Here is a 72,089-nt window from a genome sequence, read left to right on the forward strand (position 1 = left end):
TTAATTTCGGCCATAAAATTAATTAATTAAAATTTTATTTTTGCTTTAATTAAAGTATCCGAAATATGTAAATAATCCGATTTTAAAAATAGGATAAATTGATAATAAATCTTATCCAAAATAATGATTACTTTTCAAAATACTTTTGGTGCCAAAATTCAAATATTATTTTGGCTCCAAATAATAGATTTAAAATGCCCTTTTTTATAAAATAATTTCTAATTAATTAATTAGAAAAATACGTATGAAAATACGGGGTATTACAAATATTGGAGGTAAACACCTAGGATTATTAGATAAAAAACCTTAGTTATGATTATTAAAAGTAAATCGCCCATGGTTGGGTGTATTAAAGTGTATTTTTTCCTTAATAATTCAATAAAAAAAACCTCTTTAATTTAATAATTCCAATAAATAAATAAAACTCCTTTTTATGAAATTCAACATGCTTTCAAAATCAGAACAGAATTAAAGAATTATAAAAAGTTTAATAATAATTAAGGTGACTAATTAAGGGCATGTTCTCTTCAGCTTAATTTCAGTTCAGTTCAGCTCCAATCAGTTCAGTTCAGTTAAGTTTCTAATTTTCCTTTCTCATAAACATTCATTTAAGCTACAATTCAGTTCACCTCAGCTCCATTAGTTCAGTTCAGCTCGGTTCAGTAAATCAGAATAGGCCCTAAGAATAATAAAATTAAGGAAAGTATGTTGTCATGAACAATAATATGGAAAAAGGGGTTTTCTTGGGGAATAATCAAGGATGAAATAAGGTAGGGAAAATAAGATGATCAAATATTTAGTATATGGGAAATAAGAATTAAGGAAAAAAAATAGATTTAGGGGAGATAATTAAAAATACAAATTACCAAAATAAATCACCTGAAAATAAAACCATGGTGGCCAAAAATTTTGAGCTTCCATAGCTCAAAATTTCGGACACCTTATGTAGTATTTAGGGAATTACTTTGATAGATTTAAGGAATTAAAACTAAAATAGTTATGTAAATAATAATATATATTGTATAAAAATAACTTATTAAGAGAATATCAATTATTCACTAAATAATATAACTAAGAAAATCAGATTTTCTACACTAGGAAATTCCAATTAGGAATTTCAGACCTCCTAGTTAAATAATAAAATATAATTTTTGCTTAATTAAAATATCCAAAGAATATATAAATAATCCGATTTTTAAAATAAAATAAATAGATAATAAATCTTATTCAAAATAAAAAAAATATAATTAAGTTTTGGAAATCTTTTTGGCTCCAAAATTCAAATAGTAATACAAATTAACAAAATACCCTTTTTAGGAAATATTAATTAATTAGAAAATATGTATTAAAATACGGGGTATTATAGATATGTTTCTCCTAGAAGAGGAAGAAGTATTATAAACCTAAAACAAACAAATCAAATAGAAAAATCAAAGCACATAAGAAACGAAGATTGGAGCTTTCCACCAATAAAAACCAATGAAAGCCTCTCCAAGATTCAATAATGAAGACAAGGGTTTTAGAGAGAGGAGAAAGAGACAAGGGGTTTCTTAACTATCTCCAACTTGAAAATATATGGTCATGCTCAAATGGGTTATATAGTAATCATTTATTTGTTTGACAATTTGAACTCGATTTTTAAGCGAATAACTAGTGAGTAGCCCAGGCGTTGCCCCGGGATACTACTTTTGTAGTTGTGCAAGTGCTAATTTTTAAGAGCATTTAATAGTGTGTATGTAGTATATATGTATATTCAATACTTTTATGGTATAATATTATTTAGTGTGAAACATTAAAGCATAACCAATAATTTGCCTAGATGGTTAAACAATAACATTTCTTCAAAGAGGTCAAGGGTTCGAACCTTTTCATCCATATATATTTTTTTAATATAGTTAAGGCAACATGAAGTATTGTTGGTAGTGCAGATGATGTGGCACATTGAGGAATTGAGTGGATGACGTGGCGTAATAAGGAGTTGAGTGAGTGACGTGGCGTAGTGAGGGGATCTACGTGGCGTAGAGACGTTTTTAGTAACGCCTTTTAATATATTAGTATAGATTAGTATAGATTTGAGTATTAATATAATCGTGACATGTGATGCAAATCATGCAATCATATTATAAATCAAACACTAGTTAACTTAGGTTGTGTTTGGAAACATGATATTCATTTCAAATGTTGGAATTAAATTTCAGAATTTAAAATCTTGATATTTAATTTCATTATTGGGTGTTGGGGAATACGGAGTATCAGAATTTCATTTCCAGAATTTAAATTATAACCTATGTTTGGAGATAAGTGAAATTTTGAATTAAACAAATAAAATTACACTTTTAACTCACACAATAAACTCTCTCTCCTCCTCAATATTAAATACCTTAATTCTCATCACTTCCTCTACTCAATCTTAAATTCCAAAAGTTTCATCCTCTTCCCCAATTTTTTCTTTCTCCTCCTCAATCTTAAATTCCCAAATTTTCTTTGCTTGTTGCAATGTTGGTTCAATGGAGGAGAGAGAAAGCTCGCACGCCGCTTCAATGGAAAATTCAAAGAGTAGCTGCAAATTTCAGAAATTGGTCGAGCAAATTTCAGAAATTGGTCGAGCAAATTTCAACCATTTTAAATAGGGTACACTCTAATGGTCGAGCAAGAAATTCAAAGCTCGCTTCAACGGAAGAGGGGTAAGAGAACTTGTGTATGCTTCTATGGTAAAGAATCCTAGGAGAGAGAAAAAATTGTGGAAGAGGATGAAACTTTTGTATGACATAGAAGAGAAAGAAAGTTAGGCTTTTTTAATGAATATTAAAATTTGAAATGACAACTTTAGGATTGGAATTTCAATATATCAAAATATATTTATGTATTCATAATTTTGGAAGTGGGCCAATTTCAATTCCCAAATTCTAATTAAGCATATCCAAACAACATAATTGGACCAAATCTAGAATTACAAATTAAATTCTGGTTACCAAACAGGCCATTATATTAAGGAATTTGAAAAATGCATACTTGTCTGAAACAAGTGAAAGATTGGAATTATGTCCTTGTTAAGATGCAATAACTAAATACATAATGGATCGAATTATGGAGATGATTCAGTCCGTTCTTTTAGGGTCGTTATATATCATAACAAAGAGGTATCAACAATCTTTGGACTAGTGAAATAGTCTTATGCTCATTTGAACAGATGCTATAAGGTCACGCTATATAGTGTAGGACTGTAGGTTGAACATTAAAGGAAAAGGTCATACAAAGTCCTCCTTTAGGTGGTCGGCCATATGGAGTGTAGGGAAAGGTTACCAAAAATCTTAAGGGACTGATTACTTCTCAATCCGTTGAAAAACACATCATGGAATTTCCTTGATCCCTTGTCTTTAGTTTGTCTAGAATCCTGGTTGTTTGGGGAGCTAGTAGCATATCGTTCCTCTTTTCCAAAGGGGTAAATACATTGGCTGTAGGGATAAGGTTCTCTACCATCATCTCACTAGCAACGTCCATGATGGGTAAGTCTGTGTAACACCACTCTGAACATCGTTACTAGGCAACCTGTTATACTCTAGATTGACTGAAAACTTGCTGAGCTTCCCTTTTTGTTGAAGATGGTGTAGGATAGCTCGGAATCCTTAGTACCCCTCTTGCCCTTGAGCTTGCTAGCTTTGTGTCTTAGACCCTCCATAGTTTCCATCTAACAAACGGAGGATGTCCTAGTTGTTAGGCTCAACCTTAACTACTTTGCCAAGGTCTTCATGGGCCTCTTCAAGTTGGTAAAGCTTGATTTCGGCTATACCCCTTCTTTAAAGGCTTTAGTATTGTGTACCATCAAGCATGATGACTAAAAGAAAAGCTCCTTAGTTTGTTTATAAATCATAATCATGAACCTTTAAAGAGGAAGCTGCAAAGTTTAACTAAAGGATTATGGCAATAGTTTCATAGAAAAACACAATCATCTTCATTTCTTGGTAGAACAAAGCACAAAAATTACAGCCATATGTCATACTTAACCCCAGCAAGAACGACTTCACCTTTTTTTTTTTTTGAAGAGAATATGCCCTCTTCTTTCAAGACCTTTGCTTGATTGAGGTTGTTTCGGGAGCAATTATTTGTAGTAAAATTGACAATACTTTCATCATAATAATCATTCAAGTGAGAGTGCATAAGAGCACTAAGTAATTTTTGGCATTCTATTTAACCACAAAAGGGTTGATGGAGGAAGAATGAAACAACAAAAACCAAGACCTTTACTTAAGAACAGTAGAAGGATAAGAGTACCCACAAACTGAAAATCAAAAGGACCGACGTGAAGGCTTTTTAAAGAACCACTTCAATGACGTAAATAAAGCAAAACCCTTACTCAAAATTCCCTTACTCAAAATTAATTAAATGAAAGAACTATAGCTTACTACATACAAACTTATAAAAAGGAGCCTAAGGATTCGGGTAAGCCTTTATAACAACTAAGGCTATCCAATTTCGAATATCGGATCATAGAATTTCTAATTTGAAATTTTTGGATATCTGAATTTTCAGATTAGATATCCACATTTTTTCAGATCGGATAATCGGGTTTTCGAATCGATCACCAGAATTTTGAATCAGTTAGTTGAAATTTTTGAAAAAAAATTCGATCTGTATTTGTAGGGAATATTTCAAGCATCCCAAACTTGAACCCCACTGTGATCATGCATTTAAGCATGGTGGCATCCAAAGGAAAGAAAACAAGAGCAAAAGAGTCGCCAACAAGTTTTAGGAACTTGTAAACCGTTCACAAGGTGAAGGTTACACCCCTTAACGATCCATGAGATCGCTAACTCCAATAGGTCTGGAACCATGATTGGATGTTCGAGGATGAGGGTACGAATCCAATCTAAAAGAGAAAGAACCCACCCTATAAAATAGGCTTCTACTTTATTCTACTCATATTCTACTCATATTCATGTGCTCTTTCTGATTAACATACTATCATTAGATTAACCCTAAACCTGTTTAATCTATGTTGGTTGAATATTAATGCACAAACAAATCTATTATTGGCGATCACTTGAATTAAAATCATTTTAGCCTAAACAAGATTATTAATTATCTTATTAAGTGTGATTTCAAGTACAAATTCCCTTTAAACCTACATAAAAGGCGTGATCAAGCAATAACAATATATGAAGCAACGTGATAATATTAATTACAACAATCATAATAATCATCATAATCATAATAACAACCATGTTAATAATAAAGCATAATAATAATAACAAGAACCTAGCATGATACTAACAAGATTAATAACAAATCCTAGCATGTCACTAAACAATAAAGATTAAAGCTTTAAACCTAACATGGTACTAACATGATTTTAGAAATAATAGGAAGCACCCTAAACATGATACTAGAAAGCATAAAGAGCATCCTAACATGATACTAGGAATTAATTAATAATAAACATGTTTTCTACAAGAATAGAGCAATAAGACTACATACTTTGATGCCTCGTATCTCTTTCTAATAACAAAATACACGCGTTAGTAAACTTCAATGAAAAATAATAAAATCAAACAATTAAATTAAATAATTGAAAAGAGTTTAGAAATTGGACTTGGTGTCCAAACCCTCATAAAGTATCGACCTTTCACGTCTAGGGCAAAGGCAACTTCGAACTTGGCTATGTGTGTCTAGATCTCGCGAATGCGGTATGGTGTTTGTAAAAGGCTAGTTTAGAAAAGTTGAAGGGAGAAAAAAATAAGCTATATGCTCAAGAGAGAGAAGAGAGAAATAGAGATTTCTGGGTGATTTGAAAACGGATTTCTAGGACCCTATTTATAGGAAAAAATAGTCCGAAAACGATAGAAAATACTTCAAATTCTATACGAAATAAAACTGGAATTTAGCGCCGGGCGACAAACGTTAGCGCCGGGCGACAGACGTTATCGCCAGGCGACAGCATTAGCGCCAGGTGACAGACTCTGTCATTTGGCACTAATTAAAAGATAAAACGCGCTTTGTACGGAATCCTTTTCCTAATATAACTAAGTAATTAGACTTCGCGTTTATCAGCTTTAAGATCAAATTTATCAAAATAAAACACTCATTTTATTCCAAATAAAATTCTTTAAAACATAATTATCAATCATAATTCCATTAGGATTTAAGAGAACCTTCTAGATGATTCTAGAAGACTATAATCAATCCTAATAACTCTAGGAATGATAATTAATACTAGGCCCTCCTCTAGATCATTGGGCCGCGTATAAGAACCAAATTGGGGCTAATTTAGTATTTTGTACAAATTTTACCCTACACCCTAGCTTAGGTACCGCTCCCTACACCCCCGTATATACGCGCGTCGTCGTATTATAAACCATCCACCTCTCCAGATTATCTCCTTTCCTTGTATTTATCTTTCTTTCTCCTCTTTTTCCGCCGTTGCTAACTGATAATCCTCATAAATACTTCCGCAGCAAGCTTTGTCAATGTCAATAGCAGTCTCTTAATTAGTAACAACAATTATAAGTGTGTAAGCATAATCTGCAACAAAGATAAGCAAATTCAATCAATTATTTATACTCTATATAAAATTAGTTTTATATTGAGAATATAGATCGAGAATTTTATAGTGTATGAGTATTTATCCTTTTATTTTCCCAATATTTGATTTTGTATTTTTGCTATTATATATATTAATTTGTTGATTGATGATTGCGCTGGAATTTGGTGAGAGTATTGGATAAATTTGGAGTAATGAATTGACTAGAAGTCTAGAAGTATCGTGCATTTAATATTATTCAGATTGAAGAGATATGCAGAAGTTTAAAGTGTTGTTTATAAATGTTCATTTTTGTATGCGTAAATGTTCATTTTTGTATCAATAGATGTTATTTTTGTTTATAAAAAATATTTTATTCAAATTTTATGTTTTTTAAGGTTTTTTCTAGATATTTTTTATTTCATTAATTTTAAATGAATATGTATTATTTTAATATATTTTTGTATGTGTAACTATTCATTATTACATAATGGAATAAACTTTATAAAAAAAACTAATTCATGATATAATGGGTGCTTTAGTATGAAAATGAACTTATAAGTATATGTATATGTTCATTTTAAAATTAATGCATTTACTTGTTAAAAATGAAATGATCCTGATTAAGAATGAAAATGAGCATTTATCAATACAATAATGAACATTTATATATAATAAAATTTAATCATATTTTGAAGTTAATAAGCATACAACATGTATATTATAGCCCTGTTTGGTGGTAGCATTTGAGGTAGCGGTAAGATGTGTAATAACTAATAATATACATATATATTTTTTTTCAAGAAAGACTTCTGGTAAAAGAATTATTGGATCCAACATATCATTTGATGAAGATATTCATTTTATTGAATTGCTAATATTTTTATCTTTATTAGTTTATTAAAATTTTTGTAAATGAACATATGTGGCATGACAAGCTAATTGTCAAATTAGCTTGTCATTGGAGTTGCTCTAAACCACCGAATTCACGTTGTTATGATTTTATTTTACTACTTTTTTTTAATGAACATCTTGTTTTTCTAATATGATCATTATATATATACTATCTAGATGTTTACTTTTAAAGGATGTGATTTATATTAGTACTTAATTAGGGATTAGAAAAGGTTTATTTCTTAATAAAACCAAAATAATATTGTATATCACCAAAAATTCAAAGATTAGATATTAAAATATATAATACAATTCTACACGTATAATCAAACAAAATAAACTTGCTTCTCGATTCAAATTTGGAGAATTCAAGCACGTGTTATTGTTTCATATAGCTTAGCGACTCCACGCCTTCTTGATTTTCTTAGTTCTGCCGCCTTCCATTTTTCCTTGCTATTGTGTGGTTCAACTCACTATAACCACAATTCATTGTTTAACTAACAGACAAATTAAAAACATATAAGTCGCTGTATTAGATATGAGCAGGAATGAGTATTAGAATGAACCAATTTTCATATGAATATGAACATGCATGAGTATAACGTACAATTGAAATAATTGATATGGAAATGAACATCTATCAATATAAATGAACATATATATTAATATATAAATGAATTGAGCATATATTAGTGTGAAAATGACCATATATTGATAAGAAAATGAACGACTATTAATACATAAATGAACATATTTACGTAATTCAACATGAAAATGAACAACTATTAATACATAAATGAACATATTTATGTAATTCAACATGGAAATGAACAACTATTAATACATAAATGAACTTATTTACGTAATTCAACATGGAAATGAACATCTATTAATTTACAATTGAACATTTATAAGTGTGAAAATGACCATGAAAGATAATGATCGAAAAATATACATGATCTCTTGAAGCTAGCAATATTTGATTTACCATACATCTACATAAGAAATGACATATATTGAAATTCAAAATTGAAATGAACATGAAATATTTGAAGAAAATGATTAAAATATGAATTTTTAACAAAATTCTAAAAATCATATATTAATATGCATGTGAAATTGTAAATGACCATATACTTTTATGTGATTGAACATCCACCAAAATAAAAATGAACATTCATTAAAATAATTATCCACTCCAAACTATGAAAAGGGATGAACAATATTATATAAATGACTATGTACTAATATATAAATGAACATGTATATTAATCATTTATTAAAATATAAATTAATGATTGCATACTAATATATAAATGAACATCTAACAAAATGGAATTGAACATTCATAAAAAAAAAAAAAAAAAAAATACTACGAGCTTGTTCTCTGAAATTGTTTCCTTTGCTTTGCAAAAATATTGAAGAATATATTGATTTAATTTACAAGTTTTTTTAATAAAAAATACTAAAATTGCAGTATAATATTTACGTTGATAAATAATATTTCATGGTTGATGTTTTGATTATCATTCCAAAATATATAGCAACAAAAAAAATTAGTAAAATCTAAGGCTTATACTTTTTATTCATTCCAAATTCAAATAAAATAACTTACTCTTTCGAATTTCTCCTTGTTTTGTTGAATTTCATAGTGATTGAACAATTTTTTGCGATAATCTTGTAAAAATTTTGCAGTTAAAGCTTTTGGTGAGAAAGAAAATGGCAAAGAAATGGGTGTAAAGAGAGAAAAATTAGAGAGATGGGTGGGGAGAGAGAAAATAATTGTTGTTGGTTTTTTATTGTATAATATGTGGGGTAGGGGAATTAATTATATAATTAACTGCAAATGAAGGATAGAGGTTAGTGGGGGGGGGGGAGTGAGATCAAACGGCACCGTTTTGCATGGGGGTGTAGGTAGATGACTCTACACTAGGGTGTAGGATTCAACCATAAAGTATTTTGGCCATAACTTTCTCATTATTCATCGGAATTGACCTTATAATATATCGTTGGAAAGTTCTTTTAAGCCCCATCCAACTACACTATTATTGGTGTTTCAAAAAAAAAAAAAACTACACTATTAGTTGGACCCTTATCATGGACCAAACTAAATTGGATTGGCTACTTTCATAAATAGAGCAGGTTTTCAAAAACAGAAAGAAGTATTTTAATAAAAATAACCGCAACACTAGACTTTTCACACTTTCACTTCATTTGATAATCAAATGACATGAAAAGTATTCATTACTTGGTTTGGTTTTGGGGAGACACATTTGGGTGTCTACAGTATCCAATCTAAAAACCCAATTTTTTCAAATATCCGAACTGAAATATCTTAAACCTAAAAATTTGATCGGATAACCAAAATTTTGGGTCGAAACATTGGATTATCGGATCAGTATTTCAACTCATATATTTTTTAACACCTTTAGTAGCAATTACAATTAAGAATTCCTGAAAAGGGGGCAAACGTGGAGAGTGAATGGAGCACCACCACTAGCAAAACACATTCGAGAAAACGGGTGCAGGGATTAAGAGCTTTAAAGCCCTCCTTGACTTGGTGGGGCTTGACGGGATAGGTAGGGGTTCACCAGCGATCGAGAAGGAAGATCAACCTGCTCATATCACCGGCATCCCGTCAGAGCCCCTGAGGGGAAAAGCTAGATTTGGTAAGTGGGAGAAATCAATTTAGGGATTCTAGGATTGGGGGTAGCATAAAGTGCGTTTAGTCCTTATTTGGTTTGTGAGAGCAAAAATGTTAATTAACCTAGCTACCATACAATTAATACAATAGATAATATCTTCTCCATTTTTTCAGATGCATCACTTTAAAAATCAAGGAATCTTAAGCTTTTTTTTTTTGGGTGGGATAGATAGAGAGATTGAAATTAAAGAAAGAAAAAAGAGAATTTATTTATTACTGATTCATCTAAATTTAAACTTCCATTTGTTTTTTTTTTTTTTTTTTTGTTTTTTTTTTTTGAAACATTTAAACTTCCATTTGTTGAAAGTAATAAATAAATAAAAAAAATTCCGAAGTATTACAATACACCAACTACAATGGTGGGTCCAAAATTAGGAATCACGCTAGAAAGAGCCAAAAGAAGAAGGCTAAGCGAGAGCTTTGGACATCGCTATGGGCAACCACGTTGTTGGACTTCCAAAGCCTATCACCGCGTCGTTGAGAAGTTAAATGATCATATATCTACTAGCCTAAACTTCTAGCATCAATGAGGGCTCAAGTATCGAGGTAGAGAGTGAGGTATGTGCCATGTATTTAACTACCACTAATATTGGAAGTAGAATCCGTAGACTCTAGTGATGAAGACCTCATGAATTATGAATTCGACAAGGTGTTGTCCTTTCCATCACTCTATACCTTCACGTTCTCTGCCACGTGGAGGAAGCATGGAATACTAATCAGGTCAAGGGTGAAGAACAAGAGAGGTAAAAGGTATTTCAGCTTTTGTTTTTGTAGAATCAAGAAATACAAGGGAACAAATTTGGAACATTTTATGGCCATTACCGATGATCAATCTCCTCAACCCCTTATTTGTATTGTCAAGCAGATCACAATGTTTGTAACCTTAAATGTCCCCAATCCATGTTACGACAGTTAAACAATCTCTTTGTAGCTACGAGTCAGTTGGGAGTTAGCCTTCTTTTTTAGATCGTCGTAAAACAAAAAAAACTTAATAATTGTCCAATAGTGTTACTTAAAATCACCATTTTACCCCTGACAGTGGACAGTCTGCCCAATCTCGGGTATTGCCCGCATAATATGTGTGTGTCTTCATCTTTCCTTCTCATTTTTTATTTTTCGAACCTTTTCACCTTTACGCTGTTCCCCTCTTCCTTCTCTCTTTGTCCTCCATTGTACCGCGTTCTCTGAATCCTCCATTGAACCGCCTTCTTAGCTTTCTCTCCTCCATTGAACCGCCTTCTCAGGTAAGTTTTTATTTATTTAAAATATTTGTGTATCAATTTCACAATTTAGGGTTTATCGTTGATTTTAATTGTCAATTTAGGGTTCTTCTAAGGTTGATTATTGAACTTTGGTTATAATTACTGAGGATATGAAAGATTTAACGACCGATTTTGTTGCTAGAATTTTTCTTTGTGTGATTTTACATTGATTTTCTGTTCCAAGTAGAATGTTTATCTGATTCTTGGAGCTTAATTTGATAATTGAGTCAAATTTGGTAGTGAATGTGTTGTAGGCTATTGTTTGTAACGCTTTATTGTACGAAGGAACTATGAAAAATTAGACCTTTTCTCCGCCCTCCTCGTCTTCTAACTGAGGAATGGCCTGACATCAAGAAGTGTGGTATTTTTTTTAGCTATTAGATTTGGGGTTGAGAATTCTGGGGTGATAGAAAGGCCATTCTTGGGCTGTAATTCTGAGTAGCTTCGGAGTTTGCGTGTGCATGCATCGCGAGCATATAACCTTTTGTTATTTGGTTCCAATTTGTGTTTGTCAATTATTACTAATATAAGAGTAGTTGATTTCAGTTTTCTTATAGATTACTTATTGATTGTAAAGCTCTGTTAGGTATTCATGTTATGTTCAGAGCTAGTTTATGATTTGATACTTTTCATTAATAAACTCATAATCGTTAACCTGTACTCTTTAAGCGTTCCTGTCTTAAGTTTATTGGACTAAATTAGTTTTCGGTTTTGAAGATTGTGAATTATTTAGTATTATCCAACTTTTGGATTGTAATGGACTAGATTGTAATTTTTTATCAAACACATTGTGCTTCTTATTTATTTAGAAAGGATAGACAGGCATTGATTATGCAGTGAGTCGGTGAAAGGTCTATCAGTAGTAGCTTCTCTGTCATTTGAGGGATTAGGTTGCATTTATTTAACTCCTTCAATCATCTTGAGGCCACGAGGGTGATGCTGATGTGCTTGTCTTTGTTGTATTGGTATATGGATTGCTCTTGAGTAGTTTGTTAATGCTTTTGTGGCAGTGTAATGGAAGAGGTTGGGTTGAGAGTGTTGGAGCATTCTTACATGCAAGTGCCAGCCCTGTTGGCGCAGTTAAAGGATGAAGATCCTGGTGTTGCTTGTCAAGCTATTGTTAGTGGCACAAAATTCTTTTATTCTACACTTCAGGGGTTGGCTCAGCAGGTCTGCATATTTCCTTCCATAATCTCAATTAATAAAAAAGATTTAAGTCCCAAGTTCCCGGTTTAATATGGAGTACATATTTCTCTTCTTTGCCACTCTTTCACTTCATAATTTAGCTGTAAGGTTATTTTAAAACCTTAGATTAATGGACTTGTACTTATGGTTGTTTTATCACACTTTAATTAATATTGAGTAAGTTAGCAATTGCATAAGGCCGGATCATGCTTTAACTACTGTCTTCCTTTTCAGACTTTTTTGTCTCCTGTAATTTCTGCTGCTTCTGCTTAAATTTTTTTCCTTAATTTGGTCCAGCATAACTGATTTTATCATTGCACTGTTCTACTTATGTCTCAAGTCAGGAAAAATTATTGGGTTATATGCTGTTCACAATTTTTATCATTCATATGAATCATATCTTTTAGGGGTTTTCATCTCTACAACTGAGGTTTTCCTTGGGTTCTGGTGACTTTGTCAGGTAGAAATATTTGATGCTTGTATTGAATATTGCAGTTTCATCGACATGATAAAGTTGAGAGGTGGGTTGAGGAGACGTGGATGCAGATGATTGAGTTCAAGGATGCAGTATTTTCTCTTGTATTTGAGGTAATATCGCTGCATACAAACTATTGAATAGATTATATAGTCATTTAACTAGTGAGGTGGTAATTTCAGTTAGTTAAACACTTCAATTTATATATGCTTGATTATATACTATTGATTATAGAGTATAGACTTCTGGACCTTTGTTCATTTTTGTGTTTAATTTATGCTATGTACATCAATTTTATTTTTGTACTTTACCATTTATTTTCTTATCTGGGGGAGGTGCATTTTGTTTATCTTGCGCACTACTTATTCTGATGCTATAACGGCTTTTTTGCTTTATATTTTATTTGCGCTATCACGTTTCAATCATAAAATCAGTATGTGTTATGTATGCCGTCTCAGAAATTAATGTTGTAATAGGCATGTTAGTTAGTAGTGTCATTTTGATGACGTGGAGACATAATTCAATTTTTATGCCATTGCAGAGTATTTATTTCCCCGCTTTTTTATTTTTATTTTTGGATTTGCATGTACTGTGTAGGCAGCTGCTGTGAGGACAAGGTTATTGGCGCTGAAATTTTGGGAAACTTGCATATTGCTATTTACTCCAGATGCAGATAATACTGATAGACTGACCTCAGGAGGTATTCTATTGGTGATCGTCTTTTTATTGGTGTTTATAGCCAACATGTTTGACTTTCACGATTGCTTTCTTAGTACTTGACTTTCTCTGAAAATGTTGGTCATTTTAGAAATTGGCTTCATCTTGTCATTATTTTGCAAGTTATCAATTTTTATGGCTTATGCCATCAATTATTATAAAAAAATTATGTAAAATTTTAACTGTTTTTACATAGGAAATTTTTTCAAGTATCAACATTCAAATTTTCACCATTATTTATGGTATGAAATTATTCATTAATATGTGATGATATTAAGAATTTTAAGTGTGTGAGGCCATTATTTATTGGCAGTTACAATCCTTTTACCGTCTGAATTGCCTTATATGCCTTTATTCATTTATTTAAGCTGTATTTTTTTGCATAATGGCTGACAGGTAAGGAGCATAGATTCAATATCTCATGGTTGGCTAGTGACCATCCAGTTCTAGATCCAGCTAAACTTGCATCAGAAGCAAATAGGCTATTCACCAGTTTATTAGATATGTTGCGATCATCCAGTAGCATTCCTGGTCCATTGACAATCACCGTTGTCAATTGGTAAGCTCCATTTGTTCTATCTTTATAATTTGTTTGCTTCATATTATCATGTTGAATGCTAAATGTATCTGGTCACTTCGTTTTTAAGTCCCTTTAAAATTTATTTATAAAATGAATTGAGGTAGCTTATTGGGAAAAATTAAAATGCAAGCATGTTTTGGAATTCATGGTATGCAGATTTCACCTTTTAAAATTCGATTATCAGAGTGAGTATGTGGGTCTTTGCAAAATAGGCAGGATTGCTAATCTTGTATAATCATTACATGACTATGGCATTAGCAGCATTGCACTGTTTCTTTTGATGGAAATTGAGTATTTAACGATATATTTCCTGCGCTCCACAAATATGGCAACGTTACCATTTTAGGAAGTTTCGTAAATATTGCAACATTTCCCTATTTGCACCTGGTTTCTCTCTTTATCTCTCTCATCACATGTTCCTTATCTTTATTCCTCTTTATCTCTCTCCTCTTCTTAAAATCTGTGTCCCTCCCCATGTTGCAATATTAGGGGAACGGAAAAAGTATTAGTTATTGGTTTTTTAAAATTATTTTTGTTATCCGCGGTAAGAAAGATTGAAGGGTCTCCATCAGTGTCTGTTCTTGAATCCTGTCCAAGTAGGGAACTTGGCAAAGATAGATGGAGACTTGAAATTAAAGTTACATTTTTTAGGACTAATGCATCCAGAAATATGTCTGTCCTTCTAGCTGTATGGGTAAATATCTTTTGATGACCTTGAATTATTTTCTGGAGCTCTCTACTATGCTTGTTTTGCAGTGTGCTTGGTGTTCTTTTTTTTTAAAAAAAAATACTCTATCAGCTGCTAGATAACTCATCTAAAAGCAATTTTCTTTCTATGAAGTGTGTGAAATGTTTCTGCTTTTGGTATACTCAGTTGATGTCTTTGACGTTAAAAAATCTTGGAAAAGTGTTGTGCTTTGTTGAATGTGGTTTTGTATTAACATCTCTTGTGCCTCTCTGCAAACTCTGCTGAACTTTTTGTCAAGCTGGGTGAAATTGGTTTCATGCTCTAGATGTTAATTGTGTTTTTTTTTTTTTTTTTTTTTTTTTTTTTTTTTTCCTGTGTTTGTTGTCAAGGCCTCTTCTGGTTCTTGGATTGACTCATATTCAATTTTTGACCACCCTTTTAAATACTTGGAACAGTTTTGATTTTTTTTGTTTCCTAGTGGATGTAGAATTTAGAGTGGGTAGATCTGTAGATAGTTATTTGCTAGTTTGTATTGTCTTTATGGTATTCAAGTTATTTTAACAGATGAAGTATCAAAATATGGTACTTTTATTTATCATTTGTTTTTGTCTGGCCTTCGTCTTCGTCGTCAATATGTTTTAACTTATTGTGTAAGTTTGACATAGAGTTTGTAAGAGTTGGACAATGTGTGAAATTTTTAATTTTTGTTCTGGACATTGCTGGCCACTTTGGTAGTTTACTTATCTTGTTTCATCAAGTTGATGTTACATGGTATTATGATGTCTTAACTCTTACTGATGTCAATAACTGTCTTCAGATTGATGAAGACATTGAATTATCTGTACAAGTTATGAAAACTATGTTTCTTTTTAAAATGATTGATTCAAAGCTCAGAGCAGGTGTAGTATGGATCAACTTCTCTTTTGATGCATTAGTGCAGCATGCTGTTCAGCATCTTTGAGTGGCGTTAATTGGCATTGGGTAATTCCTTGAAGCTGCTGCTTTAATTGGTCAGAATATCAAGATGCGGGGCTAGGCAATACTAGGCAGCACTTTCATTCAGTGTTTGGTCCTAGCTGATGTGAAAGCTGTTGACAGCAATAGAAGTTGAAATGATGTAGGAAAGGGCAGTCCTTTTTTGAGAGGAATTTGGTGGTCAAGCAGCAATAATGTTTTTAAATTTTTGAAGGACCATTTTCAGGCCACTGTTATAGGCTATTCTGCTGAATTTGCTTACAGCTGATAGTTTGATTTTTCTTTTTCTTTCGATGGATGTATATATTAATTTTACTGTCCATACACATTAATAACCTATAATAAATGAATATATTTTGGTTCACTTGGTATAGCACCTGTTTGCCACTGCTTTTGTATTGTGTGAATAATTGTAAATGGTGTTTGTTATAAATTGGCAGAATTGAACTTTGTATGTTCTTATCTTTGTACCCAGTAGTAGACAAATAAAAGGGGACTTCTATTTCTTACTATCTGAGTCTCAATTTACAAATGATTCTTGGTGGCTTGAATATAATTTTTTGAAAAACTTCAGATGTCATCAAATCTTACTTGATATGTCTATATAAGATTCTTTTGCCAGGGAGGGGGATATAAAATACAATAAGTCACACGTAGCAAAAATTAGTTAACTGTTTTCACTCAATAAATATAGAACATTTGATCCTGCAAATGGTAAACATTGTTTTCTAATTGGTTACCCTATCCTGCTTTCTAAGTGAACTTCTAGAAGGTTTGCGAATAATATTATTGGTATAGGGAATTTATGATTGTTAAGTTGATCAGTGATTACTTACAGTTGCTCTGACCCAGTATTAGATTCTGTCACTGTCATGGACTGGGAGTTTGTCTCAGGTTTCTGTATCCTGATATTTAAAATTCAGTTCAGATCTGTAATAACTGAAAAACGAGGATGTAACAGCTTGAGTTCCTTGTTTTTATGTTTTCGTCATTACTCAAGGGATACATAAATAGTGGTTATATGCTATAAGTTACCATTGATTGAAGTGAATTTATTAAGGTACTGGTTCATAGCTTTATATTTTGGTGATTTGTTTTTTGTAAGATGATGCAGCATGTTTTCTTTCCTGAAAAACTTGAGCAAAGAAAGCTAGAAAGAGTACACTTATTTTCAAGCCTAGAGTTTAATCATTTTTAACATGCCATTCAGTTTTCTGATAGACCAATGCTTTTTTCCTGTAGCCAAATTTGTGGAGCATACCTCCAAATTCGACGGTTTCATTTAAGCCCCTAGTGGTCAGCATTTGGTAGACTATTAATGGTAGTAAACTTGTGGAAAGCAGGATGTGTATGTTTGCGTCGAAAATACATGGTTCAAACTTCATAGGTAGTGATAATTTTAGTTTAAAGGGTTATGTTTGATTAATGGCCTCTTTTGACCGTAGAGAGCTAACTAGTTTTTGTGTGTGCTCAGGCTCATACATGAAGCACCATAATTGCTCGTCTGATCTACATGTATCCCTGAGAGAATTGATCTCTGCACATAGTCTTGGGGATTGGATTTGCCATTTTTTTTTGTTTACCTGTCTCCTGTATTGGTTGCATTTCTGATCTCTAGATTTTGTATTACATTTTTCTGTCAATTCTAATCTACTTGAACCTGTTAGCCGATAGGTGTGTATATCGTTTTACCAGCTAAAAATGATGTCACGGCCTCCATTGTTCATACCTGATCGTTTGTGCTTTTCTGTAAACACTCTTTTTTCCACAAAATAGGGGAAAGGCAACTTAGCTTTAGTCGTGCTCTTTGAAATATATAATCTTATTTGGGCTTAGTTTTTTGTTAAGGTACTTGCAGCAGCATTATTTAACTGTTTAAGGTGCTAGCATTAAATAAAGTGGGAGTTGAAAGTAACTTAGTAATTTTGATCGTGGTGCAATGATGTCCAGACCTAAGAGAGTATTGGTTCATCTGTACAGGCTTCAGGTAGATAAAATGATGGCTCTGTATCATGGCTAGAATTGGTTTCTCTTTTTCTTCCCCTATATTTACAAATAGAAACAGAGAAAGAAATGCGAACAAATGCTCAATACAAGCCAGATGTATTTGTCTGGGGGATATGAGATGGGTTTGTGAACATTTTATTGCAGTTTGACAAAGGTGGTGTATCTGAATTAAATTGTGTGTAGTGGGGAGCCTTGCGGCTTGCTGCAGCAATTTGTTTGTGTGTAGGTATTTGGGGTTCTCTGCTCTTTATGCTGTGCAGGAAAGCTGGTGAATGTGTCTAGTCTATTTATGTAACGCCGTTTTTTTTGTAGCAGTTACAATTTGAGGTCCCTAATGGCTATAGCCTGGATACCAAGTTTCAAATATTGGATGCTTGTTGCCTAAATCCATGATCTCGTTTCTGCTATATATTTCTTGATTCATGTTCCATATGCCATTGATTTTCTGCCATTACTTGGAGAACCTTTGAAGAATTCCAAGCAGAATTTTTTTTTGAACTTTCTCTTTTACTCATTACATTTTATCTGGAATTTTCTGTTTATCAAAAATTTATGGATATACACATTATTAAAAGAAATATTGGTCATACAACTGTACAATTGATTTCTTTGCTAGTCTTGATAGGTTAAGACAAGGGTGTGTTTGCTATCATGAACACTCCAAACCTTCTAATTAACTGGATACATGCTGGTTGGTCATCTCTGCAGAATTCCACATGTTGTATTCCATATTAATTATAGATACTGTACTACAATTCGGTTGATGTTTCATATTCATGTAGCTGGCAGAAGGGACTATCTTTTATTGTTTATAGATCTTCATTGATTTGGGCAGTTGTTTAGTTTTTGTATGTGTGTAAATTGTGGTTATGATTTTAAGCTGGTTAGTGCATAATCTATTTGGTATTTTTGTTGGATTGAGCAATATTTCCTGCTTTTTCCTGGTGTTTCCATAGGTATACTTTTTGGTTTGGGTTTTGCTGTTAAAAATCATGACTGGGTCGTAGTTTTTGATTTAGTGATCTCCTCTCTCTGTTTTAATTAACAAAGTATTCTTTTTTATTTTTTTTAAAGTATATGAACATCCAACAAAAGAACACACAAAAAAGAGAACGGAGCATCCTCAGAACCCCCCAAACACCGATTACAAGTTATTTCGGTTCCTTTCCCTCTTTCTTGAAACAGAGATTTTAAATCATTCCGGTTATTAAACACTGTTATTTCTTTGTTTGTTTGGTTTTGGACTTTTGGTAGAATTATATTTTTAGTGTTTTATGAGCATCATTTCTTGCTATCTTGTTTCAGTGGTTAAGATCCCCATTATTATTTTGTTTGTTGCCCTCCTTTTTGGGTGAGCTATTTGCTTGTGGTCGTGATGAATTGGTTCTTAATTTGTATTTGTATGTAAGAGGCTCCTCAATCTTGTTCTTGTATCAGTTTTTCTTGATCATCATTCGAAAGAAAAAGAATCTCCATCTAATTCCTTAGCGTTCCTGTTCTTTCGACCAGATTCTCCATCTATTCCAGGTCAATTTGTTCATCTCTAATCATAGATTATCTCAATTGCAGTTTGGCTTCTATTGCAAGAAAGAGAACAGAGCACTATGGTCAGATTTTATCTGCACTTCTTGACTTCTATTCAAAATCTGAAACCAGATCAGGTCATGCTGCTAGTCTACAGTATTCTGTAAGAAGCGCCTTATTGGGCTTCTTGAGATGTACTCATCCAGTTTTCATTGAGGTAATCATTTTTTATTACTAATTATGATTGCAGAAAATTTCTTGTTAATAGATACTCCTAGCATTTTCAAATTGTTTCTTGCATCTGAGGACCTCACAATTCAAAGTCATTTTCATCATTGCTCATGAGTCAAGCTGCAGATCATTTAATTATCATTTGACTTTTTTTTTTTTTTTTTGAAAACTATATATTTGAATGACTCGGTTAATGAAGTCCCTTGGCAAGCTTAAACATCTAATTGCTGATAACTCTGAAGGTATTCTTGCTTTTATATGGCTGTTAGTAACATAGGCCCCTGAAAAAGTTGTTTGTGGTTTCAAAATGTGCGGTTAGCCGATGAGTATCTAAAGTAGAAAAGGAAGAAAGGAGTAAGTAGGTGAGCCGATGAGTATCTAAAATAGTTGCTGTCTGTAATTCATTAATAGGTCGTTTGGTATGCAGAAATGGGAATTGGGGCACAGAAGGTGGAAAATGTGCTTGGAATTCATAAAAATATTTCTAATGCTTTGTTTGGTACATTGATGGGAATATGGTGGGAATATATTTCAATTTATAAAATTGTCCTCACCTACTCCTTTCCTCCTTGCTTCTCATAAACGGGAATATAAGTCAATTTATACCTTTCTCAATCCCATCTCCAATTGCTACCATCCTCCCTACACATTTCCCATTACCAAAACTCCCTCATTTCCCATTCCCACCTAACAACCATTGGAGAATGGAACAAGTTAGGAAATATATTTCCCCTTGCAAACTCATTTTCCATCAAACAAACACCCTGTAAGGGTAATGGGTGAAAGTTATTATACCTCAAGGGTTATTGGTGAAATTTAATATACCTCAATGCTACATGCTGTATTTACAAATGATTGGGGTTTTGCTCTTAACCCTTGAAGGTATATGATGAAAATGTATTGCTTGTGAACTACTATACGTGTGGGCATGTGCACATATCTGTCTCTGTGTGCATCTGTGTTTATTGTGGTGCTTATGCGCAGTTTATGTAATCTGCATCTGTCTGATAAGGTGTTTAATTTTCTAGTCCAGGGACAGATTAGTTCAAGAATTGCGTTCAATGAATGCTGGCGATGCTGTTGATCAAGTTCTTCGACAAGTTGACAAACTAATGAGAAATAATGAGCGTTCTTCTCGTGATGCCCGGATTGTTAAGGTATTGCTCTCATCTCCTCTCTGAAGTATGATAGGGGTTGATAAAGAGATTGATGGGTTTTTTTTTCATATAGAGTAAGGATGATATTTTCCCTTGCTCGAACATATGCCGCTTTATACTGTACGGGCAGGAATTTAAGGCTTGCACCGAAATATATGGATCTTTCCCAGTTTGTGCTCAGTCAAGTCTTTTTTTGAGAGCTACTCCCTTCGTGTTTTTTTTTTAAATGCAAACCTTCCTGAAATGGAATATACTACACTGTTTCATTATCCTTGTCTCCTCACATGGTCCCCATTCGTACCCCACTCACACTTTTTCAATATTTCTCTACTCTCACATCCATTACCTGTACATAAACTATTCAACTGTTGTTATTTTATTTTATTTTATTTTATTTTTTAATTTTTTTATATTTTTTTATATATATTTTTTTAGTGTCATTTTAAATTTCCCAACAAACCCCACTTATATAATATTTTAACAATTCTAACTCAAACGCATAAAACTTCACGCAGGTCAAAGTGTTGGCTTTTTTTTAAAAAAAAACTGAGGGAGTATGAAGCTCTTATTTGCTGCTTAACCCTTTCCTACCGAATGTACAGTATATATTATGCTGCATGAATTGTTTTTGTAGGTAGTATTGTGGGACTAATCAGGGCATTGGTGCATTGTAATACTTTGAAGTTTTCTGTGACGGACTTTAGGCTACAACTGCCATAAACCATTTGCATTGCTCAGAAAATTACTTCTTCAAATCTTGAATGTGGACATGCTCTCTCTCTCTCTCTCTCTCTCTCTTGCTCACTCGCTTGGACAGTATATATTTAAGTCATGTGCTTGTTCCTTTTCACAAGAGCAACAAGTCTTACAGGTTCAGCAAGTGTTTTAGCTTTGTTCAGATGTTAACAAACTGTGATTATAATTACCAAACCTTAAAAAGAAGAGCAAACGTATGTGTGTTATAGAATCTGTTGTACTAATTGACAAGATATGTGTTGGAATTTGCATGGAGTTTCTGACTCTTTTTTTGGCCTTGATTGTTCTCTGTACTAGAATTTTGATAGTGATGCTGCACAATTTACAGTACTTAAAAAACTATTTTCAACCTCTTTTTATTTTAAAAGTAGTTTATTATTAGTTTAAATGTTTAACTGCATGTAGCTTTTTCATTATCAGGAAGCCAGAATGGTGGCATTTTTGTCAGAGGGATCTGCTCTGTTAATATGTTATTAATGTGGGACATTTCACAATGTAGTTTGTTGGTTTTTATTTATTTTTTATTTTTTTTATTTATTTTTATTTTTTTTTATTTTTTTTTTTGTGTGTGTGTGTGTGTGAATCAATTTTCTGACTCTGATTCATGTGTAATAATCAACCCATGATATCTGATGTTTAGGAAGAAAAGTCATCAGCCCAGCTTCCGCTTTCAGGGGATCCAATAAAGAGAAAGCTTTTGCCCGTTGACAATGAGGAGCTTGATAATGATCTTGAGATGCCTTCAAAACGTTTGCGTTACACTTCTAATGGAAGATCTCCTGATCTTGTACAGATTCATGGGTCTGCTGATGACAATCCTGTTATTAATGGGATTCCTTCTGAAGCTCCCCTGGTGGATAATGATGTGAACCCTGTTGAACAAATGATTACTGTCATTGCTGCATTGTTGGCAGAAGGCGAAAGGGCTGCCGATTCTCTTGAACTTTTAATATCTCAAATTCATCCTGATCTGTTAGCTGATATTGTCATAACCAATATGAAGCATTTGCCAAAGACCGCACCTTTAGCAAAGCAGGGGTCCCTTCCCTCCAATGCACAAAATATTTTTGCTGTGAGTGCTGCACAAAGTACTGATAGTACATCATTGCCTGTGCTTCCATCTCCTTCTGCTCAACAAGGCTCCATTGCTGCCGCAGTTACATTTAGCACACCTCCTCCCGATTACTCTGGCTCTGCCACTCTCCAAGTGGATTCTAGACGTGATCCAAGAAGGGTAGGTTTTGTTCTCTCCCTCCATTTTCAAATAATTGACTTTTTAAGGTTTTGCACACAAATTAAGTTGGCACTTATTGCATAGGTATCTTGAAATTATGCTTGGTATGACAAATAAGAGTGATTGGTTATTTTAAATGATGAAGTGGTTTAAGTGGTCAGATAATGTGGAATGGAGAGATTAGCTACTACTTTGCCTTTTGCTGGTCATGTTTTAATCATATATGTATATGATAGTTATTGTGGAACCGTATGTGATGGCAAATTATAACCCAATATATATTGATGTCTGGGAGCCTTTATGTTACTTTCTGTAAGCTTAGTTGGGCTGTGCTGATTTCAGGATCCCAGACGCTTGGATCCCAGGCGAGTTGCAGTGCCTTCTGAAGCTCCATTGCTTCCTGTTGCAGAGGAAGCTACACATGTCTCATCTATATTGGAAGGTCCTGCTTTTGTTAATCGAACCACTTTACTAACTTCGGCACCAATCACCGAACACATCTCTTCGCAATTTGTGCCTGATGCTGAAGTTGATGTGAAAAGTTCAACCCTTCTGGTTCCTGAGAACGAAGTAATGCAAAAAGAGGAGGAAGCAGATGAATCCAGGGAGATATTACCGACTTCAGATGTTAATGTGCATGTTAATCGTGCACTCTCTCCTGATCATGCGGTCAATGAGAGCCCCATCACTCTGACATCATTGAAAGCAGAACCAACAGATGCTGCATGTACTTCATATTTTCAAGAATCTGATGAAGATTCTCCTCCTGTTTCAAACACATCTGCATGTGAAGAAACTTGTGAAGACTTGCCCGAAGTTCCATCTTATGTTTATTTAACAGAAAAACAGAGACAAACAATAAAGAAACTGGCAGTGGAACGGATTGTGAAATCATACAAACAATTAAAAGACCCAGAATATTGCAGGACTAGGATTTCACTAATTGCTCGATTGGTCTCTTGGGTATGGAGACTTCCCGTTTAGTTTTTTTGGCCGCTGTTTATGGAATGGTTTTCTATGTATATTAGTGCTTTAATGTGTTTAAGCTGATGCATTTGCTTTGCTGGGATACAGGTTTAGATGTGTTGTTGAGTTTGACTACCTCTGAGCTTATTTTGAGCTCACTTAAAGACATCTCTGAGTTAAATTAAAAATTCTTCAAAGTGAACTTGATTAGTCAGTATCAACTTGACTCTCCTGCTTGATCATAATCATATTTAATCTTTATAGGAAGAACTTAATATCTGAGATGGAGAGAATCGAACTTGATTAGTCAGTATCAGAGTGACTCTTCTGGTTGAACATTTTTTATTTTTCTTGGAAAAACTTAATATTTGAGACGGAGAGCTAAGCAATGCCTTTTGTGGAGTATATAATATGTGTGATTTTAAATCTTCACACAGAAATATATTTTGTTGTATATTTGAAACTGCAGATCTTAGTGCTTTTCAGGATAAAATGACCTGCATTAATTATGAGTTGACAGAGATCATCCTGAATTAAACAATTCACCTAATCTGTAACTAGCATTTCCCTTCATTTTCACTCCTATAACTAAAGAGTTGAAATATGTCCAATAGAAATATATTACTTAGGTTCTTTTTTGATGTTGGGATTTAACCTCTGCAATCATATGACTGATTGGGATACTTTCTCATCCCTAGGAAGGTACTTGAGACTTTTTAACATTATCAACTTATTTGTAATACATTTTGGTTTGATACCTTGTTTGATTTGGAATACATATCTCGTGATGCATTTGGTTGTGAAATTGTTTACAATGGCAGGGACAATTAGTAAAGTTTATTTGGTTGAATTCAAGGGGGTGTGTGGTTAAAGCTTTAGGTTTTTTGCCCTATCTTTCAAAAAGCTACCTTAAGGGAATTGAGAGTAAAGATTCCATGATCATTAGAGAGCTAAAGATTAGTGCAATATGGAGGGGAATGATGATTATCATGTAAAAATTTAGTGCTCGAGTTGAAAGCTTCCAGGAATCATCTGCATTACCGTGTAGAATGCTTCCATCTTGTATTGGATATTCATTGGAGGTTAGGAATTAGGTTTTGTTCGTGTCACTTGAAAGTTGAAATAAGGTATTCTAGTATGAATTTATCAAGGTTAATTCTGGTCTGATTGAACTTTAACTGTAACTCGATGCTGAATATTTAAGGGAAATCATTATCAATTTGGGGTCTTGTTCTATTCGTCTCTATAATAAGAGGATTGCCGTGTAGAATGCTTCCATCTTGTATTGGATATTCATTGGAGGTTAGGAATTAGGTTTTGTTCGTGTCACTTGAAAGTTGAAATAAGGTATTCTAGTATGAATTTATCAAGGTTAATTCTGGTCTGATTGAACTTTAACTTTAACTCGATGCTGATTTTTTAAGGGAAATCATTATCAATTTGGGGTCTTGTTCTATTCGTCTCTATAATAAGAGGATTGCTTGGTCTAGTATGTTTCTAGTCTGATTCAACAAGAATATATAATTTGTTTCTGAAATAAGGTTAGGAGATTAAAGCCCTATTTACTGGTGTTACGGTTGAGATTTAGAAATATAATTCTCACTTGGGATTAAAATTACGGATAGGAGGGCAATCTTAGATGCTACCCTTGTGGCAAGTAAGGTCTTTAAGTTTGTCTGATGTTATTTCATGTAGGAATAGTTGATTTATGAAAGAGTGGACAGGAATCTTTATGATTAGCTGTAGTGGAACCGTGGAAGGGCTTTGGTCCTAGGAGAAGGAGATGGGACACCTTGGTCACCCTAAGAGGTGGTTTAGGCCCTCATGATGTTGATAAAAGAATGATGATGAACTCGCTTTCCTCTTGTTTGGTCTGGTATTAGGTAGAGAATTTTTTCTTGGAAACTTTTTGGGTCTCCATGTCTTTATCATCATCCCCTGGCTCATATTTCTTAATCCTCCATCCATATTCGACACCTTTTTGCCTTTTCTTGGTTAATCATGCTTCTATATTTATCTGAGTGTTATAAATGCTGGTATTCCTTCTATTTTACCTCTATTTTGGGAAGTATCCTCGATGTTTGGAGTCGGGAAATCTTTCAAATCTATTGAGTGTTTCGAATCTGTTTCCTTACAGAAATCTCTGACTCCAGATTGTAGATTTTCCATGGTAAATTCTTCTGGTATCTCCCCCACGTTAGACTTTGGGCCTTTTTATTTCAAAACTATTTTTTCTTCCTGGAAGGATAATGCTCCACATGGAGTCAGACTGACTCCACAATGAAGTTCTGTAGCCTAATTTGTATACTTTATGTCTTTCAAGTGGTGAGATGGAGAACTCATTTATTTATTTTATTTTAAATGGAGATGACCAATACTACTTGCAGTGCAAGCTTGCTTCTACATATGGTAGCAGCTCTTGGAAACTTAGTGTTGAAATGGTTTATTCAGTAACCGTGTGCAGGTTTCTTGTGTAAACTTGCTGGCCATTTTATGGGTATTATGATTGGAAAAGATAGATAGGATTTTTTAGAATTAGGTGTTAGGTGTCTAGCCAATTTACCTAGTGAGAGATTCAGGTATTCTTTTCAGGCTTTCCATAGAATGTCCCTATTAGATGTACAATGTATTTAAAGCCTCTTTATCGTAATTTTCATAAATTTGAGTATTTGGTGTCTTCTCTCAATGACTAAAAATTATGTACATCAATATTTGCGTATGGTTTATAAAAAGAAAATTAACTATGTAGGTCATCAAGGGTCACTGACCTCTCTAGATTTCTTTAGTGATTATTCAAGATTGTCCTATGCAATTCTCAAGCTGAGTTGAGTTAGAATAACAGAAAGTTGTCTTAGCTTGTTTACAAGCCTAATTAAATGTACTGTTGGGACTTGCTATATGTATCTACTGCTTTATCAATTTATTGGTAGGTTTGAAAAAGTTGAGTGATGAAGTGTGCTTTGATAGGAAAGCTGTACGCTCTAAAGTCAGTGAGTTCTATGAATGTTTGTGTAATTGACATAGAAGAATCCTTTATTGCATCAAATATTAGAGGATAGATTGCTCTCCTCATATGTATTGTGCAATTCTAGTTGAGGATGCTTTTAGGATATTTTTGTCAAATTTGAGTATGGTCTGGATGATAGACTGCAATGATGGAAAAGTTTGTGGTTTTGGTGTTTCTTTTTAGGTACTTGGGATTGGTTTTGAATTTTGACCAGCTCCACTTGCTGAAGGCATTAGGATGCTATATTTCTGCCGAATCTTCTCTGGCTCTTTGATTGTTGTGCCTTTATGAAGTCTTGATGCTGATATTAAGTACATCAAATTAGTCTCTTAGTCTTGTCAAAAACTATATGATAAAACCCTAGGAAATCATGGGTCATGGACCTGATGGTTTATGGACATTATAGTATGGCCTATATCAAGCTCATACTGCAGAATTCTTATCAAAGTTAAGGAAATTTTATCTTATTTACTGATACTTACATAATGACATAAACATTGTTAGTTGAAATTGCTATGCAAAACCCATTTAAGCTTGTATACTTTGGTCCAAGTTCTGATAACAGAAAGTAGGCAGAAAGAGAGGAAAGGGGGGGGGGGGGGGTTATGGCGTTAGCACATTCTGTTGCCTGACTAGAAAATTATCATTCTGTCAAAAAAATTCTGTTATCATACTTTTTATTTTTTAAATTTCAAGGGGTGGTATTTATAAATAGAACTTTTTCAAATCAATCTAAAACTTAAGTTCATCTTTCATGTTTTTAACAGATGGCAGCTGATGACCTTGTGATAGTGATGGTGCAACAAGACATTGTGTTGGATTACAAAGATCAGCATGTATGAGGCTCTTGGATTAAAATCCCTTCTTTCTTGGGTCATTTTATGCATTTATTTTATGTCTTCCGCCTTCTTCATCTTATGTTAATTTTAGTATTTTTATTGTTTATTCAACTCGTGTTTTGCAAAATCTACCTATGTCTTTAGCTAATATTTTCTCAAACCTTTATGTGTTTTACTCGCATGTTTGATCTCTCTTTTTCGTCCCCTTTACTACTCTTGTAAACTCTCTTGAATTTTATTAGTGTACTTTACACACTTATACCTTTTTTTCCCCCAATTTTTATTCAATCTATTATCTTGCTATGCTATTAATCCTTTATGGACGGTTCCTTATGACGATTCATGTTAGCCGACCCCAAATCATTTTGAGACTAACGCTTTGTTGTTGTTGTTGTTGCCCTCCTCTTCTTGTGGCACGGAATCAGGAATAGGCTAAAGGGGTTGGGGTTGGTTGCTTGAATTGAGGCTGTTTACATTAAGACCTGGCCCGTTGAAACCATTATGGGTTGTAGTTTTTTGGAGTGTGGATTTTATTTGGCATTTTGTTCAGCGGTTGATTCAAATGAATTGGTGTAATTCTGTCAATGAACAATGCCAGTATCACTGGTTGTCTTATTTGAGAATGGTAGAGAAGGATATATAAAGATACGAGAGTGCAAGTTGAATATATGTGCTTCATTTGCATTAAAAATTTTATAAGAAATAGGGGTTGGGAAGGATATGGGGTTGAAGCTGAAACCTATGTTTTCTAGGGACTCAAAATGACAATTTTATTGTGAAGCCTGAAATGCCATGGGTTATATAGGATTTGAAGCAGGAGTCATAGGAATCTGTTGACACCCTTTATAAATTTATGTCAACCACTGCTAATTAAGTGATGGTTAACACTAATAAATATTAAGGACCTTGTTATTAGTGTGATCAACCTCTTAGAAAGTGGATAGGGATGCCCTGGATGATGATGTGGGATGACTCATCATTACCCTGAAAATTTACTCCTCAGCTTTAAGGTAGGGCATGTAAGCAAATACATGTTTAGATGCTAGGATAGTGGAGAATTTTATGTGGCCGTTATCCATGTCTGTTTTTGCTTCTCTACTAGACATAATGCTCCTGTTCCCCTCCACTCCTCCTCCCCCCACCCCCCTTTAGATAGATAACTGAAATTTACTTCAATCTGTGACTTATTGGATATTTAACTAAAGGATGGGAAATATTTTAGATTGTGGATGGGAGATTTTTAGGGGATTTTTCTTATACTCCCTCCGTTTCTTATTTCTTGCAACAAAGGGGGGTTGCACGGTTCCCAAGTCAAAAGATTTTAAGCATGTTTAATAAAAAGTATGGGTTTGTTAATAATGTAATTAAGGAGAGAGGGTGAATAATTAATTAAATAACTAAAAGTTCAGCACCACCACCAATGAACACACACACCACCAGAACCACCAGCAACGAAAAGCAACCACCAATGAAACCACCCGAAACCACCCGCAATCACCCAACGACACCACAACCACCACCCAGACCCACCACACTAAATTCACCCACCTAACCCACGAAACCACCAAAACCCCTCCTCCACCCCTGCGAAACCACCGACACTACCAGATCTAGACCCACCGACACCACCAAGGCACCAACACCACCGAAAACGACCAATTCTAGACCCACGAAACCACCAGACCCACGCCACTAACCCCACGACCCACGAAACCACCAGATCCACGCCACCAACCTACGACCACCAACCCACGCTACCAACCCACGGAACCCACAACCACTAACCCTGGAAACTACCAGACCCACGCCACCAACCCCACCAATCAGATCTGAAACCCACTAAAAGGTGATTTGGAATTTGATTATGAGAGACGAAGATGATGCAATGATAGATGAAGGAGGAGAGAGAAAGTGGAATTTGAGTATGAGAGATGAAGATGATGGAATGATAGGATGAAGATGATGGAATGATAGATGAAGGAGGAGAGAGAAAGAGGAATTTGATTATGAGAGATGAAGATGATGGAATGATAGATGAAGGAGGAGAGAGAAAGACAATGGGTTTGATTTATTGGGTGTGATTTAATTGATAATCAATTTAGATTAAGGTTATAATGGGTTGTTATTATGGGTAGCATTACGTGTTAAAATTTTTTTAGTAACGGTATATTGGTCATTTTGACCGAAAAAAGTTTCCAAATAAGGAAAAAAATAAGTTTGTTGCAAGAAATGTGAACCACCCCAAAATGGCAAATGTTGCAAGAAATAAGAAACGGAGGAAGTATATCCTTTATTGGTTGAATCACGCCTCCAAATATCATTCTTTCCCGTAGCGAACTTCATTTTGAAGATGAAGGACCGCTTATGATAAGGGATTTTGTGTGTATGTTAGCTTTGGGGTGGATGGATGCAAATTGTATGCTCCAGATATAGAGCAGGATAACTATCTCACTTGACATTTGCCCTTTGTTGACCTAATAATGAGTCTTGCTCACATATTTCCCTTCATTGTAATATGTGCTTCTTTGTTACAAAAGGTTTATTGATCAGCACTTTTCTACCAGGGACATGACCTTGTGATGCATATCTTATACCATCTCCATGGTTTGATAACTACAGAAGGTGAACAATCTCCTGGTGCTGCTGACTTGTATGAGAAATTCCTTCTTGGAGTTGTAAGAATTCATACATTATAATATGATATATTTTATCTAATCTGTTTCTTTCTTCGAGATTAAAATGTACTTATTCTGTATTTTTGTAGGCAAAATCTTTGCTGGATACTCTGCCTGCTTCAGACAAGTCTTTTAGCAGACTACTTGGTGAAGCTCCAATGTTTACAGATTCTATAATGAGACTGCTGGAGAGTCTTTGCTATACTGATGGCTCAGACATGCGAGGAAAAGATGTTCGAGATGATCGTGTCACTCAAGGTCTTGGAGCTGTCTGGAGCCTGATTTTGGGACGTCCACTAAATCGACTGGCCTGTTTGAGTATTGCTCTCAAGGTAATACGGCTATGGAATTTTGCAGCTTGCATCATTTGATACAGTCATATCTCTATTATATGAGCCAACTTTTGATTTATTTGGGTGTCCACTTAAATTATACTAATTTTTATTCTCTCTTATATTTACTGTTTTAAATCTCATGTGATATGAGTTGGTTATAGCTTTTAAAATTTTATGCATGCATATAAATTTAGTGAACCTCTAACAAAGAAAAGCTCTTCTATGAGTCATTGGTTTTATAAGTCAAGTGACTACTGAACTGCGTTTTTTATTAAGAAGACAATTAACAGTCATTAGATTTTATTCTGACATATGAAACAATATAAACACAGTATCCTTATACTAAGAGTGGCATGGATGGTGCCTTTGGAACTATATTTTTCTGCACTAATTCATTATGATTTTTTTTAGCAGTTGTGCTTCCTTCCTCGTCCATGATCTTTATGATGTTGGTAATGGAATTGTCATTTGGTTTGCAAACTCTTGTTTAAGAAAGGAAGCTATCTCTGTCAGTGTCCCTTTTGCCTATCTTCTTTGCACAATATCCATCTTTCCGATCTTAGGACTGAAATTTTAGGTTGTTGTTGGACTTTCTACATTGAACCATCTTCTTCGAAGCGGGATAAGTGCTCAATAATTTGTTGCTTAGGGTCTTATAATCAGATCAGCACATAAATAACTTGAATCTATTTCCTTTCTTCTGGATTTCTTTTCAAATTGAAGTTTCTGCAGTAATGTTCTCTGAATTGCAGAGGAGGGTAGAATTGATATTGTCTGCGGTTCAGGTTCATAAATTAAATAAAGTTATTTTGTCACCTAATATGGGTCATGTGGTAAAACAAGGGCAGACTTGTAGGCACTTGTTCTAGTGATTTGAAGTAAGTGTGTGTGTGTGTGTGTGTGTGTGTGTGTGTGTGTGTGTGTGTTTGTTTGTTTGTGTGTGTGTTTGTTTGTTTGTGTGTGTTGTGTGTGTGTGTGTGTGTGTTTGTGTGTGTGTGTATGTGGAGAAGTCCAATTGCTTTAAGGGATACATGATTACGAGTTCTCTGATACTTTACTTGTTATCCCTAGTGGTTTCTTTGTTGAGTTCTATGATACATGTTCCCTCCGTGTTTTTTTTAAGTGTTACAGTTTGACAGACACATAGATTTAGGCAATTTAATTGATTTAAATAAAATAAGAGGTAAGTGGGGTAGTTGGAGTATTAAAAATTGTAAAAGAAAGATAGTGGTATTAATAGTTTATTGAAAAGTAATGAATGTGAGAGGAAAGATATAATAAAAAGTAGTAGTGGGTTTGGGTGGGGACCATGAGAGGAGAGAGAGATAGTATTTTAATATAGCTTTTTGCCAAAAAGGGAAGTGTAACTCTTATTAAAACACGGCCTGATTTGGTAAGTGTAACACTTATTAAAACACGGAGGGAGTAACTTGTTATCCCTAGTGTGTTTTTTTTTTTCTTCATAAATGGCCCTAGTGGTTTCTTTGCTTTTGAAGAAATAACCCTATATTATTATTTTTTGAGCCAGGGCAATGCCTTGGGTTATAATATGGATAACTATAATTATAACCCTAAATTAAATATGCTATGGGTTATCATGAAATTAGTTTTTGGTAATTGGGTTTTTTCTTGTGCAATCAACTTAATTTTTATGTTTTGCATATTGTTGATGCAGTGTGCAGTACATTCAGAAGATGATACTCGCGCTAAGGCCATCCGTCTGGTATGTCTTCTATTATTGTGCTCTTGCTATTATGACTTGTGCGTGATATTGCTTACTTTCATTTAATAATGTACTCTCTCTGTCCCCGAAAGAACCACCCTTTTGGGTTGATTTCGCGGGTATTAAGAAAATAAAAAAGATAGTAGTAAAAAAATATTGGAAAATGAAATCCACGTGGGGTTTGCAAAAAACTAGAGGGAGAAAGTAATAAAAGTATATGGAAAAACAAAATTTACATGGGGAAGCTAACTTTGCACAAGTACTATTGCAAATTAGAGAATATTTTAATGCAAACGGGTCGATCATTTTGGTACTAAAATTAGGCCAAAAGGGTCGAACTTTTGGGGACGGAGGAAGTAATTAGTTAGCTAGTAAGGTTGTCACATTTTCAGATTTTATTATAGATCAGTGGATATGCTCTTCTCAACTTCTTATTTAAAGTTCCAGTTTAACAAGTTCAGATGCTAATGAGTTGTGGGTTTATTTCTCTTGCTCGACTGTCTTGCTCAAAATCTTCTGATTGAGTTTTTCCAATGGATCTCACGGTACTCAACTGAATGCCCTGATAGGGCTCTGGCCTACTTTAATAAGAATCTAACGTCAAGAAGAGATGTTATAGAAGCTCTTCTTCTAAAATGGGTATCTTTACTTCTCAAGAATACTTTCGATATGAACTTTGCATTGCTGATAAATCTCTAGCAATGGCTTAGAGCAAAGATAAGGTCTACTAAGTTAAATTTAAATATAAATTTGTATGCAGGATAATTATAGATGAGGGCTAATAAGTTTAGTTTAGATAAGCGGTCGTATCAACTTTTTTGATTTCAGATAAGGTGTAGGCAGAGGTTTAGACATTGAGGAAAAAAAAAATTTAGAGAATAGAAAAAGGTTTCCCTGGCCAACTTGGCTGCAACAGCTCCTAGAGCAAAACTAATCTCAGCTTAAGTGGACCGCTAACTAGTGCTCTCTTTGATTTTTCAATTTCCATTGCTACCCTGGCCAATTTTCCTGTATCATAATTGGAAATCCACATCTGCAATGCCTGTTTCCTGGGAAATCCTGGTCATAGCCTATCCTTTTCTGTCTGTGCACTTGTCCTTGGCTGAGTCTTTCTTCATCGGATGAAGTCCTCTTTTCCAGGGTCAAAACCTGTTTTATTTAATTTCTTTCTGAATATGATTGCTTGGTTTCTTGTCACTGTCACCCAGTTTCAGATTTCCCTTATTTTCCGAACTTCTTCGCTGGTGTTGGTGTCTTGCATGCTGACGTTTGGCTTTACTGGTGTTCTGCCCCCTTCAATTTCCACTCCTTTAGAAGGAGAATTTTGCTCCTTTTTGGCAGTTTATCCTGTAGTTCCTTTTCCGCTTTGTTAGTATTATAGTGTTGAAATCAATTGTTTGTGTTTTTTTTACATGGTGTTTGGGAAAATAGATAGTTTTTTTTTTTTTTTTTTTTTTTCTTTTTTCTTTTTTTTCTTGTTTTACGAACTTTTCTTTGCTGGGACTGCAGTAAAGCCCTGGCTATAGTTAGGTTTTCTATGTGCTCTTTTGTTATAAAATTTGTTGCCTGTTCCGAAACGATGGCTCGAGTTGGTGTTTTTTGAATGAGCTCCACATGGTTTTCTCTCCTAGTAAACAAAAAGGAAAATGTATATTATTTGCTACTGGTACTTCATGACCAAATACATAACAGCTTAAGGTAGAAAAAAACTCATAAATAAATAAATATATAAATAAAATAAAAAATAAAAAGATTTACGACCATGCCATCTTTTTGACATCAATGGTCCTAACTTTCTATTGTTATCTCACCTAGAAAACTACCATGAATAAAATTTTTAACTGGAATGTAGGATCACGTGGTATATGATCTGGATTTCGATTCTGATAACTGATATGTAGAGGGGTCATATAGTGGATGTGTTTTGTATATGGGAGCAATTCCTTCTGTAAACCTCACTAAATATTATAAATAATTTTATGATTTATCCATATTTATCTTGATGAAACTTGGTGATGATTAAGTTCTCTCTCTATTTTTTGATTTGGTAGGTTTCAAACAAACTGTATCAACTCAATTATGTATCTGAAACCATTGAGCAATATGCTAAGAACATGTTGCTTTCAGCTGTGGACTGTACAACAGATGCTGATGCATCCGAATCTATTTGTTTGAGAAGAGAAGTAAGTAGAATTTTGTTATTTTGTTTTATTTTAATTTTGTTAGTTATCATATTTAAGATGCGAAATGGACCCCTTTCTTGTGCTTTCATCTTATCTATCTTCACACCCCCACATCTGAAAAATAAACTTGATGAGGTATATGCTGGAGCAGGAATGCAGGATGCCAAGAACATTCACTTCTAGTTTATGATTTATGAATGTCATTTATGCTAAAGCATATGTAAACACATTCCTGTAGGAATTTCTTGGAAATTGTCTTGACTCTATTATCTAGTTCTTTGCGAAGGATTTCCATCATCACTATACAATTAATTTAATGTCAAAGCACTGAAGGAAAGAATGGAGAAATTGGGGTGGAAACATACAGATAATTTTAGAAGTCCTTTTTTCAAGGGTAACTTGCCAAACTGAAAAATCATTTGTAATAAGATATTTATGTTGATAGAAGAACTACTTTCTGGTCTTGGGACCATATACTTTTGGGAAAGCATAATGTTGAAAGAATTCCTTTCTAAGATGGAGATTGAGTACCTCAAATATGATCGTAACATCATAATAGACATATTTCAACTTGCTTTTACTGGAAGTCCTCTCTCTCAGCAAAGGACATCTATAAGAAAAGGCTTTAGAGCTGGATTTGTGAGTTTACTTTTGTTCTCTTAGTGCTTGAAACTAAGATTTTTTTATTTTTATTTTTTTGTTATTAAGAATAAATTGAAGCTCAAAAATAACTTAAAGCCTCATTTATAAGGCTGAGACAAAACTTCTGTATCACCAGTAATAAAAAAACAAAAGCAACTCAAATGTTAGCTCTTAAAATAGCAATCCAATTATAGTCATATTGCTTCCATTTTCAGTTAGCAATGTCCATAGCCCTGCTGCACACCTTCTGCTTCACTCTCTTATAGATAAATTTCCTTAGCCAAACAACATCCTTCCACTTTGCATTATTTCTTGCTTTCTACGAATGATAGACTTGAGCTGCTAAGGCACACAAAACCACCATCTGCTGCACTTGTCTTCTGAAATTCCTCTTCCATTTCCTCCAGCAAGTAAAAATGATATCAGAATCAGCAGCCCTGATTCTATGAATGACATTTAATGTTTATCACCAACAACATTGTTGTCACTTTTGAGTGTACTCATCAAGCATGCCATGGATCATTGCTACCTCTTTCCTTCCGTAATAGTTCTTCTATTATAGATGCCTTCATAATAGGGTGTAATGTTATAATTGGGGTTTGATACAAAGGTCCAACAAACCTCTAGAAACTAGATGCAGATCCCTTATCGTATACCACCATATTGCTAACTGCAGAAAGTATGTTCCCTTCATTGTGTGTGTATATCAGTTTATTTTTTCTATTTTTTAAATTTGTATATCTCTTAGTTGAATTTCCTCCTACTATATCCAACTCTTTTAGTTGAATTTCCTCCTATATCTAATTCTTTAAGTTGAATTTCCTCCTACTATATCTAATCATTATTTTTACTCTGGTAAACTTGTCATATCTTCTTACAGGCAGGAGTTGGTGAAGAATCTTCTATCAGTGGTCCCCAACTAATAAATTCTGGCATATCACATGCTGTTTCTCAGGCTGGTGCTAGCATGTCATTTCCTGAAGCTCAACGCCTAATATCTTTGTATTTTTCCCTTTGTACAAAGGTTAGTTTATGTCCTTACATCTAAGAGCTCTAAAACTCCGCCTTCAGTATAACGATCTTGGTTTGCAATTCACAGAAACCTGGTCTTCTTCAGCTTGTGTTTGATGTCTATGCACGAGCTGGTAAAATTGTGAAGCAGGTATCACTCTTAAATGTTTCTTTGATCACTATCTGCTATGTATGCATAGTATGCTTATGTCAGTTTTATTATGATTCATTTGCGTTCATCACAATGATTCAGGCTATTCATCGCCACATTCCTATTTTATTGAGGGCTTTAGGGTCATCATATTCTCAACTGCTCCGCATTATATCTGACCCACCAATGGGAAGTGAGAACTTGTTAATGCTGGTTGGTTCTATCCCATATCCTTCCTTTCTTGCCTCCATTTCCTGGATAAGACCTGTAGTCATTTACATTTCCCCTGCGCTCCAATATTCAGTAATATTTTTTTTTTAATAAATCTGTTTTTATCTTGCTCCATTGGTGTGAACAGGTGCTCCAAATACTAGCTGAACAAACCACTCCTCCACCTGATCTTATATCTACCGTCAAACATCTATATGAAACTAAATTGAAGGTTCCTTTTTCGCGGATTGTTTTTTAATGATTTTCTAACTACCTATTAGGGTCTGTACTTATTTTTCATCAATATTCTACTTCTGCAGGATGCTACTATCCTGATTCCGATGCTTTCTTCTCTTTCCAAAAATGAGGTGCTTTTACTATCTCTTCCCTTAGTTCAATTATCAAATCTACTGTAATTGGTTTATTTACTATTGATGAATGTTCTGGTCTTTATTATATGTTGAGTTATGCCTTGGCTATGTATATTTCTGGATCTTAATTGTTTTTGTTTTTGGTCTCAGGTTTTGCCTATATTCCCTCGGCTTGTTGACCTTCCTCTAGACAAATTTCAGCAGGCACTGGCTCACATATTACAGGTGCGCGATCTTTTATCACATATGGTCTATCATCTATTTATGTTCAATCCAGCTCAAAGAACTGTGGGATAGAATTAGCTTGAAAGACAGTGGCCCTTTACTTGCCTTTTATCTCATTCGCCACTGGAATTTTCCTGCAAGCATACATATTCTAAAATTCTTCACTTATAGAACTCATGGCAATAATGCTGATGTTGTGTTTGGGAACAGCTTTTTATTTTTATTTTTATTATTAATTAAGAAATAGATGTTAGTATGTTACGAAGCAATTTGAATATTGCCTTCTATTATGGGTTCTTGTATCTTGCATCACTCTTCAGCTCATCTGCTAATATGAAATTGGCCGCATGTCACAGGGTTCAGCTCATACTGGTCCAGCATTAACTCCTGCCGAGGTTTTGGTTGCTATCCATGACATTGTGCCAGAGAAGGAAAAAATTGCACTTAAAAAGGTCTGTTTTTGCGTTATGACAATTATAGTTTGTGGGTGTTGAAGTCATTTTATGGAGGACTACTCCAATTTCATTGTACTTGTCTTAAATTTTAATATATTTGCTGGCCTAAATTGTTATTCAGTGCATTCTTTTGCTTTTTGTTTTTGTTTTTTTTTTTTCCGGTTTTTGTTTTTTTTTTTTTGTTTTTTTTGCTTTTTTTGTTTTGTTTTGTTTTGATTTTTTTTGTTTTGTTTTGTTTTTTTATTTTTTTTTTTTTTTGTTTTTTTTTTGTTTTGTTTTTTTGTTTTTCTGATTTAAATAGTTTGACGCTAATGTGTAATGCCTTTGTTTACGGGTGAACAAGACAATTGATGTTCTTTGTAAAGCTACTTACAATCCTAAATGAATCCAGTATTATACCCTGTTAATTTGGTGTGTTTTATTGCTCATCAAATTCTGTTCACATAACATCCAATAATGTTTGGAGTCTTGGTTGTATGGCTTAATGCTTCTGCTGCCTGTTATTCAAATTCTTTCTTTAACATGCCTAAGTTTTCTAATGGTAAATCGTGTGCACTTTGTACTGGCTAGTGAAAGACATTGCTTTCGTTAATCTCCTCTTTTTTCTGTATTAACATACCTTTTGGTATTGACTAATGATTCTTGCGACTTTGCTTAGCTTCTATTTTTCATTTTCAGGTAACAGATGCTTGCACGGCTTGTTTTGAGCAACGTACTGTGTTCACTCAACATGTATTGGCAAAGGCTTTGAACCAGATGGTTTGTATTATTACTTTAGTAGTATTATATCTGGCTCTTCCTCTCATGCAAAAAGATATTAATTTGTCTACTTTTCCAGGTTGATCGAACTCCACTTCCTCTACTTTTTATGAGAACTGTAATCCAAGCAATTGATGCTTTTCCTACTCTGGTAAGGTCCTCCTACTTAGCAATGGTGCAATATTAAATATGCTGACTCTAGGAAATGGGATACTTTGGTACTTTTCAACCGTGGATCTTATCAGTTTTTGTTATAACTTATAAGATCCAAAACTTTTGTAGTTGAAGTGGAAATGAGAGAGAGCTATTTGGATTTTTGTTGTCTGTATCTGAGTGTACCTTCTGACACCTATGTTCTTTAGCTGTTTTTATTTTTAATTACCATCATCTGAATAATATCAGAAATGGTTTATCTCAACATCCTTGTTTCATTTTGGTCTTGTAAAAGAAATATTTTAATGATGATATGTGTATACTATATGGCTGACGTACGTTTACTAATCACTTTGTGTGGTCAAGAGAGGAGATTAGGGGAAATAAAAATTAAGAAATAACAAATAAAGGAATTAGAAAATGGGATAAAGAAAGCATGCTTGAAAGCATAGACATGGAGTTGGGAAAATATTTTTTTAGGACCCAAAAAAAAAAAAAAAAAATGCATAGCATAATTATTTTTGGCTATACAAAGTATAATTATATATCCTTATTTTGTTTTTAATATGAAAATCTTGGAACAATACCCAAATGTGTAAACTAGTTTTGGATTACTAATTACATACGTGAGAAGATGATCAATATGTAATAATATTTGGTCAATGTAGGAGAGTGTGATTTATGTTACTCAGTCCCTTCATTTAACTCAAGTACACATGTCGGATCCTTGACACTTGGACATGGGTATGACACTTAGACACTTTATTTTAGTTTAAAATTATGTAAAATTTTCACAAAATAGCAAAGTCGGAAACTTGGACATGTAGCCGTGTTGGACATGGGAGTATGATAAACAATATTTCTTGGCGATGCATTGCTCATGTACCTTGAGATAAGTTACAATATATCTTGAACAAATCCATGACCAAACATTTTATGGTGATTAATAATTGTACTCTTAAGGCCCGTTTAGTAGCCGATAATAAATGGTGGTAATGGAAATGAATTTAAAGTGTATTTATTATGGAAACAACTTATAAATCATTGAACCCATTCTCATCCCCAAAGCATGTATTTTCTTCATATTTCCATTACCATCCATTATCACTCGAAAGGGGTGGTATTAGGTAGGAATGGAAATTTAGAAGGAAAATTTTACAAAATTTAGGGTCATCTTGAGTGATAATGGGAATGAACATGACTTTCTTTCCAAATTTATATAAATTCATTCCCATTACCATTGTTTATAACCGGTTACGAAACGGGGCGTTAAGGTTCTTGGGTCTAATTGATGCATCCTTTCAGCCCAAGTTAAATAAACTCTGGCTAGTCGTATTATTAGTATACAAGAGTTTGATTACATTTCTCATGCATACCTTCGGACCTTGGTCCATAGGTTAAAGTAGTTTTGTCCTTTGTCAAACAGCAAAAATGAAAGAATAAAAATCTAAAGAAAAGAAATCTTAATTAATTTCTATGCTGTGATGTAGTATGCTGTCTTGGTATGAATTACAGACAGGTTTGAAGGAAACTACTGTTTGTAAGCTATGACTATTACCACTGAATCTAAACACTCTTAAGTGCATAGGACTTCGATGAGTTAGGCTAGATTGCCAGTCTGGTGACTCCTCACTCGAGGCTTAAGTGGTTCCAAGTAAAATTGGAATGTACGCGGCTGGTATTTAATGAAAATAATCTACTGAAAACATGTAGTATTTGCATGGCTTCCATTCTGTGTTTGTTAATAATGTACTGAAAATGTGTATATTTGCAACCTCATTGGCAAAGTATTAAAGGGCATAAGTGAGTGCTAGAGCAGATTATACTTGAAATGATTATCATAATTCTATTTTACAAATTCTATTATACATTGATGTTATGTCTTATAATCGTTATGTGTATTGTGATATATTGTAGAGATGGATCCAATAGATTAATCAACTTACACTTCTGTATTCAGGTTGAATTTGTCATGGAGGTTCTCTCCAAACTCGTCAATAGACAGGTGATCTTAGGTTCAAATTTTTTGCGTTTCTTGCCTAGTATCTTCTATAGGACTAATTTATGATGCCACCTTGTAGATCTGGAGAATGCCAAAGCTCTGGGTTGGTTTCTTAAAATGTGTGTCTCAGACGCAGCCACATTCATTCCAAGTACTATTAAAGGTAAACCAGATAATCTGCCTGTATATGCAATATTGGTTTCAAGTATTATGGTGCTATCTTAAGTTACTTTTTGCAATGTTATACTCCCTATGTTTTTTCTTGTTGTACCATAAGTGGAACAACTAATAAAATGTATAGAATTATGTTTAATATCTTTTTGTACCTTGCAGTTACCTGCACCCCAGCTTGAAAACGCCCTGAACAAATACAGTAACCTCAGAGGTCCCCTTACTTCTTATTCCAGCCAGCCAACTATCAAATCTTCTCTACCAAGGTATTAAATTCTTGAACCATCAATCCACTTCTTAGTGAGCTTGATGTGATTGTGGTCTCATCTTGATATTTAATAAGCAAGCATGTAGCAATATATGTTGTTCCCTGACTATCAGTGGTGCGAACTTATGTGATTATGGTATATTTGAGGATTTGTTTTATAAAGAATTTCGGAAAATGTAAGGTCTAGTATGATAGGCTGCAGTGCTCTTGTTTATGCTCTCATAATATCCAATTTGCTGTAATATGTAAATATTCTTCTTTGGCAGTTCAACCCTTGCAGTTCTTGGTCTTGCAAGTGAAACACATCTGACTCAGCCACATCTTTCAACTCCCTTGCATACCTCTGATACAAGCTCTGTTCGTGGGGCAACATCAACGTGATAACTCAGCCACATATACAACCGCGTTATAAAATTTTTCTCCGAGGATAGTCCCAACTTCCCAGATTCACTAGGAAGTCACCATGAATGGAAACACAGAACTGTGTTCCACTTGAATGCTCCCACTTCATAAATATGTCTTTGGCGGGAGCTAAGAAGGCATCTGCACTTAGTTAACGCCGAATATCCAGTGATATCGAAGAAGATTCCAGGCAGAGCAATTAAGAGATAAATGATCAGTTTTGCTTTGAGTTAACAACCTGCTATTACTGCAGGTTATGTATAATATCTGTATATTTGTATTTTCATTAGTCTTGCGCCCTCCAATTAGAAATAGAATTACCATTCCATGTCAATTTTGGTATTGGTTTTTGCCTCAATCAGGCATTTTTAATAAAAATAATCATTATGTTACTCCTTATTGATTCAAATATTCTCCCAATCAGGTGAGGTAAATGACCGCGTTTTGGTTGCTGTACCCTGTTGGGTGAGGAGGGGCTCTTCGTGAAATTACCGTGTCGAATTTTTATGTAAAACAAACAAAATTCAACTGTTGTGTTTACATAGTTTAGTTCAAAGTAGTTTTTGGAAGATACAGTTAAAAACCAAGCTTCTCAGTATGACACATGAGAATAGAGCACAGTAAAAAATAAAATAATTTTTTTTTTTTTTTAAAAAAACAATCAAATTCACATGAGATAGTCCAGTAAAAAAACCATCACATTCACACGAGACATATATTGTGCAGATTTGTAATTAGTGGGTGAGTAGCACGTAACCTTAATTGAATTCAAGCAAAGGGAAAACTAATTTGTCTCCGGAATTTCTTTGAAATACACGCTCATATTGGTTAATACATAATATCAAGGAAATTTTGTAAATTACCACTCAAAAAGGGATCTTGTTTTGAAATACTATCCATTAAAACTTTTATTTTAAATTACCACCCCTTAAATTTTAAAAGTTTTCAGATTACCACTTTTTTTTGGATTCTGGTGGAATTTCCGTTTGAGGGCCTCACCTTATTAACTTCCCTCCTGTTTTTTCTTCCTTTCCCTCGACCTAACCTTCTGAATGTTGTATTAAACGCAAAAAACAACTTCCCTCGTCTATTCCTTCAATTAATTCATCCAAAAGCATCAATCTTTTCCCTCTTTCTTCCTTTAATTCTCTATCAAATTCGCAAACTACCCCTAAAGGGTTAAATTAAAACCCTAACTTTTTTTTTTTCTGCAAATTGAATGCTTTATTGTACTCGAATAAGCATAAATCTAACAAAAAAGCCCAATTAGTTTAAGTCAAGTACCCTAATTACAAAAAACCCCCAATTTAATTGCCTCAAGAACCCTAATTCCTAAATAAAACCATTTACCCCAATTGTTGTTGGCGAAAAACCCAAAATTAAGAAGTAGTGGATTCATACTTTAGATGCGAATTGAGAGTCTGCACTTCAGTGGATAAATTCTTCAAACAATAACAGCTGAAATCTGAGAAAATTTGGCTGAAATTGGGGCAAAAATCGTGAATTGAAGTTGGAGACTTTATAAACAAAGAAAATCGGGGAGGGAAACAGTCAAAAGAGTCAAAGTAGCCGTTATTAGCTGTTGGGTGGGGTCCCCAAATAGAAATTCCACCGGAATTCCAAAAAAGGTGGTAATCTGAAAACTTATTTAATTTAAGGGGTGGTAATTTAAATAAAATTTTTAACGGGTGGTAATTTCAAAACAGGTCCCTTTTTGGGTGGTAATTTACAAATTTCCTAATTTTAATATATTCATTTGGCTTATAGGGAAAATAAGAGTTCTAGGTGAAATAAGAAACAAAAAATATTTTCTTGTTAAACACTTTTAACTAATTGTAGTGGATTTATCAGTAAAGAGATAAAGATCGAAAGTGAGTAACATAGTAGAAGCGTTTTGATTTTTACACACAAGTTCACAATACTTGAACTTCTCTTATATAGCCAAAATTATGAAATATAATAGTATACATAATTGTACTACATGTATATTATTGTACTAGGTAAAATTCTTGTTAATTTTCATCTATTTGTATTTTTCTCAACACTTCCCTTTGAACGTTCAAATAAATTAGGGTATCAGTTGTCTCATTAAAAACCTTGTTAGGTAAAATTCTATGGGATAAAAACCATAGCTAGAAAAAAGAGTGCAACGGTATTACATTATATGCTTTGGTATAATGTCTCGTTAAAAACCTTGTCAGGAAAAACCCTATGTGATAAACCTGATCGAAGAAAAAAATAGTGCAGTGCATATAATACTCCCCCTAATTTTAGCATAGTTCACGAAGATGTCGCATTCCAAATTTATGAACTAATTGCTCAAATCTCTTCGAAGGAAGTGATTTGGTGAACAGGTTAACAAGGTTGTCACAAGACTGAATTGGCTGAACATCTATTTCCTCATCCTTTTGAAGATCATGTGTGAAGAATAGTTTTGGGGATATATGTAATCCCCCGTATTTTTAAATATATTATTAATGAAATTATATTTTATTCATAATATTTATTTGTATTTTTTCAGATTTAATTTCAAAAGTTTCAAATTATTTTTGGGTTTGATGAACGATTTTATTACAAAGAACTTTTTATGAACCTTTCTTCAATAATTTATGTCCAACAAACAAACCAAACCCACTTTACTTTCTTAATTGGCCCATTAATTTTATGAGGCCCAATCTTAAAAAAACTAACCCTATACCACTTTCTCTCCTATAAATACCCCATACATCCCCAAAATTTCCCCACACAAAAGGTTAGTCTTATTTTCTTTCTCTTTTGTTTTATTAATTTGTGTAATTATAATTATTGATTATGGGTTTTGATTTTATTGTTTGAAATTAATTTTAATTAGTATCAAATTGTATTTTGATGATTAAACTTTATAATTTCAGAATTTATAAATGTTATAATTTTCAGATTTTGTAAATTTAATAACCTAGACTTTTTAATTATTGAAAATCATGATTTTAGGGTTTTTATGAACAATTGATTTAGGGCTTTTATAGTAATGATGTTTTGAAATTTTGGTGATTATAACTACTAATTAGTTTAACTTAATTCCATATTATTTTGAACATGTAAATTCGTGTTTTAATGTTTAGATTTCGGTTCGTTAATATTAATCCCATTTTAATCCCGATCAGGTTCTGAACTCATCCGATTTTGACAAAAAAGTAGTGTTTTCCATGTGGAAACGATGTTTTAAGAAAGCCTCTAAATATGATTTTCGGGCAGTTTTTCATTTTTAACGAAGTTTTTTATGCTTAAAATTTTATCCTTGAGTTTGATTAATAAAATTAATTATGTTTAAAGTTAATTAAGCATATAAATATGTTTTTTTTTATTTTAATAAGTTTTTCATCATATTATATTGTTGGAAATTACTTGGGTTAGTAATATTAATTGTTGGTTGTTTTTTAGGAAGTGATTATTCCCTAGGAGAATTTTAAGTGATTAAAAGTGGCTCAAAGGATTATTTGTACGAGGTACATACATGTCTACTTCGTTATAAGTAGTATCATGTTAGGTACCAAAAGGAAAGAACTTAGTTTCATGATTAGGGAACACTTGGATGGAAATTGTTTGGTTACACATTGATTTAATTCATGTGCTTATGTTTATGAAACATGTTTTGGTGAATTGATTATGTTTGTATGGAATTATGGATGCAAACATGTTGAATTATATTGGATAAAATGTTTGTATGGAATGTTGATACAAGCATAATTTTATTGGATTGGTTTGTTAACCACATTTGGATTATTAAAGGATTGGAATTGAATGGTTTAAGTGGAATGAATTTATTAATTATTCCACAAGGTTATTATTATTTATTTATTACTCAATCATAACTTGTTAGTATGTTGAGTAAAGGTGGATTAAGCCGAAATGGCTAGGTGAGTTGACTATGTTCAACAATTTTGGATAATTTGGAAGTTTAATGGAATTAAAGGTCAATTTGTGATGTGATCACCATTGTCCTAAATAAGATCTATACTATATATTAAAAGGTGTTCCTTTTAAAGAAACGGTGCCACATGGCACTCTTCAAAGTATGTGTGCCTATGTCACTATGCCATGTCATCATCCAACGTATATGCGCAACGTAAGCTAGCCACTTCATTTAACAAAAAAAAATATGTTTTCAACAAGATTTGAACCCATAACCTCCGATATATATAGGTAGTACTTTTACCATCTCAACCAACTATTACTAATGTTTCAAGTTTCACATAATATTATAATATTCCTTTCATTTATTAAGTAAATTAGAGGTAATATAATTCATTTATTTTTCACAAGATTAAAATATAAATACATATGATGTAAAAAAAAAAGGTGACATTCAAAACAATGCCTGAACCACTATACATACTAACTAGACAAATAGTCCAACATAACTGTTAAATTAAAGTAAGAAGAACACAAATTAGCAACCCGGGGCATCGCCCGGGATACACACTAGTTAAAAATGAATTGATGTATGATTGTTATGTATGGTCTTCTTGATTGAGTCGGCTATTAATTAAAATTGTAATCACGTAAAGTGAAACATGGATGAGCAATAAAACTCTGGAAAGCGTGCATTTTTAGAGTATTGACAATTGTGGGTTGGGGTACACGGTGGTAGCCCGTGGCTTTTCGAGGCTTGTTTGATCAACATGTCCTCTTCTCTTTTGGTACTTACATTTTATTTTATAATGAAAGTTAGATGGGATCCTAGACTAACTTTGTGAGAATGGAGTCGCGCCCATTCTTGCATCGCGCTAAACTTTTATTTCAAATGGTCATTTGGGACCAAAATGATTTGGTGGATTGGACAACCTCGTCTATTGCTTACTCCAAATTAAATTAATGAATTAAATATAAAGAGTCAAGTGTTTGGAATTAGTTAGTAAGAATGTTGAGATAGTTGAATTGTTTAAGTGTGGAGTCTTGATTAAATAAATTTGTGTTATATGTTTATTTACATTAATTAGTTGGGCATGCTAGGTTTTGTGCGTTGTAGCTTGTATGTACTCAGCTTTGCTGATTGCGTGCTTTTGTGTGTGTCTTTCTTTTGGTCATGGCCTTCGCCTTTCAATGACCCTGTGATGATCCAATTATTACACTTGTATTATTGGGGAGCAGTATTGCACATGTTAGCTTTATGATGTGAAGTTCGGGGTTTTGACATACGCGTTGTCATGGGATTGGTGTAATTGAGAGTATTCGATTCTTGTGTTGAACTTATTTATGCTTTGCTATTTCGTTTATGTTTTGGGATTTTGAATATTGGTTTGGTTTTAATAAGGGCCTTATATGGTTCCAATTTGTAAGCTTTGACTTATTCGTTTTCTAAACTATGTTATTTTAAATACTTGAGTTTGTTTTTCCGTTGCGATACTTTGATAAAGCCTTAACGTTTTAACATGTGGCGGTAACATGTCAATAGTTCTCCACTATTTTATTTAAAGTAAGTAGTTTGGAAAAGGGAGAATTATTGGGGTGTTACAATATATGTTTTGTTGAATCTCATATATATCCTTCACTTACTTGAGAGATGTATGATGTATTGTCTTCAAAGATGATGGTTGGATTCTCAGTTATCACGTTCATTCCACATTTTTCTTGGATATTGTTGATCATCGACTTTAGCCATACTCATTTTTGCCATGCTTCATAAAGAGCTACCAACTCTACATGATTCGAGGATGTTGCGGTCAATGTATACTTTGTTGATTTTCATGATATTGCAGTGGCACCATAAGTGAACGGATATCCAGTTTGTGACTTGGCATTTTATGAATCTGATAAGTATACATTGTTTGCATACCCAACGAGAGCAACATCCTATTTTGGTTTATAATAGAAATTAAACCAAGGTCTTGTGTCTCTCATAGAAACCAGAGTAAGTGTCGAACTCCCTTTCAATAATGTCTATCAGTGCGTTTGGCTAATAAGTTCACAGGGAAAGCTATGTCGGGTCTAGTGTTTTTAGCTAGCTAAGTACATTAAGGCTCCAATTGCGCTTAAGTATGCTTTTCTGGACCCAAAATTTCTTCATTTTCTTCCCGGGGTCTGAATGGATTGTTTTTCATATTAAAAGAATGGACAACCATTGGGATGTTGATTCGAGTTGCTTTGTCCATGAAAGATATTTTCAAAACTCTCTGTATGATTGATGGACAAAAATACCGTAACTCAAGTGCTCTATTTGCAATCCAAGCGAGGCAAAAAATTTCCAAGGTCTTTCATCTCAAATTCACTCATCAAGTATTTTTCACTTTTCTCAAGTTCATTTGGGGTTCCGATGATATTCAGATCATCAACATAATTTGGTATAATATTGAATCTTGATTGTGGCCTCTTTATGAAAATAGAGGAACTAATTTGATTGTTCTTGAAACCTTCTCTCATAAGGTATTCACTGAGACGGTTATATCACATCCGCCCATATTATTTCAATCCATAAAGTCATGCACCTCATTATGGATACTTGTCTAGGCTTGTGGTTTTCTGGTAGTTTTAATCCTTCGGGGACTTTCATGTAAATGTGTATATCGAGTTACCCATACCAATTACATCCATTAATCACATTTGCAGTCCTTTTGTGACTGTCAAACTTACCAGAAATCGATCTTAATGTAGTTGCATCAACTAATTTAATGTAGAATATGTTTCTTCATAATCAATCCCTGGAATTTGAGAAAATGCCTGGGCTACAAGTCTTGCCTAATTGTATGAGTTGTATCTAACTTTTTTATTTTTCTCATTACGTTTTCTCACAATTGTATGATTTATATACTAAAATTTAAAACTTTTGTGTAACAAAGTGTATTTGAAGTTTATGTTTGTGAAAATAATTGTGTGTTTTATATACTAATATTTAAGGTGCTTTTAATAATTATTTTGATGTTACTAACTTATGTTTCACTTACACAGGAATAATATGGGCTAGCAATGTAAAATGGATGATCGCAACTATTAAAGGTTATTTATTTGAGCAGCGTTGAGAAGGAGCCAATCGATGTAATTAAGTCTGTAAATAGTGTTATGTTTTTGTTATATAATTTTAAAGGATCATGTACCTTGTTGACAAAGTGGAATTATCTTATAATTTGTACATTTTTTATTAGTATGTTATTTATAAAATAAACTATTTCATATAGTTATTATTCAAAATGTTTGGTATTTGAATTTATATGCAGATTAATTTAATTTTTAATATATAGGTTATACCCGTAAAAAAAAGGCTATGAACAGAGCATTGTATGATACGAAAAATATGGACAACGAGTAACTTCGTTGCACAAAGTATTATGGGCAACGAGGTAACACGTATGGCGCAACAAGTAAAGTCGTTGTACAAACTTATGGGTCAAAGTACCAAAGATGGGCATCAAATAGTTCCTTTCCCAATGTGTCATGGGCAACGAAAAATACTTTGTCGCCCAAAATATCAAAGATAGGGCAACGAACTTGTTCGTCGCCCAAAATATTATGGGTGACGAGATTGCACAGCACATAGGCAACTAACCAGTTCGTTGCACAAAATAGTAAATCGTCGCCCAATATATGATGGACTTCGAGCTTTAGGCTTCGAACCATGTCTAGGTTAAAATATTGGTTTTGGGCTTCGAGTTTAGTCATTGTCCAAAGTCGAATTTTTTTTGTAGTAAATACCATTTCTATCCAACAAGATTTACACCTGCTGGTGTAAGGGTTATTTTTCTAAAAACTTCTTGCTTTTCAAGTGACTTTAACTCAACTTACATTGCCTCCTTCCACTTTGGCCAATCACTCCTGTGTCGTCATTGTTCCATTGTTCTTGGTTCAACATCATTTTCATAAGACACAATTTCGATTGCAATGGAATTTGCAAATATGTCATTTACAATAACATCTTTTCTATTCTAATGAATCTTGATAGCTTAGAGACGTAATTCATTGAAATTTCATTGTTATCAATGTTTTTGTCACCTTGTTCATTACTCGTATGGTTGTCTTCTTGTTTATCCCCTTTCGGATTATCATCGTCTTCTTTACCATCATCTACATTTAATTTTGTCTTTCTTAAAATATTGACAGGGAACATCATTAGTCTCATTTTCTAATCCATCCAATCTTTTCAATTTCCTTGGCTTAGAATCTTTTGAACCAAGTGGTCTCCCATGCTTTTGGCGTGCTTGAGTTTCTATTTCAATGGCCTTAGGAATTTATTTCATAGGTTTTTATTTTGTTCCCCTTTAATAAAATGAGCATTTCTTCTCTCGCATATGATCATTGCATTGCAAAAAAAAAAAAAAAGCCGAATTAAGCACAAAGTATACCCATGATTAGAGGCACCTCTTGTAGCCCATCATATCATCCTCACCTTTTCAAATATGCAATCCTTTCTTCATACACCACTTTGAGCCTCGTCCAACGATAGGCCTTTCTTTTCTTCAGCCCACATCTACCTCACCTTGGGATAAGGGATGGTGTGCAACTTATGCAAGTTCAAAGAATAAAAGCTTGAGTAATTCAAAAAATTAAAGAGGGCAAAATATAAAAATAAATAAAAGTGTGCAAAAGGGCAAGTGTTCCAACGTCTTTGATATGAAAATATCTTTGATAAGAACACGTCTCAGATTGCGTCTCTTATCGAGTGCTCGGTACCATGCCCGAGAAACATGAATGTCAAGTGAGTGATAGACCGCATGATCGGGGTTGCCCACACTTATTGAAAATTGTCAAATAAAAAATGCAAAAGCAAAAAGAGAGCAAAAAAAATAAATGAATAAATAAATAAACAAAAAAAAAAAAGAGAGCTGAAAAAGAGTTAAAAGCCTCAAGCATAAAAATACAAAGATTCAAAAGCAAGGTTGCACACCTTGGGGGGCTTATCTAGGGTCTTGAGCCTTTATCCCCTTCTTCTCTAACTTTTAGCCTAACCAAGTTACAACCTTTCAAAGAAGTCTTTGAGGTATACACACACTTGTGCGAGGTTCGGCTAGAGCTACGTTTGGCCTGATTCCTAACGGATACGTAGGCAACCTCACAAAGAGGTGCGGCTGTAATAAAATGCATTCATCATATTCACATTCACACACCCACGCTATGATCATGTTAAGGGATATCCTATGCTCATCCCTATTCACTTAAAGCTAGACTTGGGGGCTTGATCCCTACATCATTATAGCCTAAGAGTCACCATCATTTAACTCTCCTTTTTTAAACAATATTTTTCCATACACTTAGCCCTTGAAGCCTAACCTTAATGACACTTTCACACACATCACAGATACATGACCAAATAGACTTCCCATTAGGAACCCTTTGTCATGAAGTCTTAACATAACGTTGAAGCAGGCTTTGTCATATCAACATCACTCATCACTCATAATTATCAGGAAGTATGAAGTGCTTAGCCTCCGTGCCTAAGTTACATAAATACTTTCATAATCGAGTCAACTAAGATAGTTTAGTATAAATTACTCCTTGCACCTTGAGGGACAGCATCGAACGTATATATTTGCCTAAGCTCATTCGACATGCACTATTAAACACTTCGATTCTTTTACGTCTTTCTTTTTCTGGAGAAAGTCGGTACCCTCCACAAAAATGACGGAAATTTTTTTGCATTTTCGAGTCGCACATCACACACGAGTCATGTACATTGAGTCATGTCACATCGAGTTGAGTCTAACACATGTGTCAAAATACATTAAGTCACACGAGTCATGAGTCACACGTGTCAATTCACCTTGGGTCAACCTCAAGTCAGTCATTCACATTGAGTCAACCTCAAGTCAGTCAATAAGCCTTAGGTCAACCCTAAGAAAAACATCAAGCCTTAGGTCAACCCTAAGAAAAAACACCGGCAAAGCCTTTTGGTAATTCTTTTGATTTTTACAGGATACAACCATTCAGCAAAGCTCTTGTTCGCAGCCAATCGAACGATCTCAACAAACATTCAAGGATCCATTCAAAGCTCTTTTGCTCAGAGACGCGTGGGCATTCTATTAAAGCTCTTTTGTTCAAAGACGCGTGGACATATTATCAAGCTCCTTTGTTCAGAGACGCGTGGACACATTATCAAGCTCTTTTGTTCTGAGACGCGTGGACATATTATCAAGCTCCTTTGTTCAGAGACGCGTGGACATATTATCAAGCTCTTTTGTTCAGAGAAGCGTGGACATCTCATTATCAAGGTCTTCGTTTAGAGACGAGTGAACATTCCTCAAAAAAGCTCCATTGTTCAGAGACGAGTGAACATTTCTCATCAAAGCTCCATTGTTCAGAGACGAGTGAACAATCCTCAAGAAAGCTCTATTGTTCAGAGACGAGTGAACATCAACAACAGCAAGATGGCGTTCTCTAGCTTGTGGAAGGTCGTCAAAACAAAATGCAGCAACAAATTGGTTACTCCAGAGACGTGTGCTCGACGGTGCAAGATACGCGTTTCTTAGCTCTTTATCTGTTTAACTAATCCTAGTTTGCAGGTATCGGCGTTACAAGAATGATTTAGGATAGCAGAACGTTCTAAATCATTCTCCGTCCCAATCGATACTTTGACATTTGTTTTCGAAACCTAAGTTTCACCAAACTCAGTCAAAGTGGGGGCTTCTGTAGACACCCATTTGTGTCTCCCCAAAACCAAACCCAGTGATGAATACCTTTCACGTCAAATGATAATTGAATGAAGTGAAAATTTGAAAAGTCTAATGTTGCGATAGTTTTAATTAAAAATCTTTCTTTAATTTCTGTTTTCGAAAACCAACTCTATTTTATGAAAATAGCCAATCCATTTTAGTTTGGTCTATGATAAGGGTCCAATAATAGTGTAATTGAATGGGTCTTGAAAAGACCTTTCCAACGATATATTATAAGCCCAATTCCGATGAATAATGAGGAAGTTATCGCCAAAATACTAAACTGGGCCCAAACCGGATTTAACCTACGACCCAATGATCACAAGGAGGGTCCAAAAGTTTAATCCTATTCCCAAACTAATTAGGATTGATTCTAAAATATATTAATTATCCTTTTTTTTAAAAGATAAGATCATACAGTTTGAATTTGAATAAAACTTTCCTTTATTAAGGTCCTAATTCTATTCGGATTTAAAGATGTTCAAAGACAGTCAGATATTATTTTCATGCCTCATATTTTTATCCAAATTTTATATGGTTAGATAGATCTTGAAATTATATTTAATATATTATAATATTAATTCCGAGCTATAACGAAAAAGATATGAAAGAAATACAAAACTCTATCCAAAACTGACACCCTTTCACTATTTCGGCCATATCTTTTTATCTACAAAATAATTTAATCTGATTCTAATTGGGTTGGTAATTAGAATTCAAGAGCTTTCTAATGACATATTATATGACTTATTTGGACTTCTGGATCAAAAGATATGATAAAAACAAAATCCGCAAAAAACAGACTTTGTCGCAAAACGACAGGCTTGTCGCGTGGCGACAGCTCGCGACAAAGTCGGTTTGTTGGAGACAGCATGGAGTTTTATTCCTTATCAAATTCTACCTATTTCCGGACTATTTTTCCTATAAATAGGGTCCTGGACCTCCGTTTTTATCAATCAACAATCATCAATTCTCTCTATTCTCTCTCTAAGCAATATAGCTTATTCTTTCTCCCTCTTGGTTTCTAAACTAGCTTTTACAAACACAATACCGTATTCACAAGATCTAGAAACACCTAGCCAAGTTCGAAGTTGCCTTCGCCCTAGACGTGAAAGGTTTATACTTTTCTGAGGGTTTGGTCTCAAATCCATTCTAAACTTTATAACTCTTTCTTTTAATTATTTAATTTAATTCTTTGATTTATTATTTTCATTGAAGTTTACTAACACGTGTATTTTGTTATTAGAAAGAGGTACGAGGCTTCAAAGTAAGTAAATTAGGTTACCCCCTATTTTATTTCAATGTAGAAAGCATGTTTATTATTCAATTAATTTTTAGTATCATGTTAGGATGTATTTATTGCTTTCTAGAATCATGTTTAGGATGCCTTTTATTATTTCTAATAGCATGTTAGTATCATGTTAGGTTTAAAGCTTTGACCTTTAATGCTTAGTGACATGCTAGGATTTGTTATTAATCTTGTTAGTATCATGCCTAGGATCTTGCTATTATATTTAAGCTTTATTATTATGATGATTATATTTATTATGATTATTATTGTGATGATTTTTATTATTATTATTATTACATTGCTTGATGTTTATATTATTGTTATTGCTTGACCACGCCTTTTTATGCCTGTTTTAAGGGAATTTGTACTTGAAATCACGCTTAATAAGAAAATTAATAATTCTGTTTAGGCTAATATGATTTTAATTTAAGTGATCGCCAATAATAGTTTTATTTGTGCATTAATATTCAACCAACATAGATAAACAGGTTTAGGATTAAAATAAAGTTTGCATGTTAGTCAAAAAGCGCACGTGAATACAAGTAGAATAAAGTAGAGGCCTATTTTATAGGGCGGGTTATCTCTTCTGTAGATTGGATTCGTACCCTCATCCCCGAACCCTATTTGGTTCAAGACCTTTTAGAGTTGACGATCTCATGGATTGTTAAGGGGTGTAACCTTCACCTCGTGAACGGTTTACAAGTTCCTAAAACTTGTTGGCGACTCTTTTGCACTCTTTTCTTTCCCTTTGGACGCCACCATACTTAAGTGTATGATCACAGTGGGTTCAAGCTTGGGGTTATAGTGCTTGAAATATTCCCTACACGAAACATATGTCAAAAGACTCATGTTTGACAAACTTCATCCAAAATCTGACAAGTGTTTCTTTGTGGGTTATCCAAAAGAAACCAAAGGGTATTACTTCTACAACAAATTCGAGAACAAAGTGTTTGTTGCTCGTGATGGTGTCTTTTTGGAGAAGGAGTATCTTTCCAAAATGACAAGTGGGAGGAAAATCGAACTCGACGAAGTTCGAGAGGACGAGCAACAAGGACAAATTGACAATCAAAGTGCTCACAAAGCATCTGTTGATATTGGTCAAAGTCAAAATATGCAAAGTCAAACTGATAATGCAAATGTTCAGTTCATTACGTAGGTATCTCAACTTGACAGATATCTAGGTGTTGTATTAACAGAAGATCAGGACATCCTAGTAGTGGATGGAGATGAGCCGGCAACCTACAAGCAAGCTATGACGAGCCCCGACTCTGCAAAATGGCAAGAGGCAATGAAATCCGAAATGGACTCCATGTTTGAAAATCAAGTATGGGACTTGGTTGATTTACCCGAAGGTTACACACCTATCGGATATAAATGGATTTTCAAGTTGAAAACCGAAAAAGAAGAAAATGTATTCATTTACAAAGCTAGACTGGTAGCAAAAGGTTACAGGCAAATTCACGGAGTTGATTATGATGAAACCTTTTCTCCAGTTGCAATGCTTAAGTTCGTTCGGATTCTTCTAACGATTGTTGCATATTATAATTATAAAATATGGCAGATGGACGTCAAAACCGCCTTCCTCAATGGCATTTTGGAAGAAACTGTGTACATGACACAGCCTGAAGGTTTTGTCGACCAAAACAATGCTAGAAAAGTATGCAAGCTTAAGAAGTCCATTTATGGATTAAAGCAAGCAAGAAGAAGTTGGAATCTGCGATTTGATGAAGCCATTAGTAAGTTTGGTTTTATCAAGAATCCAGATGAGTCTTGCGTTAACAAGAAGGTCAGTGGGAGTGACATCGCCTTCCTGGTCTTATATGTCGATGACATTTTGCTCATTGGAAACAATATTCCATTGTTAGAGTCTATAAAGGCTTGGCTCGCGAAATGTTTTTCAATGAAAGACTTGGGAGAGGCTCGGTACATACTAGGCATCAAGATCTATAGGGATAGACCAAAAAGGATGATAGGATTGAGTCAAAGTACTTATATTTATAAGGTACTGGCTCGATTCAAAATGGAAGGAGCCAAGAGAGGCCACCTACCCATGTCACATGGCATAACCCTAAGCAAGAAGTAGTGTCCAAAGACACCCGTTGAGCGAGAAAGGATGAATCAGATTCCATATGCTTTGCTTATTGGATCAATCATGTATGCCATGATATGTACTAGTCCATATGTATCATATGCGTTGAGCGTTACGATCCGATACCAATCGGACCCAGGAGAGGCGCATTGGACTGCAGCCAAGAACATCCGAAGGTACCTCAAAAGGAACAAGGATAAATTCCTAGTCTATGGTGGTAAAGATGAATTAGTTGTTGAGGTTTACACCGACGCAAGCTTCCAGAAAGATAGAGACGATTCCAAGTCACAATCTGGGTACATATTCAGTCTCAATGGAGGAGCGTTTAGTTGGAAGAGTGCTAAGCAAGGCACAACTGCTGATTCTACAACTGAAGCCGAATACTTGGCAGCATCTAAGGCAGCTAATGAGGCAGTTTGGATTCGCAAGTTCATTGGGGAACTTGATGTTGTACCCTCCATCAAGGGTCCAATAGATCTCTATTGTGACAACAATGGGGTTACTGCTCAGGCCAGAGAGCCACGAGAACATCAGAAGGTCAAACATGTCAAGAGGCGATTTCACATGATTAGAGAATGGAAATCGGAAGGTGAAATCAGAATTTGCAAGGTTGGAACGAACAACAATGTTGCCGATCCACTCACTAAACCTTTGTCTCAAGTGAAGCACAAAAAACACGTTGAGGCAATGGGAATCAAGCACATCAGAAACTGGCTTTGATTTCCTTATGTTAGTGTTTTAATTAAATTTTGGAAAATGTTAATGTAAAGCACTATGATGAACCATTCAGTTTTTGGAGTAATTAAATTTTCATGCAATTTAAATCACTCCGTCTCTATTTAATTGTGGTTTAGAATTAAATAATGAGTCCATTCGATTTTTAAAGAATATTCAAAATAGGGTATCAAGACAATTTCTTGGATAAAGAAACACCTATTAAGTGAACGTTAAATATTTTAATCGAAAAATATCCTTAATCAAGGTCATCTATTTAGTGGACGATTAATGACCAATGGAGATTAGTGTGTAGTATGATTTATAGCACCGTTTCTTGTGCTATGAGGACATAAATCATTTGCACATGTATTGGTTTAGAACCATACTGGATCGACCTATAAGAATACTTTAAGAGATTCGAAATCGTCATAAGTATATTTCTCATTATCTACCATGAGTATTGTGAGGGCTCTTGTTTAAGTACTAGTCCGTTTTTGATGTCGGTCAAACGTCTGCCGTAATTGGGGATTATAACGGCGGCTATCTGGCGGTTAGGTCCTCTTAGTAAGAGATGCTACATTACAAGACTGGGAATGTGGTAGAGGAAATAATCGGTCGTTGGACAATCACCCTAAAATCAAACAATATTTCTACCTAAATCAACCTAAGACAAGTCTAGGGTAAGTAGAGGATCGTATCCACAGGGAATGGGTAAGGACACCAAGAGTATGAAACGGTTGCAATCTAGTTCGGTCACAAATTGGGGGTTTTGATTACACAACTACTGTGGAGACAAACACTAGGGGGAAATGGGAATCGACACCAACCAAACCAACGGATCAAATCAATAGGCAAACATGAACACAAATTGGGTGATAGAGAGGGCACTCAACATTGCCTTCTTTCAAAGCCACAACACTAAGTATTCCTAAACCAAATTCAGCTAACAAGATATGCCAACCAAGTCTTAAAGATGTGAAGTAGACTACTAACTCGGGTTTGTCTTTCAATCGGCCCAAGAAAGCATTAAGGCACAAACAATTGGGATTTCTCACCTATTTTCGCAACTAAGACTACTACATTATTCAAACAAGGAACCATAATCAAGAGGAATTTGGCATATCATATAAGAGTAGGCTCACAACTAGACTCCATCTTTCGATGCTAGCATAGAAGTGAATACATGAGCGATAAGTGGCCAACCAATTACACATGCAATTAACCAATCCCTTAATAATCAATTATCAACCCAAAATGAACATGCAAGCACAAACATCAATCAGCCCATGGCTTGGATGGGTCTTCACCCAACCCCTAGCTAATTAACTACTCACTAAACATGGTGAAGAACATCATAACAACAAATTGTAATTCTAGCATTAAATTAACAAGTTGAGATAAGTAGTAGGAATAAGGTAGATTGGACATGCAACAATAATTAAACAAGATCAAGAGAGAAATTAACAATTTAAAGTAAATAAAAACTGAAATTAAAGAGTAAGGGATATAGGAAAGAGATTACTTAAAATGCTTCAAAGTTGAGAAATTGTTGAATTCAAGAGAACAATCTTCAATTAATCTACTACAATGATTGAGTTTGAGAAGATCTAAGCTAATTAATGAGGGTTTAGAGAAACTTAGAGCCTAAGAAAACTAAAGGAAAAGAAGATCCCAAAATCTGAAGTCAAGGGTCCTATTTATATGCCCAAAAATTACATCGTAAAATCCGTCAAAAATCAGGCTTCAGAACAGGAGGAGCGCTCGCTCCTCTATATGGAGCGCCCGCTCCTAGGCTCTCTACATGCCCTCTCCTCGTGCAGCAGTTTGAGGTAGAATGGAGAGGATCGGGGAGGATCTCCCGCTTTGAAGTGCAGGGGGTAGGCAGATTGTGGTGGTTCAGGGAGGAGCGCCCGCTCCTCTTGGGGTGTACGCTCGCTCCTGCTTAGCTTTGCTTCCAAAATAGTTCTTCATGCTGATGCTATATAACCCATTTCTCATTGCATCTATAATCATGAACACACACATAAAAAAGATCGGGGAAGCCAAAAGCAATAAATGTGCACGAAAAGAGTTAGAAAAAGGGATTAAAGTAGGGGAAAGAATACAAAATCATGTTTAAAGTGCCATGAAAGGTGGACAAATAAAACACTTATCAGAATGTCCCCCTACTAATAATAGGGAACATGTCTTGTTGTTTACAAGGCCTCTCGAAGAGCGAGACTATGAAAATGCATGGCCGTGCTCTGATGGATTTCAGAAATCATCTGCTTATTGACAGTCAAACTCGAATTTTGAGAAACACTTCTGGACGTAATAGGGATGACGAATAATCTTACCCTATAGGTCATGAAGAGACATAGGAAAGGGGCTATACACAGAAAGCTCACTTGTCCGGAAGGACAAGTGGAAGATTAAAAGGAATGGTGTCCTTCGAACAAGTGTATTATTCGGATAGTGGGTTCAGAATAATTAGAAAGCTAATATATTCAGTAAGGTCAAATGATCGGAATGCTTGAGTGGAGGCCGCTTCCAATCAATAATATTAATACATAATTAATATTACAGCTTAATCTTGACTGAACCCTTCGGGTCACACCCAAGCAATTAAATGAACCAACACGACGAATTAATTCGTAACGAATTAATGAGTTGCCCGAGTAATAAGTATTTAGACGTCGAAAATTCGAGCTTAGAACGTCGAAACTGAGCGTCAGAAGTCAAGTCCAAAATGGTAAAAGACGAGACGCGCAAATAATAAAAATCAAAAATATTTCCCAAAATACCCCTAGCATCGGAGTGCCCCAAGCAATCCGAGTGCTATGGGGATAATGCACAAGCATGGTGGCTAGCATGCGCACCAAGCCGAGCCAATGCTGGCTGGTGCATGCTAGCGCACCATTGCTAGTAGCCACGACATCCAAGGGCAGCAAGCTGCAGCAGCTAGCCCGCACTCGGAGTGCGCGGCATGCTAACAGTGTGCAGCAGCAGCCCGCACTCAGAGTGCGCGGCATGCTAGCAGCGTACAGAAGAAGCCCGCACTCGGAGTGCGCGACATGCTAGCAGCATACAGCAACAGCCCGTACTCGGAGTGAGTGGCTTGCTAGCCACAAGCATCAGCCCGCATCTCCAAGTGCGGGTAGCTAGGCCATGGCGCGGGCTATGGCGCGGGTAGCTGGGCCGTGAGCAAGGAGAAGCAAGTGGGAGCTTAGGGAGGACATGTGGCACATGGAGAAGAATAGAGTGGGGATAAAGTTTGGTCCCCCCCCCCCCCTCCAAGTGGTCCTCACTTGCTCTCTCATGAATAGTTGACACTTGTTGATTTATTACTAGTTTGCTTAATTATTTTATTTTAGCTTTAAAATAAAATGTAAAAATCTCATTGTCCCTCGTTGATGGGAGAGAATTTCACACTCTCATCATTCCCTATAAATACCCAAATTGGGGCATTGGGAATGATGCTTGAGTTTGAGTTGAATAGGGCATTGCCATTGCAAAACCCCTTGAACTCTCTTAATACTCGGGCTTGGTCAGACCTTGCTAACCCCAAGGTAACAAACCTTAAAGTCGGTAGTCGTTTTGCGGGTGGGTCTCCGTTGGAGGCCGTTGTAATTTCGGGGCTAGCTTTCAAGTAAGAGCCCAATCAGTCGGGCGAAGCACGCGTCAAAGGTATAATTCCTATTCTACCCTTTGAGTTTATTTTATTATGCTTTTATGATTTTAATTATTGCGAGCGTAATCCTTGGCTCGGGTTTTTTCCGCGGTGAGTCGGACTCACCAAACCCCAACAAAACCCACCCACGAACCACCCCCACAAACCTGCAAATCTATCCAAAACCGACGAACCACCACCCACAACTCACCGAAAGTCACCCACAAACCACCGAAATCCACATATTAGTCATGAAAACCACCCTATAGAACCACCAAATATGAAACCCAAAACCACTACCACCCGATTAAAAATGATTCCTTCACCGAAATCACCAACACCCACCCACGAACCACAAAAACCGCCCACAAATAACAACCACCACCAGATCTACCAAACCCACCCATAAACCACCAATATCCACCCACGAATTGAGATGAGAGATGACGATGAAGAAGTTGATGAGAGATGATAGTTGATTATGAACTGAGAGATGAAGATCTAAGAAGATGAGTGCTGATGATGTACTGAGAGATGGAGCTGGAGGAGAGAGGTGGTGGGAGATGAAATTAGGGATGAATCTGTTTTTCTTGGGGGAAAAGCTTAGATGATTAGGTTAGATTAAATTTGTAATAATTTGTAATTATGTATAATATTATGTGTTAATAATTTTTAAATAAGGGTATTTTTTGTCATTTTATTAAAAAATTACTATATTTGGAAAGAAATAGTTTTGTTGCAAATAATATGTAGCACATTTTTTTGGTAAATGTTGCAAATAACTGTTAACGGAGGTAGTATTTTGTACAACTATAAAATATCATATGATAGCATAATGTACTAGAAAAAGTATGGTTCAAATATAAATATTTATAATTGTAAAAGGTTATCACACTGGGAATGCAAGTAATAGTGGTCTGAGAGGTCTTATATCTTTAAAAGATCAAGTATTTGAAAGCAGACAGAATCATAAAAAGAACGTAAAAGAAAAAAATAGGGATAATAATAAGTATAAAAAGCTACATCTTTTTGTTAATTATAGTCAATACGCAAGCTAAGTTACTTAGGTTACTACTATGCGATCATTATACTAAAAGTTAATTTTACGTAATACACGTGCATGATAACAACATGAATTGAACAAGAATAAGAATAAGGAAAAATAACAACAATTTCATAAGTAAAGGTATCTAGCCATCACTGGTTATTTGTGATAGAAGTTGCACAATACATGATATGGTAAATGATTGAGTTTCAGGTATAGAGGATCCCAAGTATGGGAAATCATAGAGCATAGTTCTCAAAACATTTAAAATTAGATAGTATTATTTGTTATGAATTTTGAGAAGTAAGTATAAATATAATAGACTAGGAATTGGTGCGGATAACGTGTTAAAATTTTTACCGATAATAGTTGATTTATCAGTGAAGAGATAAAGATAGAAAGTGAGTAGTATAGTAAAATCTTTTTTATTTTTACATACAAGTTCACAATACCGTGAACTTCTCATATACAGCCAAAATTATGGAATATAATAATATACATTTTTGTACTACATGTAAATGATTGTACTAGGTAAAATTCATGTGAACTTTCATCTATATTTTTCTCAACACTTGCCAAATTTTGTCTACAATATTTGTAGACTATCTTTTGAAAATATAATATTAAATTGGTACTACTTTGAACTTATTTAGTGTCTAAAATTCAATGGCCCAAAAGTTAATGGAGAATTTATTTTATGGGGTAAAAATTGTTTGTCAGTCTTAATCTTTGAACATTTAACTCAATTTTAAACTTGTTAATACTTTGTTCAAGAATGTAGGACAATTTGGAACCATATGATAATTAAACCATTCTCAATCTTTGAATATCCAAAGTAGGTTTAGGGTCTGTTTGGCAAAACTAGTTGTAGCTGTTGACTATTAGCTTTTAAATAGTTGTGTAGAGGTAGCTGTCAACTGTCACGTAGTAGTTGTTAGAGGTCAACTGTCAAAGTAGCGGTTCATACAGTGAGTGTTTGGTAAAAGTAGAGATTGAAACTATAAAAGACGGTTATTATTATTAGTCAAATTTGTCAAAAAAAAAAAACCTTTTAAATACACCATTTTGCGAAAAAAACCTTTTAAAAGCTTTATCGTAAAAAAATAATTCGAAATTAAAATTTTTTTGTCAAAGAAACCTAGTATCACTAATTAACCTCTAATCTCTTCTAATTAATAAAAACTAATTAAAAATAATGCTACTTTAAAATTTCAAAAGCTATCTTTTTTAACATTCAACAACTAATTAAAAGTTACTTCTACCTCTAACAGCTAGTTAAAACAATACTTCACCATACACTATTATTATTTTAAGGTAGTGTTTTAACTAGGTTAAAAAGCCAACAGCTACCTTAAAACTAACGCCAAACAGACTCTTAGTAGTGGTCAACTGCCCAACTTAATATTTGTAAAATAAATGTTACATACATGTTAACAAAGAATTTCTAATTTAAATTGAATTATTAAATATAGGTGATATGAAATATAATATATAATATACTAGTATACAATATATAATATATAATATATAATATATATATAATGTAATACTTCCTCCGTTTCTTTTTAATTGACACGTTTCATTTGTCACGTTTGCCAATGCACAAATTAAAACGTTAATATCTTTAGTTACCGATAAGTAAAATTATGAAAAGTTGATATTTTGAAAATATATATCGTGAGAATCTAACAAGACCCCACATGACTATATTTTTCATTACGTATAAATCACAAAACATGGTCAAAGGGAAGTGTGTGAATAGTGCTAAAGTCAAAACGTGTCAGCTAATAAAAAACGGAGGTAGTATGAGTTTGTCTTTAGGATTTTTTATTCATTTACTTATGGTTAAGAACTAATTTTAATTGATTTGAACCTATTTGTTAAAAAAATGTTACTCTGCCACTTTTATCAGAGGTGCATCATTTTTCGTCGTCAAACCGCCACTCTTGGCATAGTGTACATCCTTAGTGTTTTTTTTCTAGAAAACCCTTATAAAAACCCGTGTGTTCCAAGAAATCATCATCTGGAATCCACTTGTTCTTTATCAAAATTCCTTCGTGTAGTTGATAAATGACCCCTATATGGACCCGAGACATAGTTTCAAAAGCCCTATCTTCAATTCAAGTCCTAACATGGTGTGACTAAAGTGAATGGATGAAGTTTCGTCATAGATTAGAGTGTCAGAAACCAATACTATTTCTAAAGCATTCGAAAATGCCAAAAAATTATGTGCAGATACCAATTAACAATCTTCAAATGAATTTGAATGAGTACTCTTTTATGATAGTGGATGGTTGAGGTATAAAGTCTGTAAGAGTAGTAAACCGGCTGACATAAACTGAAAAATTTGTGTCTCGCAAATCCAAACTCCTTTGGCTAAAGGGGTAAAAATATAAGCAAATTAAGTATCTCTCAAATGGCTTATCGGGAAAATGTACTCTATGTAGCGTTTAAAAATTCTAGCTCTTGTATAACACTACATCACTTTCACAAGAATCATTGGCGAGCATGTCAATCGGGGTTATCAAAAACCTAGAAGAATATGTGTCCGTCATGAACACACGATCCTTAACTATGGTGTTTGTGGATGATCCAGTCTACCAAAATACTATCCCCTAATGCCTTATACAAAAAGCAAATTATAGATACTATTAAAACCCTAAACAACAAAATAATTGTGTACTTGACTTATTTTTTAATTTTCCTGCAGATAAATTATGTATATAGATAGGTTAGATTCATGTTATATCGATCAACAAAATACAGACGACTTTGCTGTAAAATTGAATTTCAAATAAATCTAATTTGAATGTCTTCATATATGAATTTTCAGAAACTCAAATTGAGTATTTTTGGCAAAGATTACATCTTTGCTATCATTAATAAGCAAATTAGTAAAAAAAAAAAAGGTAAATCATCAAATGAAATTCTTTCCGATTAAGAATGAATAGCAAAATTCTAGCATTGGTATAAAGACTACAAACTTTAGTAATTATTTAACAAATTAATGATACTACAAAGAAAAAATTCTAGTAAGATAAACATTTCTTCACCTAATCATGCTAACAGTATCTTTACAACAATATATATCTTTTCTCAAAATAAATCACATAATATTATCTTAAATCTCAATAATTAATAGCTCAATTATCATAAAAAAAAAAACACTGGATTGAATCAGATTAACAATAGATTGTGAAAATAAAATCTGCTTATTAAGAAACATATATGCTATACCTAGGTAGTAGTTGATTCAATGACGGATGGAAAATACTCTTTTCAAGATGGGAGGGCACTGAGTAGCTAGGGGCGAGGTAAATTCAAGACAACGAGGTCAATTAAGTCAATTGAACACACTGAATTTTTGTAAATTTTTTTTAAAATATTACTAATTTAAAGTGGATTATTTAATTTAAAAAAGTCGATATGGAAATTTAGATAACAATATCATTATAAAGCACACAAAGTTGTATAATTATATCAATGTATGTGTCAAGTATGTAATTACACATAATATATGTACAATATAATATATTTTTCCTCCGTTTTTTTTAATTGCACCATTTAGGACTTTATATTATTCACACAACCTCCTTTGACCATTTTTTGTGATTTATCCGTAATGAATAACATAGTATGTTATTCAAATATTAAATTTTTAATTAAGTATAATTAAAGATATTAATAGCTAAAATATTTCATCGACAAGCGTGAAATGACAAATGTCGTAGTTAAAAAACGGAGGAAATAATATATAATATTACACGAATTTGTTTTGAGGATTATTAAATCATCACGAAAGTTTATATAAATGTTTTTATTAATAATTTAGAATAATAAATTCATTTACATTTTATTAAGAATTAGTTTAAATTGATTAGAACACACTTGATGTAAAGCTAGTTGCTCCCCCATTCATTTAGACATTCCTTGACATATGTAAATTGTAATGGGTTTTTTGGTGGCATAGTTTTGTGTAATAATGAATTTTAAACTTATATCTTCGTTCTTGTCATTTTTCTTGTAGATTAAAAGCTTGTAAGGGAATAATAAATGTTTAATAAAATAGTTACAACCATAAGTTCAATAAACATTTGTGCTCTAATTGATCAACAAAGCAAAGATTTAGAGATGCAAACACGTTATTCATCATTCAATAATTCATTCACAAAATGCTGAAGGTACAATTAAATACAATTACGTACATACTCAATATTCAACATATGAATAAAATGGAACTTTTATAGCATTACAAATTTACAATATAATGAAGGAGAAATGAGTATATATAGGATGTATTTTGAGTTGTAATTTAGAAGAATTTAAGGGCACTTGTGTTCTCCACCGTGGGTTCTCTGGTTGTAATAGCAAGGGCACTCTTTTTCGTTACCAGAAGTACCCGGTGGAACACACCCACAACGAGCGCAACATGTACCACATGCCCTGTGACATAGATTTGGTCTGCTGCTTAACTTGCACCTAGTCTCGCACGCTGCTCCACAATCTACGCACATATACTTATATTAATTTTAATGAAATTAACCAACAACAATCCCCATTAACATTTATTGTTTAGTCACAACTTAAAACGATTTTTACCGTGGTAAGTGTAATTAAAAAAATTAATGAATAAAGTAAATAATATGTCTTGTATAATAATTAAGGTTAGTGTAAGGAAAAAATAGATAAAGTAAAAGATGAATAAGAGAGAAAGCATACTAATTGGGGTTTTTAAAAACAAAGTACAATGAAAATACATATAATTTATTGTATATATTAGCAAAACAATATCTAGTCAAAGTTATTATACAATGTAAAATTATAAAAGATACATTTATTTTGAAACCGAGGGAGCTTGTTTACAGGTTGAAGAAAGGGAATGTGTTTTTTATAAGGACATTTTGTGAGAAAGTACCTTTTATAGCATTTTTTTTGCGAGAAACTACCTTATAAAAAAATGTTATAAGAAACTACCTTATAAAAGGCTAAATGTTGTAAGATACTACCCTTGGTCGGAAAGTGAGAGTTGACTCAATTTTTCCGGCGTTGACCAAGTCATGTGTTGGTCACATGACATTTAATTCATCTTTCCCCATTTTTTCCCCTAATTTTCCCCCAGCCTATCCATATAATACTCAGGTCCCTAATTTTTTCCCCCTTTCCTCCGTGCTTCCCCTCAATTCAATCAATTCTCTCTGTTCTGTACTGAAATTTGGTTAAAGTTGCTTAATTTATAATGTCGTTGTTTTCGACCAAATCCCTTTTTCAATTGTTGGTTTGTATGTCAGAATTTGGGAGTTCTTCATATTATGGTTTAACGCTTTGAATCTTTGAAAAATGCAGGTAACAATGGCTTCAACCCCAAATTCAAAGTGCAAATGTGGAATCCCCATAGCAAGGTGACCTGTGGACACGTGAAAACCCAGGGAGAAGTTTGAAGCATGCAAATTTCACATCCTCGAAATTAATCAAAGGGGCTGCAAATCCTTTAATTAGACGGGTGAATGAGGAAATAATTAATTGGTAAAGGGATATAACTAAGGAAAAATTGATAAAAATAATCCCAACTTTGAGGCATTTACTTTTAATAATCCCAACTTTGGATTATTATTGAATAATCCCAACTTTAGTGGGTATTCGCTTTTATTGGTCCCAAGTGACCGGTAACCTGTCAAACAGGTAATATATATATTTATTTGTTTTAAAAAAATATGGCACCACTTAATTGGCTGAAAAAGGCTAAAAAAAAGAAGAAAAAAAAGAATTTTTTTTTTGAAAAAGGAAAACCATCACGCCACCCCTCCCCAACCCTACTCTGGCAGCCCCCTCCCAAACCCCCACACTCCGGCAACCTTTCTCCCCACACCTAGCCTGCCGAAAAACCCCCTCCCCACCCCTCCCAACCACCGAAACAGCCCCCCTTCCCCTAAATTGCCCAAATTCCCACAACACACCCACGAAAACTATCCCAAAAAACCACCTATCCCCTTCCCTTCACCCCGAAAACCACCTTTCTCCCTTGCCTAGCCCTGAACAATGTTTATTAGCGTTGGGGAAGGGTAATGGGTGATTTTGGGGTGGGGGAAAGGGGAGGGGATGGTTTATTGGGAGGGTTTTGGGGGGTAGGGGTGGGAATCAAGGCGGTGCAGGGGAAGAGGGGTTGTTTTGGTGGTTGGAAGGGGTGGGGAGGGGGGTTTCCGACAGGTGGGGCTTGGGGAAAGCGGTTGTCGGATTGTGGGCGGTGGGGAGGGGGATGCCGGAGTGTAGGCGGTTGGAAGGGGGCAGGCGAATTGTGGGCGGTGTAGGCTATTTGGTTTTTTATTTTTAATTTTTAATATTTATCATATATTTTTTTACCAATTATGTTGCGACACGTGTCCCATCACCTGTTATAACAGGTTGGTTTACCGGTTGGGACCAATAAAAGCGAATACCCCCTAAAGTTGGGATTATTCAATAATAATCTAAAGTTGGGATTATTAAAAGTAAATGCCTCAAAGTTGGGATTATTTTCACCAATTTTTCCTATAACTAATCAATTGTTGGCTGAGAACCATATTCAAGAATATCTTGGTTGAAAATCAATCATCACTAAGAAGCATATCTTGGTTGAAATTCAATTCGCACTCAAAACCGCCATTAATGTTGCTTCTGAGCTTCTGTGTGGTAGACTAATCAGTGTGGTTGTGTTTAATTAATGAAGGGAGAGAGAAAACAAATTAAGTCTACAGTGATTTCTTTCGAAGGAAAAGCTAACACAAAAGGGAAATTAGGGGAAAAAGGGGAAAAAGGGGAAAAATATGAATTAAATGTCACGTGACCGGCACATGGCTTGGTCAACGCCGGAAAAATTAAATCAACTCTCACTTTTCAACCAAAGGTAGTATCTTACAACATTTAGCCTTTTATAAGGTAGTTTCTTGCAACATTTATTTTATAAGGTAGTTTCTTGCAAAAAAATTGTTTTAAAAGGTAGTTTCTCACAAAATGTCCTTTTTATAATGAATGATTAAAATGAGGTAATAGATACTTCGTATGTGTTAGGAAAAGGAAAAATTAACGGGAATAATCCCAACTTTGCTCGATTCGCTCAAAATAATCCCAACTTTGGATTTTTTTTAATAATCCGAACTTTAATGTGAATTTTTTTCTAATTAAAAAACTGGTTGGGACCATTAGAAGAAAATTCACATTAAAATTCGGTTTATTAAAAAATAATCTAAAGTTGGGATTATTTAGAAGAAAATTCACATTAAAATTCGGATTATTAAAAAATAATCCAAAGTTGGGATTATTTTGAGCGAATCAAGCAAAGTTGGGATTATTTTTGTCAATTTTTCCTTAGTAAAATAGGTTTGTGTCTACTATTTTGCACTCAACCAATAAAATTATCATGACATCTTATTATATTTACTTACCTATACCAAGGAGAGACCTTTGAAGATTATTATTATTAATCTCAATCTGCACGCGTTAAGAAAAATAAGTGTCATATTAAGTTTCAAATGTGATTAGTCATTTTTTTGATAAAATGACAATATACTACAAATTTTACATTAAGGTCAATAACAATATAATTAAACTAGTTAAGGGGTCATTTAGTAGGAGCAGTATCAAGAGAGTGGGGGATAACTCAAGAGGGTAGAGTACTTTTTTGACGGGAAGAGGGTAGAGTACTTAATGAATGAAAATGTATGAATTACTGTTTCGAGTAATGAAAAAATTTTATGGTGAGAACTACACAATGTGCTTGCCATAACTTTATAAGGTACAACATCTTCTTACATGAAAAATTTTCATTTTAAATTTTTAATTATTATAACTCAATGTGTTTACCATATAAACTTATTAGTTGCACGACTTGTACCTTCATATGTTAAATATTAAAATTCACCACATTTTTTTTTTGTAATCTTGTACAAAAATATCGGACATGTAAATACAAACAAACAAAAAGAAGAAGAGGGGTGCTAACATAATTACATGAATAATGAAGTCATGAAGAGATGATTATTTATAAAACACAAACAAACAAAAAAAATAAAAACAAACACAAAAAAAATAAAATAAAAAGGAAAACAAAGGAAGTTTGTATTAAACTATAAATAATGTATTTACCATTTCTTGAGCTTCAACTACGTTAAGAACAACAAGAGCAAGCACAAATAATGTAGCAAGGAAAAGCTTGGAGTTTGCCATAGCTACCAACTTTGTTTTTTTATTTTTTATTTTTTTATTATTATTTTTTTTCCTTTTGGATAGGAGAATTAAATACTTGATTAGATGTGTTAATTTGGAGCTTCAGATAAAATTAGAAGTCGTGCTTAGTTTAAAGCGATGATTAGAAATGCATGGAGGGAAGGTGTATTTATAGAGAAGATATTATCTAATCTCATGTAAGAGTGTTTCCAGCTATAAAATTGAAAGCTTGCACACCATAATATTTTAAAATACAAAAGAATGTGAGTTGTATAGCCAAAAAAACAATAATCAATAAATGAGTTGTATACCAAAAAATATGAATTTAGTAGTAATGGAAATTAAAGATAGATATGTTAAAAATATAAATATATATTGGAAGCTTTATCATAATAACAAAAGTGTATATCTGTCAAAAACAAGTGTAAATATAACCTCCACACATAGAAAGGTTTAAAAACTAAATTAAAGGTTAACAAAGTGTAAGATATTCAAATAGATTATAAAGAAAAATAATTCTATGGCATTTTCATCATAAAAGATTATTGAAATTATAAAAATTAAATTGTCATATTTAATAAATATATATTTATCACTCCTGTTTTCTTTTATTCATCTTGGATAACTCATTAAGAAATTGCGTAAACTTTTATCAACATACTAGATTAGTCTCGTGCGATGTACGATTTGAACAAATAAATTTTTCTAAATTTGTTTATTTATTATTTTTTTCATACAAGAATTAAGAATAAAAAAGTCACAAAACAAATATACACCATATAGTTAAAAAAAAAAAATATTAAAAAATAGAGTTAAAAAATTGAATTATTAAAGGGGTACTTAAGAAAGAAAAATTAAATTTAATTGTTAGAGAGAATAGGCTATTTTTGGAGATTGATATAATAACAATATAGCTGACCAGAATTTTAAAAAAATAAAAAGTAAAAATCAAAAAATGATGACATCATTTATAGTTTTGGAGGAAATTTTTTTAATAACAATATAATATATGTCTAATTTAAGGATATGATGATGTCAACGGTTGCTATTTTAATATTAGTTATAGATTTTTCGGACAAACATACACCTTAATTTTATAAATAATTTTATATATATATATATATATATATATATATATATATATATATATATATATATATATATATAATTTCAATTATGTAAGTATCATGTGCATAATATATGTTTTTCATTAATTTCTCAATATTGTAATTGAAATCTCATTTTTATTTTTGCAAGATTTTTTTTTTTTTAATGAAATGAGAAATCGGAAATCTTGTTATTTTGTTAATATTTTCATTCGTTACCCGATTTCTTATTAGAAGAACAATAGAAAATGGAGGGAATTATAGAAACATTTCTTTAATAGTTCACAAATTTTCAAATGTGGATGGTCACACCGTGTGGTCGGGGTTACATATTTAGGAGTTACTCAATCAGGGGTTAATTACTTATTCAGGGATTTTTAGTCGGTTAGGGGTTACTTATTCAGAGGTATTCAGTCAGTCAGGAGTCACTCTCACATAGAAAACGCGTTAATCGACCGAGTAACTCTAAAATAAGGAACCCTTGACTGACTAAGTAACCCCAAAAAGAGTAACCCTAGCCACATAGAAAAACGATCGCTAATTGTTTGGTTTATTGTTCAATAACTATCCACCTAGTCATGTACAAAACACTGACTTGGAACCTGCACAAATAACATTATTACAACGAGAACGTCTCTTTTTCTCGAACTCGTTGTATTTTGGTTTGCTTTGAACAAAACCGAGCTCCAAATAAATATTAGTTTTTTCAGAGCAAATCTCACTCAAAACAGTTAAAACCCTTTTCTCACGGCACAGTATCTCACGATACAAGGAGAACCGATATATTAAATGTCTCATCACACATGGAGAGCCTTTAATCATCATAATTCGCACTGAGAAATTTAATCAAATCCCCGCATATAACCATTCACAAAAAATTGGTTTAATATTCAATAACTATCCACCTAGTCATGTACAAAACTCCGACTCGGAACCTACAAAAATAACATTATTACAACGAGAACGTCTCTTTTTCTCGAACTCGTTGTATTTTGGTTTGTTTTGAACAAAACCGAGCTCCAAATATTAGTTTTTTCATAGCAAACCTCACTCAAAACAGTTAAAACCCTTATCTCACAGTACAGTGTCTTACTGTCTCACGATACAAGGAGAACCAATATATTACATGTCTCACAACACATGGAGAGCCTATAATCATCATAATTGGCATTGAGGATTTTAATCAAATCCCCACATACAACCATTCACAGGAAAGAAAGAAAAAAAAAAAAACTTGTGCCACATCATTAAAAATACTCGTAAAAATAAAAACAATCAATGATAGAAATCTCAAAGAGCTTTAATACTGTATAGCGGAAGCAAATTTTTGAATCCTATTAGTGGGTTTAACTTTATAACCCACTGACGGGGGAAAATTTTTTGTAAACGGTTCTATGATCTAACCCGCTCTTGACACAACGATAAAATAGGTTGAAAGAGATAATGAAATGGCTTGATTATTATTGATCAATATATTACGCTCTTAAGATAAGAAACAATCTTCCTAAATTATATACAATATTATATAACTATAAATCCTTAAGATATATTTGCTAAATAATATCTTTAAACTAAATAAATCTAAATATATTATTCTCATGATAATATCAAGAAAAATTTACAAATAATAATACAACCTTTGGCCAATTCATTTTTAATAATACAAACTTGCGATTATTCATAAATATTACAATCTTTAGGGGGTGTTGAATTTTAACAAACAAAATCCGGTTAAGTAACCTATTTTTACAGGTTACCATGTCACGTGTCGTTTTTATTGATTTTGTTAATTTAATTGGATTTTTTAATATTTTTAATTTTTAATATATATAAAATAATATAACATATTTTATTATTATTATTATTATTATTATTATTATTATTATTATTACTATTATTATTATTATTATTATTACTACTAAA

The 72,089-nt window shown here is 33.7% G+C and overlaps 2 protein-coding genes across 2 annotated transcripts; one reads left to right on the top strand and one right to left on the bottom strand.

Moving 5' to 3' along the window:
- Positions 1 to 11,230: 11,230 nt before the first annotated feature.
- Positions 11,231 to 41,846, top strand: LOC145613352 (uncharacterized). Its single transcript, XM_081668443.1, has 27 exons — positions 11,231 to 11,359; positions 12,388 to 12,547; positions 13,058 to 13,150; positions 13,635 to 13,737; positions 14,151 to 14,313; positions 19,574 to 19,745; positions 20,788 to 20,916; positions 22,313 to 22,906; positions 23,249 to 23,869; positions 27,647 to 27,715; positions 30,283 to 30,393; positions 30,483 to 30,725; positions 32,404 to 32,451; positions 34,503 to 34,634; positions 36,157 to 36,300; positions 36,376 to 36,438; positions 36,541 to 36,651; positions 36,797 to 36,880; positions 36,969 to 37,016; positions 37,170 to 37,244; positions 37,601 to 37,696; positions 38,378 to 38,458; positions 38,538 to 38,609; positions 40,572 to 40,616; positions 40,693 to 40,776; positions 40,947 to 41,050; positions 41,319 to 41,846. The coding sequence occupies exons 2-27, from the start codon at positions 12,392 to 12,394 to the stop codon at positions 41,431 to 41,433; spliced, it is 3,756 nt and encodes a 1,251-aa protein (XP_081524569.1). The 5' UTR covers positions 11,231 to 11,359; positions 12,388 to 12,391; the 3' UTR covers positions 41,434 to 41,846.
- A 23,337-nt stretch (positions 41,847 to 65,183) lies between these two features.
- On the bottom strand, positions 65,184 to 69,060 carry LOC145614496 (gibberellin-regulated protein 11-like). The gene is made up of 3 exons (XM_081669550.1): positions 68,980 to 69,060; positions 68,280 to 68,325; positions 65,184 to 65,365 (listed from the first exon to the last, which is right to left on the bottom strand). The coding sequence occupies exons 1-3, from the start codon at positions 69,058 to 69,060 to the stop codon at positions 65,184 to 65,186; spliced, it is 309 nt and encodes a 102-aa protein (XP_081525676.1).
- Positions 69,061 to 72,089: the final 3,029 nt, after the last annotated feature.

Source organism: Chenopodium album, chromosome 25 (genome assembly GCF_948465745.1).
Source record: "Chenopodium album chromosome 25, dcCheAlbu1.1, whole genome shotgun sequence".
In the NCBI taxonomy this organism is placed as follows: Eukaryota; Viridiplantae; Streptophyta; class Magnoliopsida; order Caryophyllales; family Amaranthaceae; genus Chenopodium; species Chenopodium album.

Coding starts and splice junctions, on each gene's coding strand:
- LOC145613352 (XM_081668443.1), top strand. CDS start 12,392: ATGGAAGAGGTTGGGTTGAGAGTGTTGGAGCATTCTTACATGCAAGTG. Junction 13,151..13,634: donor TATTTTCTCTTGTATTTGAG/GTAATATCGCTG, acceptor TGTACTGTGTAG/GCAGCTGCTGTGAGGACAAG. Junction 37,697..38,377: donor AAAAAATTGCACTTAAAAAG/GTCTGTTTTTGC, acceptor TTTCATTTTCAG/GTAACAGATGCTTGCACGGC.
- LOC145614496 (XM_081669550.1), bottom strand. CDS start 69,060: ATGGCAAACTCCAAGCTTTTCCTTGCTACATTATTTGTGCTTGCTCTT. Junction 68,326..68,979: donor TAGTTGAAGCTCAAGAAATG/GTAAATACATTA, acceptor TAACGCGTGCAG/ATTGAGATTAATAATAATAA. Junction 65,366..68,279: donor AAGGTCTCTCCTTGGTATAG/GTAAGTAAATAT, acceptor ATATGTGCGTAG/ATTGTGGAGCAGCGTGCGAG.